Genomic DNA, 72,089 nt, shown 5'->3' with positions numbered 1-72,089 from the left:
ACTAGTTACATTATACATCATATAATCATGTTCAAAGAAAATTTGGGGTTAAATCACTCGATAATTACGATTTGGGAGCGAAAAGGCTAAAATAGGCCAAAATAGGCCGGAATTGGCCTTTTCGTTCCCGAAATGCAACCAACAACAAATTAAAGCCTAAATATCTACATACTAGTTACATTATACATCATATAATCATGTTCAAAGAAAATTTGGGGTTATATCACTCGATAAGTACGATTTGGGAGCGAAAAGGCCAAAATAGGCCAAAATAGGCCGGAATTGGCCTTTTCGTTCCCGAAATGCAACCAACAACAAATTAAAGCCTAAAAATCTACATACGAGTTACATTATACATCATATAATCATGTTCAAAGAAAATTTGGGGTTAAATCACTCGATAAGGACGATTTGGGAGCGAAAAGGCCAAAATAGGCCAAAATAGGTCGGAATTGGCCTTTTCGTTCCCGAAATGCAACCAACAACAAATTAATGCATAAAAATCTACATACTAGTTAAATAATACATCATATAATCATGTTCAAAGAAAATTTGGGGTTAAATCACTCGAAAAGTACGATTTCGGAGCGAAAAGGCCAAAATAGGCCGGAATTGGCCTTTTCGTTCCCGAAATGCAACCAACAACAAATTAAAGCCTAAAAATATACATACTAGTTACATTTTACATCATGTAATCATGTTCAAAGAAAATTTGAGATTAAATCACTCGATAAGGACGATTTGGTAGCGAAAAGGCCAAAATAGGCCAAAATAGGCCAGAAATGGCCTTTTCGTTCCCGAAATGCAACCAACAACAAATTAAAGCCTAAAAATCTACATACTAGTTATATTATACATCATATAATCATGTTCAAAGAAATTTTGGGGTTAAATCACTTCATAAGTACATTTTGGGAGCGAAAAGGCCAAAATAGGCCAAAATAGTTACAAATTGGAGAAATTACACAGACCTGAGTTTATGTCTCATGATTTATTGAGCTTCCGCCTTTTCTTAGGATCCTCAAGTACATGTATCCCTTCCATGTGATCTACACACATATAGTTCTCCGACATATTTACATCATCTTCCAAATCATTCAGTACTCGTTTATGAAACCAATCAATGAAAGTCTTGTTATGCATTTGCGTCAATGCCCTCACTCCTTTTCCAGGATTGCTAACACGTAATTCCTCCATATGTTCACTTAAATAAGGATGGACATCTGGTAATACGTGATGCAATACAAATAAGTGAGCTTGTTTACGCTATTCTACGGAAGGTGTGATCAATTTTGAACCAATTGTACCCTTGCCCTCAAGTCTGCCCTCCTGTCGGGATGTCGGAAGTCCAACAGGATCAACACTAGCAAAATACTCAGCCACAAAATTACTGATCTCTTCACCCACAATCCCTTGAATTATACTACCTTCTGGTTGTGCAGGATTCGAACTTTATCCTTCAAAGTTCCCATATATCTCTCAAAAGGATAGCACCACCTCAAAAACACTGGACCACACAGCTTAATTTCTCGAACTAGATGGACAATGAGATGGACCATAATGTCAAAGAATGCGGGGGGAAATACATCTCAAATTTGCATAGAGTTTCAACTACTCTAGTCTGCAAGGAATCGAGGGTCGACGGGTCTAGGACTTTGCTGCAGATTGAATGAAAAAATGAACACAGTTCTGTAATGGTGTGCCTCACATGCTTTGGAAGTATCCCACGAATTGCAATCGGTAAGAATACTTGCATCATGACATGACAATCGTGCGATTTCATACTCGATAACTTCAACTCACCATTTAAGGTAACAAAGCGCTTCATATTCGATGAGTAGCCAGTAGGGACCTTAATGCCATACAATGACTCGCAAAAAATCCGTTTCTCTGCACGCGACATCGTGTAGCAAGCTGGTGGCAAATAATTCTTCTCCGAATCCTCCACCTTTTTACTTTTTGAGTTTCATCATCAACCCTTTCCTCCCCTCTTTTCTTCTTCCTTCCGTCCCTTTTCTGAGCCCACAACTCTGGTCGAATCCCCTCTTTTTCCAAGTAAAGTCGTGACGCCTTAACATCTTTTGTCTTGCCCGGAATATTCATAAGTGTCGCATAATAGCTTCACAAACATTCTTCTCTATGTGCATGACATCCAAACAATGTCTGACCTTTAGATCTTTCCAATATGGGAGTTTCCAAAAAATGGACTGTTTTTTCCATAATCCTGTAGGTCTATCAACCTCACTAGCAGGTTTACCAAAGACTGTTTCAATGCCCTTCACCTGATTATAAACTTCAGTACCAGTTAATGGTCTATGAGCAACTTCTTCTTCAACCGTCCCATCGAATGCCTTCTTCTTAAACCGATAGGGATGGTCGCGGCTGAGGAGCCTTCGTGTGCGCATATACACATGTTTGCAGCCCTTAAGGTGTGTAGATTTCATGTCATCTAAACAAATCGGGCAAGGTTGTTTTCCTTTAGTCTTATACCCAGATAAGTTCCCATAAGCTGGATAATCGTTCATAGTACAAAAAAGCATGGCACGCAGAGTGAACATCTCATTAGCATACGCATCAAATACTAACACTCCTTCGTTCCACATCTTCTGTAAATCTTCAACAAGCGGCTGAAGGTATACATCTATGTCATTTCCAGGTTGTTTGGGCCCCGATATAAGAAGCGACAACATCATGTACTTGCGTTTCATGCACAACCAAGGAGGCAAGTTGTAAACCACTAAAACTACTGGCCATGTACTATGCTGCGAGCTGAGATTGCCAAAAGGGTTCATGCCATCCGTACATAATCCAAGCCTCAGATTCCTATCCTCATTACCAAATGACTTATGCACCCTGTCGATAGTTTTCCACTCAGGCGAATCAGCCGGATGCTTGAGCAGACCGTCTTTCTTCCTACGATCTGCATGCCACCTCAAATTCTTCGCATCTCCTTTAATTGAGAACATGCGCTTAAATCTAGGTATTATGGGTAGATACCACAACACCTTGGCTGGTGGTCCTTCACTACCTCCAGCTCCTTCACGCTTGTACCTCGACAATCCACAACGTGGACACTCATGTAAATGCTCATACTCATTACGATAAAGCACACAATCGTTAGGACAAGCATGTATCCGCTCGTACTCTAAACCCAAAGGACACATCAGCTTCTTCGCATAATAGTACGACTTTGGCAGTTCATTTCCATCAGGGAGCATCTCAGCTAAAACTTCCAACAACGATGTGAAACTAGAGTCCGTCCAACCAGCGTTCGACTTAATGTTGAACAGTGTTACCACCGCGGAAAGTTTGGTGTACTTTGTACAACCTGGATACAACGGCTTTTCAGCAGCCTGAGACATAGACTCAAAAATACGAGGTCGTCTACACGACTGATCTTCAACCTCGTGTATCATCTCGTCTACCCGATCCCTATCATCATCTCCAAATTCATCATCCAAATTCTCATCCCCTAACTCATCATCATCCTTCTTTTTTTTTTCTTCACATACATCATTCTTTACTCCAGAGCTTCCCATATACCTCCCCTGCTCACCATGCCAAATCCATACGTGGTATTGAGGCCTAAACCCACGGCGAAAGACATGCTCCCTAACCAATGTATACTACTAACCTTGCTCACATTTCTACAATCCAAACAAGGACAATAAAAGTCGACTGCTCCAGAGGATGTTTGATATTCTAATGCACTTCTACAGAATTCCGAGACCCCATTCACAAACTCAATCGATTCACGACTACCATACATCCAAGTACGATCCATCTCATTCAAGAAGACCACCTCTAATAATTAAACACAACATTCATTATAATGCATCAATCATTATTAAAGTACACACACTCACATATTCAAATCACACACGTATACAACAAGCTAAGATAGTCACATGTTCAATTGTATGCATGCAGTCAAAGGTCCTTATCACTCCAACCTAACCCATCCTTGGACGTCTAATCTCACTAGTGAATATATGCCAACTTTTCAATTCTAAGGAAAATCCGGCAGCATTTCCCTACAGTTCTCCAAGTACACAATGTAGATAATTGCTTATCTACATATGTACCCAGAGAACAATGTAGCGAAACGATAAGCCAAGATTTTCCTCAGAATTGAAAAGAAGACACACATTCACCACCTAAGTGAGATCAAACGTCCAACAACAGTCCCAAACCGGGGACTATTCAAGACTTACTCCTAATGAGTAAGTCTTGAACGGGTATCTAGGCATATATGATGATGATTCAAACAACTAGTTATTTTCATATATATAGCTAAATCACATTGCGTTTTCATACAATCTCATATCAACAAATAATAATTAACATTATAAAAATACATATACATTCGATAAATTATCAACTTTGTCTACATGTTAAACTATCTATTAGTTACCTCTTAACACCAACGACGAGCAATGAAGAGAAAAGAGCTACTTGGGACTGTATTTGCCTTCCTTAGCCTCTTCTTCCTACAATTGACAAAACCCACATTGCACATTAATCATTTCATTCAATTAAGAAAAACAAAAGTAACTTAAAAACAAAATTAATTCATACCTATTAACCACTCAAATGGTGGAGAAGAAATGAGAAGAGAAGAGAAGAGAAGAGAAGGGTAGTGGTGATGGTGGAGAAGAGAAGAGAAGAGAAGAGAAGAAATGTTGTGGGCGGCGCAATGTGGGTGGCGCGCAAGGTGGTGGCCGAACCACAATGTGGTGGAGAAGAAATGAGAAGAGAAGAAATGTTGTGGGGGGAAGAAATGAGAAGAAAAGAAATGTTGTGGGCGGTAGTGGTGGAGAAGAAATGTTGTGGTGGTGGTGGTGGTGGTAGTGGTGGTCGCGCAAAATGGGTGGTGGTGGTGTGTCGAATTAGGGCTCGCAAGGTGGTGGTGGTGTGTCGGTTTTTCGCACGAAAATGTTGAAGGGTGAAAGAAAGAGGGAAAGTGGGAAAGACTATAGGGCGCGCATAGAAGATATCGTAAAAAAACAAAACAGCTAGTAGGGCTGCGCTAGTTTCAAAAAAGCGCAGCCCAACCTTGAGAAGGGCTGCGCTTTTTAAAAAGCGCAGCCCTTCCAATTGAAGGGCTATGCTTTTTTGAAAAAGCGCAGCCCTTCTTATTTGTAGGGCTGCGCCTTTTTACAAAGGCGCAACCCTTCAACAATAGGGCTGCGCTTTTATCAAAAGCGCACCCTTCTTGCGCAGCCCTTCTACTTTTTTCCCCTAGTGAATAACACACAGAATCAACTATGCTGAGTACGTAATGAACCATTGAAAATATATGAACATAAATGATGCACACATGAACAATATGATATATGATACTACGTTATGTCACATCCTTTAATCTTTCTTTATTTGGCATCGAACGGGCACCGTCATCTTACTAGAATCATACGGGCTACTGAATCCTTAATAGACAACTTGGTCTATTAGATGAAATGCAAATACGGTTTTATTCCGTCTCACACCCATCACCACACGCGCACAAAACCGAAACCGTCGCACCACTTCGCACCACACGCGCACAACAGCCTCGCAAGGCTTCGCACACCCTCGTCCGACCCTCGTCGGACTCTCGTCGCTGTACTCAAACACCCGAAGACGCAGCGCTCGAACTCCGCGCTCGCACACTCGACAATCTTGTCGGACCGCCCGAACTCCGCGCTCGCACCCTCCTTGACTCCCTCGACTTCGCACACGCGACCCTCGTCGCAGCACTGTCTCGCACCAAAACCCTCGACACTCACGCACAAAAACACTTCGCACACGACACTCTCGTCATTCGCACCGCCTTGAACTGTCGAAGGTGAAGGCTTAGGGGTGGCGATGAGAGAGATAAAAACTGAGAGAGAGCAGCGAGAGATTGAGAGAGAGCAGCGAAGAGAGAGAGAAGATTGAGAGAGCGCTGAGAGAGAGAGAGAGAGAGTGGAAGGGAGAAGAAAACAGTTGGAGAGAGAGAGGAGAGGTAATTAGGCTTTTATGATTTTTCCTTCTCTCTTTCCTTTTATACTCCCCTTCAACCCTAGGTCATGTAACTTCAGTTTAACCTTTTAAAAACTCCGAAATTTACTAAACCAACTCATATTATCATTATTTTATTCCTGTTTATTTTGTAAATAAACTAAAATACATTTTTATTAACTTCTTTATATTTTCTTAGTTAATACGAAATAACTCCCAAAATACGGAGTATTACATCACCAATACCGAGGATACTCCTTTTACCAGGTACAATAATTGACCACTTATGATCAGCAGGATCAGTTACAAAAAATACTTGCTTGACTTGTGATGCAATTACAAATGGCTCCTCAGTTTCACGTAGACGACTAAGGTCAACAAGAGTGAAACCGCAAGGATCATCGTTTCTTACACAACGTCGATTATTGTCAACCCACGTGCAACACAAGAGGCAAATATTAAAAGTACAGTAGTCCAGCTCCCTATTTCTTGTATTCGCCCATAATAGTTGCTTTCAGCATGTACAGGGACTTATCTTTCGAGCTTGCATATTGTGTAGACGACGCCACAAGTGAAACACCACTATTTTGTTGCGATCTTGACTTGATCTTGACGTTCAGTCCAAAACGTATACCCATTAATATCATAACCCTCATAAGAGCGTACAGTTCACGAGGACCAAATGCTAACCACTTGACTGTTTCAGGAACACTTTCATCCAAATCATTGAGTACTCGTTTATGAAACCAATCAATGAAAGTCTTGTTATGCATTTGCGTCAATGCCCTCACTCCTTTTCCAGGATTGCTAACACGTAATTCCTCCATATGTTCACTTAAATAAGGATGGACATCTGGTACGTGATGCAATACAAATAAGTGAGCTTGTTTACGCTTTTCTACGGAAGGTGTGATCAATTTTGAACCAATTGTACCCTTGCCCTCAAGTCTGCCCTCGTGTCGGGATGTCGGAAGTCCAACAGGATCAACACTAGCAAAATACTCAGCCACAAAATTACTGATCTCTTCACCCACAATCCCTTGAATTATACTACCTTCTGGTTGTGCAGGATTCGAACTTTATCCTTCAAAGTTCCCATATATCTCTCAAAAGGATAGCACCACCTCAAAAACACTGGACCACACAGCTTAATTTCTCGAACTAGATGGACAATGAGATGGACCATAATGTCAAAGAATGCGGGGGGGAAATACATCTCAAATTTGCATAGAGTTTCAACTACTCTGGCTGCAAGGAATCGAGGGTCGACGGGTCTAGGACTTTGCTGCAGATTGAGTGAAAAAATGAACACAGTTCTGTAATGGTGTGCCTCACATGCTTTGGAAGTATCCCACGAATTGCAATCGGTAAGAATACTTGCATCATGACATGACAATCGTGCGATTTCATACTCGATAACTTCAACTCACCATTTAAGGTAACAAAGCGCTTCATATTCGATGAGTAGCCAGTAGGGACCTTAATGCCATACAATGACTCGCAAAAAATCCGTTTCTCTGCACGCGACATCGTGTAGCAAGCTGGTGGCAAATAATTCTTCTCCGAATCCTCCACCTTTTTACTTTTCTGAGTTTCATCATAAACCCTTTCCTCCCCTCTTTTCTTCTTCCTTCCGTCCCTTTTCTGAGCCCACAACTCTGGTCGAATCCCCTCTTTTTCCAAGTAAAGTCGTGACGCCTTAACATCTTTTGTCTTGCCAATATTCATAAGTGTCGCGATAATAGCTTCACAAACATTCTTCTCTATGTGCATGACATCCAAACAATGTCTGACCTTTAGATCTTTCCAATATGGGAGTTTCCAAAAAATGGACTGTTTTTTCCATAATCCTGTAGGTCTATCAACCTCACTAGCAGGTTTACCAAAGACTGTTTCAATGCCCTTCACCTGATTATAAACTTCAGTACCAGTTAATGGTCTATGAGCAACTTCTTCTTCAACCGTCCCATCGAATGCCTTCTTCTTAAACCGATAGGGATGGTCGCGGCTGAGGAGCCTTCGTGTGCGCATATACACATGTTTGCAGCCCTTAAGGTGTGTAGATTTCATGTCATCTAAACAAATCGGGCAAGGTTGTTTTCCTTTAGTCTTATACCCAGATAAGTTCCCATAAGCTGGATAATCGTTCATAGTACAAAAAAGCATGGCACGCAGATACTAACACTCATTCGTTCCACATCTTCTGTAAATCTTCAACAAGCGGCTGAAGGTATACATCTATGTCATTTCCAGGTTGTTTGGGCCCCGATATAAGAAGCGACAACATCATGTACTTGCGTTTCATGCACAACCAAGGAGGCAAGTTGTAAACCACTAAAACTACTGGCCATGTACTATGCTGCGAGCTGAGATTGCCAAAAGGGTTCATGCCATCCGTACATAATCCAAGCCTCAGATTCCTATCCTCATTACCAAATGACTTATGCACCCTGTCATAGTTTTCCACTCAGGCGAATCAGCCGGATGCTTGAGCAGACCGTCTTTCTTCCTACGATCTGCATGCCACCTCAAATTCTTCGCATCTCCTTTAATTGAGAACATGCGCTTAAATCTAGGTATTATGGGTAGATACCACAACACCTTGGCTGGTGGTCCTTCACTACCTCCAGCTCCTTCACGCTTGTACCTCGACAATCCACAACGTGGACACTCATGTAAATGCTCATACTCATTACAATAAAGCACACAATCGTTAGGACAAGCATGTATCCGCTCGTACTCTAAACCCAAAGGACACATCAGCTTCTTCGCATAATAGTACGACTTTGGCAGTTCATTTCCATCAGGGAGCATCTCAGCTAAAACTTCCAACAACGATGTGAAACTAGAGTCCGTCCAACCAGCGTTCGACTTAATGTTGAACAGTGTTACCACCGCGGAAAGTTTGGTGTACTTTGTACAACCTGGATACAACGGCTTTTCAGCAGCCTGAGACATAGACTCAAAAATACGAGGTCGTCTACACGACTGATCTTCAACCTCGTGTATCATCTCGTCTACCCGATCCCTATCATCATCTCCAAATTCATCATCCAAATTCTCATCCCCTAACTCATCATCATCCTTCTTTTTTTCTTCACATACATCATTCTTTACTCCAGAGCTTCCCATATACCTCCCCTGCTCACCATGCCAAACCCATACGTGGTATTGAGGCCTAAACCCACGGCGAAAGACACTCCCTAACCACATGTATACTACTAACCTTGCTCACATTTCTACAATCCAAACAAGGACAATAAAAGTCGACTGCTCCAAGGAGTTGATATTTTGCACTTCTACAGAATTCCGAGACCCCATTCACAAACTCAATCGATTCACCACTACCATACATCCAAGTACGATCCATCTCATTCAAGAAGACCACCTCTAATAATTAAACACAACATTCATTATAATGCAACAATCATTATTAAAGTACATACACTCACATATTCAAATCACACACGTATACAACAAGCTAAGATAGTGACATGTTCAATTGTATGAATGTAGTCGAAGGTCCTTATCACTCCAACCTAACCCATCCTTGGACGTCTAATCTCACTAGTGAATATATGTCAACTTTTCAATTCAAAGGAAAATCCGGCAGCATTTCCCTACAGTTCTCGAAGTACACAATGTAGATAATTTCTTATCTACATATGTACCCAGAGAACAATAGAGAAACGATAAGCCAAGAATTTCCTTAGAATTGAAAAGAAGACACACATTCACCACCTAAGTGAGATCAAACGTCCAAGAACAGCCCCAAAACGGGGACTATTCAATACTTACTCCTAATGAGTAAGTCTTGAACGGGTATCTAGGCATATGATGATGATTCAAACAACTTGTAGATTTCATATATAGCTAAATCAAATTGCGTTTTCATACAATCTCATATCAACAAATATATATATATACATTATAAAAATTACATATATACATCAATAAGTTATCAACTTGGTCTACATGTTAAACTAGTTACCTCTTAACACCAACGACGAGCAATGAAGAGAAAACTTCCTTAGCCTCTTCTTCCTATAATTGATAAAACCCACATTGCACATTAATCATTTAATTCAATTACGAAAAACAAAAGTAACTTGAAAACAAGATTGATTCATACCTAATTAACCACTCAAATGGTGGAGAAGAGAATAGAAGGGTAGTGGTGATGGTGGAGGTCGCGGTTGCACGTGGTGGGTGGCGTGCAAGGTGGTGGCGGACACTGTTGATGTGCAAGGTGGTGGAGCAGTCGAGTTAGGTCGCGCAAAGTGGGCTGCAGTGGCGTGGCAGCAGTGGTGGAGCAGTCGAGTTAGGTCGCGCAAAGTGGGTAGTAGTGGCGTGGGCAGTGGTGGTGGTGCAATGTGGTGGTCGCGCAAAGTGGTGGAGCAATGTGGTGGATGAATATGGTGAGCAGTGGTGGTGGTGCTGGTGCACTCGAATTAGGTCTCGAAAGGTGGTGGTTGTAGATTTCTCGCTCTGGGAAAAATAGAATTGCTCTATGGGTATACTGTACATGCGCGCTTCAACTACAAAAAAAAAAATTGAACTAAGGGCTGCGCTTTTTTAAAAAAGCGCAACCCTTCACCTTGAGAAGGGTTGCGCTTTTTCAAAAAGCGCAGCCCTTCACTTAGTAGGCTGCGCTATTTGAAAAAGCGCAACCCTTCTCAAAGTGAAGAGCTTCGCTTTTGAAAAAGCGCAGCCCTTCACTAATAGGGCTGCGCTTTTATCAAAAGCGCAGCCCTTCCTGCGCAGCCCTTCTTTTTTTTTCCCCTAGTGGTTAATAAACAAAAATCAGGTTATAATATAAATAAAATTACAGTAACGCCTATAAAATATTTTATCTATAAATTGAGCCCAAATTTCATATATTTTACCTCACTTCTTCTCAACCTACTTTTTTCTACTTACTCTCTCCTACCTAATACTCCCTCCGTTTCATTTTGTTTTTGGAAATTCAAAATTGTTATTGATAACCAAAAAAAAGTGTTTACAATCACCAATACATCAAGTTTAGGGAAAAATAGCATCAATATCAAGCTTTTCCCACCTTCTAGGAAGGGTTGAAAAGCTTAACCCTCCGTTTCATTTTAATCTACACACTTTGACATTTTACACTATTCACGAATTTCACTTTGACCATCATTTGTGATCTATACGCGGATGAAAATATAGTCATGTGTGATCTTGTTAGATTCATCATAACATGTATTTTATTATTAATATGTACTCTTTATAATTTTTACAAATACAAAACTAAAGATATATGTCCTCAAAGTTTTGCATTTGCATGCGTGAAAAGTGTAAGTGTGTAGATTAAAATGAAACGGAGGGAGTATTAGTTACATGAAGCCAATATTATGGATTCAAATAATCCTAATTACTTCCAAAATAATTCAAACCACCCACAAAATTTCCCAAATAATTTATCATAATATATTTAACGTAATATAATGTAACATAATTTAATTTGACGTAATCTAATTAGTTTTTATTAATTTAAATCATCTATTTCATATACAAATAAACATTGAGTAGGAGAGAGAGTATATGGTGGGGTATGGTAAAAGTAGGAGAGAGAAATAGAAAAACCAAGTCAGACCAACCAAATCATTATGATAGAAAAAGATGAGTTGGTGGGAGTTTTAGTGGGATGTGAGGTGTGAGAGCATGTACAATGGGTGGGTTGGTCTTAATTGGTCTTTGAGTTTTTTTCTTTCTCTCTCCTTTCCTCCTTTACACCTCACATCCCACTAAAACTCCCATCAACTCATCTTTTTTTTCTCACAATGGTTTGGTTGTTCTTACTTGGTTTTTGTATTTCTCTCTCCTACTTTTACCAAACCCCACAATATTCTCTCTTCTTCTACTTGTATTTTTATATGAAATAGATGATTTCAATTAATAAAAGCTAATTAGATTACGTTAAATTAATTACGATAAATTAAATTACGTTATAAGCTAATTAGCTTACGTTAAATTAAATTAGCTAATTAGCTTACGTTAAATTAAATTACGTTAACTTGACATTATAAATTAAAAAACGGAACACATTACATAAGATAGATAATTTAAAAAACATACATACATGAAAATTTAGTGAGATGTGAATTTTGTGGGTGGTTTGGATTAGTTTGGGAGTAATTAGGATTATTTGAATCCATAATATTGGCTTAGTATAAGTAATATAGGTAGGAGAGAGTAATTAGAAAATTAGGCTGGGAAGAAGTTTGGTAAAATATATGAAATTTGGACTCAATTTATAGATAATAACATTTTATACGCGTTATTGTAATTTTTTTTAAAAAAATAATAAGCTGATTTTTTTTATTAACATTACAAAATTTAGAACGTTGCAAATTAAAGGGAAGAGTGTTGTAGACAAAAATGCCAAGCGGCGCGCTACTATTGGAGAGTCATTGGAGACATGCACTCCATACGAGGTGCTACTAGTCTAGAAATCAAGACCAACCAACTCCAAGGACCAATTGCCCCAATAGCAAAGCTAAGTAAAGCTAGCTTTACTTTTTGCTAGACCAACCTAAAACCAAGTCATTGTACATGCTGTGAAAAGGTGAAAAGGTGAAAAGGAGAGAGAAAAAAAAACTCTAAGACCAACCAACCCACTGCTCATAGTCTTAGATTCGAGACATGAAAACTCATAACAGGCTCAGGGAGATTCCCTAGGTAATTTACTAAGATGAAGAAAATGTATAGTCTTATTTTGGTGAAATTTGTTTGGTAAAAAGGATATATATAGTTTGGGGTTGATTATATTTTGTTACATGCGCAAGTCATTGTTTAGGGATAACGTATTTGATATGCATTATAAGGAAAGAGGTCTTGGGTTTAGACTTCTTATGCAATTTCTATGAGTATAGTTGAATAACTCGGAACCCACGAGTAGAAAAGAAGAAGATTATTATGAAGACGAGAGGAATTAAGAAAGCAAAACAATCATATGAAATCTCTTCTTTTCTTTGCGGTTGAGGTCCATCATAGGCTAAAACTTCTAGTTTATGCGTTAAATCCTTTTCTATTTTGCTATATCAGCAATAAACAATCTGTGATTTAGTAAGACTTTTCAATTAGACTTCTTATTATGCACGATCTAACTTGACTAGGCTCGTCATTTTGGTGCATTTTCCTTTTTCGACATTAATGATTTTTCATTCATTAAAATCTAAATTACAAAGTAGGGATAGAATATCTAAACAATAAACATGAAATAAACAAACATTAAAATTGATCTTTACTAGTTCTTACAAACCATTTAAAGCAAAAAGACGATAAATTGTAAACCATCTTAGCTTGTTACTTTATCAGTCTAAAGTTCCATGCAAACAATACTATGAAATTCACACACGAAACTTCTCTTAGGCGATTTTTTGTGCGCGCGGTTGCACTTCATGTCTTCAAGAGTAAAAATATTGTTGAAGTGTGGTAAGACTTTCGAGATTCTAAAAAATGATCTTCAAGGATGGATTGCCACATCAGCTCTTGTAGAACCATAGGTTCACAAGACGATAAATCCCAATGCCCTTGAAATAATAAATTATCCTGGAATTCTACAGATCGAATTAACGAGAAAATCACTATCTGATGTGACTTTTTACCATGCACAGAGGGTATCTTGAGTTTCTCCTTAAGATGGAAAAGCTAAAAATTTATGGGGCCGAAATATTCTCCACATTAAATCGGACAGTCTCCTACAAGATACATTTTTGATGTGTGATGACTTCCATAGCCATCACATGAACATGGGGTGAATTGAATTTCTTGAAGTCATCAACACCCAGTAACCTGATCTGAAAATAAAAAACTGCAATCCGCTAAAGTAGAAGATCGAATGTATTTCACGATAGATTTAAGTTATAAAAGACAACGAGAGTAAGGATCATGCTATAGATAAACACCTTTATCATTCTCTAACGCACAAACACCTAAAGCTACCCCTATCAAGGATTGGCAAAAATCTAGGATCGACTTTTCTTTTGACTAGATTTCTTATATCTTTCCTTGTCTCTGAAAAACGAGGTCCTTCTATTACTTTAACAACTTCATAATTGTGGAAAATTAGGTATAACAACCGAACACTATCCTTCCTATAAAGTCTCAACAAGGAAACTCCTTCCCTCTAAAGAAGCTCCTCACCCAGTAAAAATATTCAATGCTGATAGGGTAACACCATCTTAGGGAACAATAATAAAAAAGGTAGCCCAAAACATTCATTTTCCAAAGAAGACCATAGAAAAAACAAGGAAAATTAGGACTAATAAATTAAAGCTAGACTTGTGCTATAGCAGAAAATATAATTGAGGAAAATTAAGCAACTAACCGCCAGGTTGATGTTCAGGTTCTTCTATCTGAGCTGCCATTGTTAATTTTTCAAGATTTGATTGACTTCTCTAATAAAGATGCTGAATTGAGAAAGATAGATGATGAGAATAGACAAATAACAAGTTGAATAGCTTGATAACCACCTATGATGAGCACCGAGGCGCCTCTGGCGGTGGTCGAGCCCTCCTAGGATTATTGTCGCGCCGCTCTGTTTCTTCTAGGGTTGGTTGGGAGCTTTCCTTCCTCTCTAGGTTTAATTGAACAACCAAACATGACAAGGATTAGGATAAAAAGGTTGTTGCTTACGCTTCTAGGCAACTGAAGAACCATGAGTTGAACTATCTGACACATGATCTAGAGTTGGCAGTTGTTGGTTTTGCACTTAAGATATAGCGTCACTGTCTGCTTGCCACATCATTCAAGATAGTTACGGACCAAAAGAGTCTGAAATACATCTTCACTCAGAGAGAGCTGAACATGAGGCAGAGAAGATGGTTAGAGCTGATCAAGGATTATGATATAGAGACTTAGTACCATGAGGGTAAGCCTAATGTAGTTGCAGATGCACTTAGTAGGAAATCCACTCACTGTTTGTAGATCAAGCGTTTGAGGAATCGTCTTCAGAGGAGTTTTAAAATCTTGATGTGGAGATAGTGAAGTTGAGAACTCAGCTTAATTCTCTTATGATCCAGTACAATTTGTATGATGAGATCAAAAAAGCACAAGTACAAGATTAATTTTTAAATGACAAGCAAGCTAATGAGCCTGTCAATTTCACAGTGGCTGAGGATGGTAGTGTGAGATTCAATGGGAGATGGTGTGTTCCTAATGACCCTGAGTTGAAGTAAAAAGATCTTAGAATAAGCTCACTCATTGTAGTATTCAGTTCATCTTGGAGGGGATAAGATGTACAAGGATCTCAAGCAGACTTTTTGGTGGCCTCATATGAAGACGGATGTTGCTAAGTATGTCTCGAGATGCTTGACTTGTGAGAAGGTCAAGAGTGAGCACAAGAGGCCTCAAAGGATGATACAACCTTAAGATATTCTTGCATGGAAATAGGATTCGATCTCACTTCATTTCGTTTGTGGACTTTTGAGGACACCGAAGGGGAATAATATGATTTGGGTTATTGCAAAACGCCTTACCAAGTCAGCTCATTTTGTCCCCATGAAGGATACTTTGAAGCATGAAAGATTGGCTACTGCTTATACATAGCACGTGATTAGACTTCATGGTGTTCTGAGCGATATTATTTCAGATAGGGATCGCAGATTCTTGTGAAATTTTTGGCAGAAGCTTCGGGAAGCTTTAGGGACTAAGTTGAAGATGAGTACATCATTTCATCCTGCTACAGAAGGCCAGGCGGAACGCACTATTCAAACACTGGAGGACATGTTGAGAGCTTGCACCTTAAAGTTTCAGGGCTCTTGGGAGGATAAGCTTGATTGGATAGAGTTCTCACATAATAATACCTACCATTCCACCATTCAGATGGCACCATTTGAAGCTTTATATCATGAGCGTTGTCGTACTCCTTTGTGTTGTAGTGATATTGGCGAGTCTGTTGTCATAGGCCAGGGATGATTCAGGAGGTTGTTGAGCAGGTAAAGCTCATCCAGCAGAAAATGAAAGCGGCACAAGATAGACATAAGAGCTATGGTGATAAGCATCGTCGACATGAGGAGCTTCATATGAAGGAGATGGTGTTGCTTAGAGTTTCTCCTATGAAATAAGTAATGAGATTTGGGAAGAAGGGCAATTCTAGCCCTAAGTTCATTGGTCCGTACGAGATTCTAGAGAGAATAGAAGAGGTGGCTTACAAATTGGTGTTGCCAGCAGGCGTTTATCGTGCGAATAATGTATTTCATGTTTCTTAGTTGCGGCGATACATTAGTGACCCATCGCACGTGCTATAGCCAGAGTCTTTCCAGTTAGATGATAACATGACTTATGAGAAGTTTCCAATTCATATTCTAGATCACAAAGTTCATAAGGCTCACAAAGGTGAGACAAAGATTATGAAGGTGTTGTTGTCAAACCACAACTCGGAGGAGTCTACATGGGAAGTTGAGGATGCTATTTGTCTTAAGTATCACCATTTATTCACCCTGGTTAATTTTTGGTTACGAGGATGTAACTCTCTTTTTAAGGGGGGTAGAACTCATGCTAATTGCGTGCGTTAGTGTTGAAAGTTATTATAGCATCAAATGTGATTGAATGTTTTTTTATAAAGCTTTGATGTGTTTCACGCCTTACTTGTTATATTATGATAATTCCTATTATAGTAGAAAGTTAATGATTTTCATCCATTGATTTATTTATGGGAAAAGTGAAATATAAGTCGAGGTTTTAAATTTCAAGCTAAGTGTTTAGTAGTTGGTTAACTTATAGAGTTAATTAATGAGTTGTTTTGAAAAACAAGAGTATAAGTTGTTGAAGTGAGTAATATTTTAAGTTTCGGGATACCCCGTATTTTTATACCTATTTAATAATTAATTATATTACTATGGTTTATAAAATAATTTAAAACTCTTTTATTAAATATTAGGAAAAATTGACAATAGAGGTCTGAACTTTGGGTGATAATTTTTAAAAGGTCTGAACTATTGATTAACCTGTGTAGGTCCCAACTTTAGGGGGTCTTAACTTTTAGCGGGCCTCGACGACTTAAAACTGAAGGTTTTTTTTAAATCTCACCTAGTTCCTACATCCCTCCCTCAATTAACCCTTCTGATGTGACCCAAGTTTTACAAGTGATGACCTATTAAGCCAGTTTTAAGTCACTAAGGCCCGCTAAAAGTTAAGACCCCCTAATGTTGGGACCTACACAGGTTAATCAATAGTTCAGACCTTTTAAAAATTATCACCCAAAGTTCAGACCTCGATTGTCAATTTTTCCAAAATATTATTATTTTCATTTGAGTTTACCTTAAAAGGGATCAAAAACAAATTTCTAGATTTACTAAGTTAAGTACCCAGTACCTAGCAAGTTAGTATTATAAAAATAAAGTAGAACAAAAAGGAGAAAATAAAGGAAAAGAAATAAAGTAGGAAAATTGTATAACGAGTCTTCATCCAAATCCCACGGCACTTTTCATTCGGTTCTTCTACCTTTCTTTCATTTTCTCCAACCTTCAACTTCATTAAACCTACAATCAAACTTATCAATCATCATCAAACATCAAGTGTTGCTTAGTTATCTTCATCATATCTCGATTTGGTGAGTATCCTGAAGAAAAAGAATTGAGTTCTTGGCTTTGCGAATTTCGGGTACTTTTCTGAGTAGTATTACTCTCATTACTTTCCTTAACCAAATTGAGATTCATTGATTGTGATTGCTGCTAAGGTAAGATTTCTTATTGTGCTTGTATAGATGAGTTCAGATATTGTTTTACATTGTTTGGAAATTTATTTTAAGATTGAGATTCCTCTATGAAGTTTATACATTGAGATTTAAATGGTTTTCGATATTTATATTGAAAGAGTTTATGAGATTATTTATGAGATTTATATTAAAAGGAGGAAGTTCCTCAATGTTACCAAGTTTAATGAAAATGTGGGGTTGCCGGTAAGCGGTATTCCTCGAGTATGTAAGTATGTTGAGTTAACAGCTCAACAATTTATCTTAGTAGTTGGGAGTATATTAATCAATACTCTTGCCATTCGTTATCCTTCTTTATACGTTATCAAGTTAGGGGTATGCATACCTAAGACTTTGGTGTTTACCTTATCAAGTGAGCCTAGCTAGCTCATTAGATTTTATTACTTCCTACTCACATATTATAAAAGGTATATTTGAAATTTTTATAGAATGATTCAGAAAGAAAGAAAGATTGCATCTGACGTTGTTAGAAAGTTAATATATTATATATGTAACTTATACTACTATTTAATGAATTTGCAAGATATTCCTATATCTCTTGCCTGCAAATTGAATAATTTGGTTTTATTACAATATTAAATCTTGCTCAGCCTTTCGCTGATATTACAGTATTTAATGTGCAGGGGCTTGAAGATAGTTAGCTTTCGGTTGGGTAAAAGAGTGTGTTGGATCTCTTTTGATTTAATAAGACTTTAATTATAACACTTTCGCTGTTATTTATTTGACTATAAAATTTATATTCTGGTTTGTAATAATTAATTACTTTCTATCTAATTGTTCTGAAATAATTATTTAGAACTTATTGTTTATTATTATTTTTAATTAGAACCATTAGCCTTGCTGTTATTATTACTAATTATCGCGACATAGCACATTTGAATTTCCGAGTTTATTTATGTTAAGTTATTTTTAGAAATATTGGAAATTCAGGTTTGTTACAGCTGTTGTACCAACCTCTGAGCTTGCACTACATGCTTCCCCTTTATCTGCATCAAAGCCTTAGAGGATCATGTAGGAGTGAGGGTTTCAAGCTAATAGGACATCATGATTAGGCTTGCCTAGCGTTCTCCCTTTCTCTTTCCTTCTTCATCTAGTACCTTAATTATAACCCAAGGTGAAGCCTCTTCTTAACAACATGTAGGAGAGTATGAGGAGGGTTCTTCCAGTAACAATGACCCTCATTCATATGAGAAGGACAACATGACCGATCATGATGTTGAGGAGAGCGTTAGTGATGTTGACTTTACAGTTGTTAGGAGCATCGAATGTGATCTCATGTTGGAGGGAGAGTTGATGTTGTTTGAGGCCGATAGTGATATTGAAGACCCTCCGGAGATCATCCCGGATGATGATGAAAAAACCATCGATAATTTGTACATGCCTCTATGTGAGGAAGGTTACCTTATGCAAATTGACGACAATTGGCACAATACGACCTTGGAGAACGAATTCTGCCGGAATGGTGCAGAGGTGTGTTTGGCTTTCCGGATGCCTACAAAATGGTCATGTCGTCTCCAAGATGTCGGTGACAGACTGTCGGCCTAGGCAAATAGTGGTGTATGCCCACTAATTAGACTTTGGCCTAAGGTTCCCCGTAAAACCTTTTATGGTAAAAATTTTAAGGCCTGGAATATCTGTGTGACCCAAATTACGTCGTTAGGGTGGCGTAACCTTATTGCATACACTTAAATTGTACACTACAAGAAGCATCCGGAGATGCTGAACCTCTTTTTGGAAACCCTGTTAGATTAAGGAGGACGGTTTTGCCAAGGGGTAGGGGATGGGCAAAAAGACGCGCTCAAAGGCCGATAAGGAACTTCGTTGGGGTGGTTGGATGTCCTTGTACACCAAATAGGGGAAGTTGACGATATATTGGAAATTATCCTCCCTCAAAGGATAATCGTCTGACGTGAGGGGAGTTGGTGGCCTTCAATTACTTTGAGGAACCTTCGGTGTCGGCTCCAAAGGGAGCCAAATCCACTCCGGTTCCTCTAACTTGTAACTATATTCTAGGAAATGTTGCTTTGTTCGCCTTGGGATTTTGCCAGGTGGAGCCCCATGGTAAGTACCAGGAATGTGTTGGGTTAAATGTTTGACACCCTTTTCGTGTTATAACCGTGTCTTTTTGTTGGTAGGTCGGGAACATCTTATCCGTGACGCACATTGTTTATACATGAACTTCATTCCCATTCCAAACATGCCTCCTAAAACGGCCAAAAATTTCACCTCAGTCCCCGCGAGCACTTAGAATTCGGGGAGGAAAGCGGGGTCGCGATAATGGTGGCGGGCAAGCCAGAGTATCTGGGAAGACTTCCCATGTATCAGCTACCAAGAAACTTCTTGTTGTTCCTCAAAAGAGAAAGGTGATGTGACAAGGACCCCAAGCAGCCTACGACCAAGGCCCCGCCAAAGGATACTCAGGTTTCCTCTATGCCTGACGAGCTGCGACTTCTGAAGGGACGAATTGGGATGTTAGGTCTTCCTCCTTTCACCATAAAATTTACAGGCAGCAGACACTACCGAACTTGATTCTTGAACACCGGCATTTCGCCAAACTAATAAAGGTCGAGTTTATTGAGCAGGCCAAGATTGAGATGATTCCTAGCAACAAGTAACAATCCTTAGGACATGGTTTTTTTAAGTCGGTGGAATCCACACACATTCGACTTGAACCATTGCCCTTTTTCACCATCACGATGTTTGCTAGCCACTCCGGGTAGTCACATTGTTCAATGAAGTCAGCCGCCAACAGCTTATCGACTTCTTCTTGAATTGCATAATTCTTTTCTAAAGAGAAATTTCTATTATGTTGCTTTATCGGCCTCACATCTTCACTTACAGTTAGCCGGTGAACCATAACTGTCGAGTCTATCCTTGACATCTCGATTGCTGAAAATGCGAACATATCGGCATTGCCTCTTAGTAAACTAATCAGATTTACTTTTACATTCTCTCCTAAATTAGCTTCGCTTTTGATCGTTTTCTCACCCAAGTTTCTATGAGTAGTGAAGTTGTCAATCCTATTTCTCGGAGCTTCCATGAACGTCGTGGATGATAATTTCGCTAGTAAAGGTAATGTTTGGGTTAGGGTTTCTTCTTTAAGTTATACCTCAGCTAACCTTGTTGATGTCGTCTTGTGGTTTCCGATTACGCTGATCTTAATGGTAAAGGTAAAAGATTAGGTTAGATTTTGTCTTGGTTTTAATTTGGCCTAATTCCATGAGAAAATGTGTGTTATGTATCCTACTCTAGTTTTCTCCCTGGTTCACATAACTAGTAGTTTACTTATGCCTCGTTTACTTCATTGTCAGGTCATAGTTAGTTTATTACCTTTCTTATTTCTTGGTTGGGTAATCTACCTTGGGGTTGTTCATCTTACATTTGTTGGTTCTTTTGTTTCCTTGTAGCATAGCTCCCTTCGATTGGGGTTTGGTTGTGCTTTAGTAAGTCCAAAAGCGTCGATTGATGAAGTAGTTTATATGGTTTTTGACCCTGCAAATAGGGTGTCAAAGGGAAGTGTTACCATGCACCTCTCTGTTTGGGATTAGGAAGTAGAACAGTTGTCTTCCCATCTGTAGTGGTACGTGACTCAGGTTGCCTTAGTAGTGAATATGCTTGGAGGAACAGGTTGTGGAGAGGTTTAAGTGTATTAGGTCCAAAATTACCAACCTTTTCAGGTTAGAAGTGTGTGGGAGGAAGGTCTAGTCTTGACGGTTTTCGGGTAATTGTTTCATTTTTGAAAATCGAATGTCTTTGGAGGTCTGCACTTTATTCCTAGTTTAGGGTTGCGCTAAATTTTGATCTCATTGCTTTCAGATTTACATATTTGAAACAGTGGCGGACCTAGAAGGGGACATGGGGTACAACTGCATCCCCATTTCCCAAAAAAAAAAAAAAAAACAGCTTTAATTTTTTTTTAAAAGAAATTAGTAGAAAAAAGAAGCAGACTGCGTGAAAGCTAAAGTGTGAAACAAAAAGCAAAATCATAAGCTCGGATAATGGAAAGCTCTATGTCCCGACCCATCCACAAGAAAGCAGGCAGAGTGGCAGGAAACATTCTCAAACACTTTATCTCTCGCTCACTCGCCTTTAGTCCTCAAACGGACAAACCCTTTCAAACCCTATGCCTCTGCCCGTCCACACCGTCATCCCGTCACCCTCCAGCCACCATAACACGCGCCGATAGACCCAACCACCTAGTATTATAGCACAACGCCAAACGCACAACGGTGTATCTTCTTGTTTTGTTTTTTTTTCATTTTTCATGATTCCTTTCCTTAATTAATTTATTGTTTTATACTTTATACATTATATATGTTATCTATTCTTATATTATTTAAATATTTACATGTAATAGTTGATATTATTTATTAGTTAGTGGGTCATTGAAATCAAATATAATTTTTAGGGATTTCATAATTTAGGATTAGATTAAATTATTCAATTTTTTGTTAAAGGAGTATGACTCTATATCTATTTAATTGTGACATTATTTATTTAGTTGGTTGTATTTTACTGACTAATTGATATTGAAATCAAATTTCTAGGGATTTAGTATTTTAGGGCCAGGTTAAATCGTATAGTAGGGGAAACTCTCTTGAAATTTGAAATAGCTAGGGGATGTTAAAATTTTCATTTTGAAAATGCACCCAAAAATAATCAAACGACTTCCCTAGATGAAGATATCATTGAGGGATCTCATATTTCTAAATCATAGGACTCGTCGAATGCAAATGTTATTTTGACCATATGTATTTCTTTCTCATTTGGGTTGTATGATCATGCATGATATTTTTAGTTGTAAGACTTGTGTATTAAAAAATTTATGCGAACTTTTGTTCTCCTACTTTTGCTTTGTTGTACGTTCGCACCCCCATATTGAAATTATTGGGTTCACCACTAATTTGAAAGCAACTTCCCATCTTTTCGAGGTTCATAGCTTGCTACCAAGTGCAAATGTCTTTCTTAAGAAAGGAAACACTTGAATTCCAAGTTGTCGTGTAGCACATTCCCTTTCCTGTGTTTCTTTATCCTTTAAGCTCCACAAGGATTCATCGGCTCTTCTCAAATGTTTTTCCATAATCTTCCTCGGTCATTCATCCCCGGCCCGAACGATATGGAGGCCCCTATATAAAATTTTCAAAAATACCTACAACGATCTCAAAAATATTTATAATATAATTAGATTTTGATTGTTTCTTACAAAATAAGTAGTAATACAATCTTCTATTTGGAAAAGTGCAATCCCTCTAACATTTTTGGAAGCGAAATCTTCAACCAAAACTTCATAATCAACCTTTTCCAAAATATCATTCTCAATTGCTATCAAAGCTAATCCGTTAAGTCGTTCTTGTGATATTGTGGAACGCATATAAGTCTTCAACAACTTCAAGTTAGAAAAATTTATTTCTGCAGAAGCAATCATAGGAATAGTTAAAAGGGGTTTATATGCAATAATCGAATTAGGGAAGAAATCTAGACTTTTTAGTTACTTTAAAATATCTGTAGGTTCCATTTTTTCCACAGGTAATTTTAACTCCGCATACAATTCATTACTATCAATGTCAGATTGTTTATTATTGTTTGAAAGTGCAACTTCCAAATTAGCACAAGACAACTTCAAACATGCATCATCTAGTGATTGTAACCTGTGAGAATTAAACAAGAAACCAAAGATATTTTCATATTCTTGGTACTACTCAAATCTCTTAGTAAGAGAAACAATGGCCTGATCAACAATATATAAGAAATAATTAACTCTAAATGATTCTTTAGGAGATTGGCACTAGTGGAAAAAAAGCCCATCTGATGCGGTCAAAATCGAGCTTACTGATGCGGTTTTGGTCCGCATCAGGTGGAATCGCAGCAGATCCCATTTATTTACTGATTCAGTCCAAAACTGGATCAGTAAATGATTTACGTATGCAGTTCTGAAGGAAAACCGCATAAGTTAACCACATTAACTGATGCAGTTTTCAATTAAAAACCGCATCAGTAAGGTTTAAATTCATGTCAAAAAAAAAGTGTAGACCTTAAGGTTACAGGTCTGCACTACACTTGGAAAGTGGAATGTAAAACAAATTCTAACATATAACAATATATATATATATATACATTATACATAGAAACAATCCAAAATTATACAAAATATAAAGAAAATTATATGAAACTAAACATAAATACATAAAAACAACATTTCAACATAAATACAGAAAATTATACAAATATACAAAAATAACAAATTCATATATAAATAGAATTAACATATATACATAATTAATATAGGTACAGAAAATTACAATAGATATCCAAAATCAACAGCTACAGAAAACCAAAATAAAGCGAAAATTAAGAGCCCGAAAACAAAAAGCGAAAATTAAGAACCCGAAAATTGTAAGAAAATGGCAGCCAAAAAAATCGAAACAAAAATGGCAGCCCAAAAATACCAAAATAAAAAGCTACATCCAAAATCAGATCCAAAAACTAGATCCCAAATAAAACGAAAAAATCTGGTAAAAAAAAGAAAAAATGGAAAAAAAAACCAACAGCTACAAGCAGATCCAAAAACTAAGTCCCATCAAAACTCAAACGAATTAATTTCTTGTGTACATATCTTCGATTCTTCGTCTCTTCATTTCCTTCTTCATTTCTTCATTCCCTATTTTCACTCTTCGTTTCTTCGTTCTTTGTTCTTCATTTTCTTCAGTCTTCGTTCATCGTTCTTTGTTTCTTCATTTCGTGAAGGACTAGAGAGGAAAGAGAGAGGTAACAAGATGTATAGCTATGGGGTGTTTGGAACTACAGTTCTTGTTTGTGGGTTTTTGGTTCTCTCATTACTTGAGACGAGAGGTAAGGTGTTGTGTGATACCATGGAAGAACAAGAACTTAGGGATGCATGATAGTAGAGAGGAAAGAGGAGAGAGGAGAGAACAAGAATTTATCCGACGACGTGGTATGAGGGAAGAGTAGAGAGGAAAGAAAGAGGGGGGAGGAGGGAGATTAGGGTTTGATAGTTATGTGGGAGGAGAGAGAGTTTGGGTCTAGAGTGAGGAGGGGAGTTAGTGTTAGGAGGCTTATATCCATTTCAGACCATTTCAGTGTGCTGGGCAATAATTCAGCATGCTGGGCCAAAGGTTGGAAACGCGGGTTTTTAACGAAAAAATAACAAAAATCTGATGCGGTCAACCCAACCGCATCAGATTTAAAAAAAAAAACACATCAGTTTAAATCTGATGCGGTCCACAAGAGGATCGCATCAGATTGTACTCCCAACTTTCCCTCCCATTTTTAATGTTTATTTTCGGAGGCGATTTTACAAAAACCACATCTTTTACTAAGTGACAAATAAGGTTTTTTCCACTAGTGTGGGTAGCAACAGACGACATGTTTGGATTCTCGTCAGAAAATACTTTTCGACTAATTTCACGTCTTCAGGGAAAAACAAGATCTATATTCATCTCAGTGGCAATCTTTTTAGCATTATCAAGGGCATCAATAAAACCATTTTCTCTATATCGCTCAAAAAAAGAAGTCAACCCCTTTACTTTTTCAATAGCAACATCAATTAGCATATAGTTTAATTGTAGATGCTTACTAACCAAATTAACAGCACATAATATTTCAAACTAAATAACAATTGCCACTATAAACTCAAAATCACCAAGTTCATTATTCGCCAGGCATTTAGCTTCACTTTTTATTTTAAAATCACCATCATCAATTTATGATACTCGTGACAAAGCTTCTTGGACTTCGAACATTTGAAGCCTTATAACTTTAACACTTTCAACACGACTCTCCCAATGCGTGGATGAGAAAAACTTAAGAGTTAATCCTTTTACATTATATTTCAAAATTTGCCACCATTTTGTAAAACATGCAAATATTGTATAAATACGTTGTATGATGCCAAAAACAATCTCTAACTTTACTACAAGTGTTAGCCATATCACACAATGCTAAATTAAGACTATGACAACCACAAGAAATATAAAAAGCTCTAGGGTTGAAAAGTATTTTTTTGTGCTCCTTGATGCTTTCCTTTCATATTTGATCCATTATTACAGTCTTGTCCTGGCACGTTATCTATATCAAGACCTAGATCCTTTAACTCTTTTTGCAAAACATCACAAAGCCCCTGACCACTTGTATCATGCACATTCAAAAACCCTAAAAATGACTCCTCAATACTAATATTCTTTGAAGAGACATCGACATATCTTAGAATAATAGACTTTTGTTCTTGGTGACTAACATCGGGTGTGCAATCAAGAATGACAGAAAAATATGCGTTGCTTTTTATTTTCGTAATAATATCATAACCAAGCAAAAGTATTAACTCATTTTGTATTTTATGGCCAAGATAATGAACATGAATTGCATCATTAGTAATACGCTGAACATGCTCTTGAATGATCGGATTAAACCCAGACAACATGTCAATCAAACCAAAAAAATTTCCATTACCACTTTGATATAATCGCTCATTAGAACCATGAAATGCTAAAGTATGTTTTGCAAGAAATTTTACAATTGAAATAATAATCTTAGTAAGACATTTTTTTCTAATGCTCTTTTTCTTTTGTATTTGGTTTTGAGCCACTTTGTCCATAGTTTCATCATTCTTGAATCTAACACGCAATTCATGCCAACTTGCCATATTTTTAAAATGTTCCATACTTGTCTCGTGCTCTTTAAGCCTTGTACTAATACGTGACCAATCACTATATCCTTCTAATTGTCCTCTTCCTACCCCTTTTTTTAAAGATTTTACAACAAAAACACAAAAACTCTATCATGTTCTTTTGAGTAAACAAGTCATTCTTTATCACACTTCACTCCATGTGGTAAGACTCTAGTATATAAAGTAGCCCAAAATTGCTTAGAAAATTTTTCTTTCGGATCTTTCTTAATAGATGCGTCTCTTTTAGGACCCTTTGTTGCTAACACATCTATCATTTTAGAATCAAGCCCACCCCATGTCCGTGGATCAAATATATTAATCATGTATATTTGCCCATCATTTTCATATTCAACAATTTTAATAAGGGTAGGTTAGTCTTTTCAAATATTTTGTTGTATTTAGTCTTTTTCTTTGCTGTATATATCACAGCCCTAAATTAAACTAAGCAATAAAAATCAGTACATTAAACTAAGCAATAAAAATCAGTAAATTAAACTAACCAACAACAATTCGCCAATTTAGTTGAGCTAATTTTGGTATTTACAAAATTTATCATGAAAATAAAAGTTCAAAATTAAACTAAGAAAGTTTAATTACCTGAATTTCAGAATTTCATATTTGAATTGAGAAGAGATGAAAGTTGTAAATTTATAGTCATAGATTTTTTCCCGTTGAAGAAGAAGATTTGGGTGATGCGAAATTTGATTTTCCTTAGCTTCATAGATGGCGTGTACCGGTGTATGAACAGACAACAGAGAGAGGAAGAAGTGATTTTTAGGGGTTGGATTTCGCCAGTTTCGGGTAACAAGAGATAAGGAAGATAGGAAGAAAAAGACCCAACGGTTAATAATGGAGTTTGTAGAAAAATAAAATCGAGAGAGGAAACAGAGGGAGTGAGGAGAGAGATGATTTCTTGCGGAACTTGCAGGTTATGTGTGTACAATGTACTTTCTTTTTGATGCATATATGCGTGTACTTTGGTGATGGTTATGCGTGTATCTCTGGCCACCTTGGGCCTTGGGCTTCCTTCTTTATTTTTTTTGAATTTGAGGCCCCCCTAAAAGGGAGGCCCTGTTCTGAGTCTTATTTTGGACTTGTTCAGGGTCGGGCCTGCGGTCATCAAAAGAACAAAAGATGTGCATATTTCGTAGGTTTTCGTCACGCTAAGTATGAAGTGGTGCTACCTATGAAGTGGAACCAATGTTCCTTGGCCAACAACAATCAATCTCAAGGTTATTTCGGTTATCTAGAATTTGTCTATAAGAGCAAATGTTGCTCACTTTGTTATGCTCATTAGTACAAGGGTCTTAAAAGGCCTAGTAGTTTAGGGTGTATTTCCTTCGACTTTTAATTCTGTTAGATGAAGCCAATGTAAAAAAAAAAAAGAAAAAAAAAAGAAGTGCAAGAACTTCTAAAACCAAGGGTCTAGCCTAGGGTACATGATCAAGAACTAAAACAAACAAGAAGGTAAGCGTACAAGGACTTCTAATAACTATGCTACATCATCATGAATTTTGAAGTCCAGAATAAGTATTTTAACTATACGGCCATGAATGGGTCGTAGTTAGAATTTTAAAATATGAAGTATATATGTTTTTGCGTCTGTTAAACAATGTTTCGTACTTTTGTCTTTCTTTTTCTTCTGTGGTTCTTTAATTATTTTCGTTAGGTGTACTTGTACATGATGTATGAATGTCTGACCGAGTCTTTGATCTTTTCTACATTTATAGAAAGCAAAAACACTGCCAAAAAGTTCAATTACTTAGAATGTTTTAATACTAGGAACGACAAAAATTATGCAATTCTTTTCCTGTGAGTCACATTCTTCAAACTGCCAATTACGTACGCATGATTTTGTAGGGTAATAGTTTCTTGAATATTTAAGTTTTACATTTTGGCTCTTTTTTTCAAATTTTAATACTTCCTCCACATTCTGTTTCAAATGAAACATAAAACATTGGCACGGAAATTAGGAGAAGAGAGATATAGAGAGAAAGAAGAAGAGAGATACATGTGATGGAGAGAGAGAAAAACAAGTACAAAATAGAGTAATATTTCATTTACTTTAAACGGATTGTAATGATGAGTATTGATTAATTTTAGAACAGAAGAAGTACATAAGTTTAACCTGCCTTGTTCTTTAAACTCATATGTAATTGGTGGGATATACATCTATCAATCTTCACATGGTGTATTTGAAGCAAGAAACAACTTCCATGTGCAATGAAGATAAATGTAAAAAAAAAATGTAAGATGAGATACAATATTAAAAAACAATTTGTTTTTTATTGTAAATGACAGAATAATCACACATTAACAATCCGTAACCCATAATATCTATGTGGAAATCTAAGAAATAAGACAACAAAATTTTCTGTGTTTTTTTTTTTTTTTTTTTTTTGAGTGGAACAAAATTTCATATTTACAAATTTAAATCCAACAAGAATAATAAAAGAGCATGTAATACAACTATACAAGAACTACTTATATAGATCAAACCCTCAATGATGATGTTCGTCTTCTCTTTCATTCCATTAGGAAGCCAACAAGGTAGAATAATATTGTACAAGTGTGAGAAATAATTGTGTTAACCTGTTGTAGGTTAACCTGACATTCAATATATATAGTGTTTACAATACAAACCTATGACTAGTAAAGTATCATTCTACCATTTACAATATAATATTATCCCTTTACATATAATATTATCCAATACACCCCCTCAATCTTTACGGGGTGAAACAACGGATAGATTGGTACGATGTTTAGTAAATAAGTCAGTAGATAGGCCTTTAGTAAAAATGTCTGCAACCTGAGACCGAGTAGGAACATGTCGAACAATAAGACCTCCCTTGGCAACCATTTCTCGAACAAAGTGATAGTCAACATCGATATGTTTGCTACGATCATGATGAACTGGATTAGCAGTGAGATAAGTAGCAGAGACATTGTCGCAATAGACAATCACAGGACGACGGAGAAAATGGCCAATGTCAGCAAGAAGTTGCTTTAGCCAAATGGTTTCTGCAGTTGTGTAGGCAATGGCCCTGTATTCAGCTTCAGTGGAGGACTTGGAGACAGTAGGTTGCTTTTTCGAACGCCAGGAAATCAGATTCTTCCCAAGAAAAAAAGCATAACCAATAGTAGAACGTCTTGTGTTAGGATATCCTGCCCAATCTGCATCAGAATAAGCAATAACAACAGTAGGAGAGCTGCTGCTATATAAATAAAGGCCATAATCCAGAGTGCCCTGCAGATATCTGAATTTTTTTTTCACAACATGAAGGTGAGTAGTACGAGGAGCATGCATAAACTGAGACACCATATTAACAGCATAAGCAATATCAGGACGAGTCATAGTTAAGTATTGCAATGCACCAACCATACTACGATAATCTGTGGGATCAGCGAGAAGTTCTCCATCAAGTAGAGATAATGTTACTCTAAAGACAACAGGAGTGGTAACTGGTTTAACAGTATGAAGATGGAATTTACGTAGTAAATCAGAGACATACTTATGTTGATGACATTATCCTTACTAGTAGTAGTCCTCCTCTTGTTGAGAGCATGTACAAGTGTGGGAAATAATTGTGTTAACCTGTTGTATGTTAACCTGGCATTCAATATATATAGTGCTTACAATACAGACCTATGACTAGTAAAGTACCATTCTACCCTTTACAATATAATATTATCCCTTTACATATAACATTATCCAATAAATATATCTAACAAAAAATACATTGTATTTATGCTACCTTGTTAGACATTGCTGCTGGTGCAGAATTGTTAGAGATAAAGTAGGATACTAAAGATATGATAAATATCTGTAGGATATATTAGTAGTTAGGATATAATATTATCTTAGGCAAATATTATCTTATGATTTATTTCCAATAAGTGTTAGATAAGTATAAAGAATAATATATCTTCGGGAGATTGTTTCCGGATAGGAATTCCTATGTACTTTTATATATATTGTAGTCATTTTTCATTATTGAACACACCTTAATGAAATCACATTGTTTTTCTCTTCTCATAAACTTGTCATGGTATCAAGAGCCGATTCTTGGGATCATGAAGTCCAGTGGCGGACCCAGGAATTTGTATGGGGATACGAAATTACGGACGTACAACAAACACAAAAATTGTAGAAGATCGGGTTGCTTAATTTGTTTTCCCTTGAATTTACTTGACTTGGTGTATCAGTTGTCATTTCCTAATTGTATTCATAAAATTAATTGTCAAAAATTCAATTTCGAATTTCAATAAGCAAACCCTAACTAATTAATCAACAATGTTCGAATTCAACAATTTACATCTAAATATTCAATTAAATTAAGAATCTAACAATATATAAACTTAGAAAAGTTGAAAAATATGAAATTAAAACACAAAAGTATAAATTAACAACTTACAAGCTTCGAATGAGTTCGAATTCTGGCAGCCTGGGTCCGTGGGTCGCGATTCGCAAATATTTGTATGATAAATATCTGTATGATATATTAGTAGTTAGGATATAATATTATCTTAGGCAAATATTATCTTATGATTTATTTCCAATAAGTGTTAGATAAGTATTAAGAATAATATATCTTGTGGAGATTGTTTCCGGATAGGAGTTCCTATGTACTTCTATATATATTATAGTCATTGTTCATTATTGAACACACCTTAATAAAATCATATTGTTTCTCTCTTCTCATAAACTTGTCAAGAATGTATGCTAGATGTTTATCCTTCTTGATTTTTTAGGTGTGTTACTTGAGAGAAGAATGTCCTAACTTTTTCATTATACTCCTTTTTCTTTAAAGAAAGAACTACTTTTGTAGAAACTAGTATTTTAAGGCCTCAAATACTAAAAAGCTTGTGCGATTACCAAATCAAGCACCGTAGAGCCGCTCCTACTACCCCGTTGAACATAGTTTCAGTTTAGTTTAGCTGCTTTCCTTTCATAGTTTTACTTCAGTTCAGCTCAAAAGAACATGATCTTATTATATATTTTTCTATTTTTTTAGGTCCACATTTGACTTTTTGATGAGTGTATCTATACAAATATATCAAAAGGCGTACGAAAACAAGAAACTGTGTCATGTGGCGCTCTCCCTAGCGAGTTTTAGTTCATGTAATTTATATACACTAAAAAAATTAAGAAATTGCATAGTATAGGATTTGATCTCGAGACCTCAAGTACATATACTAAAGTTCTAACCATTAGGCTATATTGTATTTAGTATTATTATCATAAAGTATTATGTTAACAAATGAAATTTTTTCTTGTCCGGAGCAGAGCCCGGGCCTAATAACTAGTTAAAATAATCAAATGTTGCAACTAAAAAAAGAGGTAGTATTTAGTAGATAATATCAAAGGTGATAGACAGTTTAATCTAACCTGCAATGAAAAGAAAGCTTATACACGAAGGAAACTCCAGCTTAGTATAGTGCACGTTTTTGTACATGCTACTATCCTAAACTAGATTCATATTTATGTGAAAAGATTCAATCCTAAAGTGGCTACTAGACTACTAGACCGCCTGCCCTAATGCTGGTCTTTCCATACTAAAACTGTATTGTCAACACATATCCACTAAACAATTTCATAATGCAGACTGGCCAATAATCTTTGCAACAACTCTTTGGTGACTGTAGAAATGGAGAAATGATAGATGCTTTGCTCCTGAAGCCAATATTCCAATTGACCATATAGCCTCTCTTTTTTCTCGTGTTGAAATGATCAATAAAAGCGAGAGCTGTGAGATATATACGGTGGACGTATCCTAGAGATGGTTGGGTAAAACTAAACACGGATGGAGCTGCTAGCAGGTGTGGATGGTTTGATTCGCAGGAGTATAGGCAAATTATATGAGATGTTTGCAACAAATTATGGAAAGTGTTCTTGTACTAGGACTGAGTTGTTAAGAGTTTTGCGAGTGCTTGCTATAGCTTGGAATGGTGGCTATAGCAAAATTCAACTTTCGCTAGACTCAAAATTGGTTGTTTGACTCTTACTTGAACCAGTTTTTTCGTCCTCTCCTTTGTTTCACATCATAAAAAAGTGTAAGGCTCTCGTTTATTGCAATAGATGGAATATTACTCTCTCGTTGTGATCGAGAAGCCAATTATGTTGCTGATTAATAGGTTAATTATGGTGTTATTTTAATCCAGTCACTAATTTATTTAAAGACGGCTCTAAGAATCTTCAAACCGTTTTGTCGGAGGATATAAGGGGGAATGGCTTTGGTGCTTCTTGATATTGCTGCTTATTGATGCAAGTATAGTTTAGTGTAGTCTTTTTTAAATTTCATTTGCTTTTGTTGTTTTATTTCTTGTTTTTTTTTTTCCTTCCCTTTTCACCATCTACTATGACTCTATGATTAATATGCAAGGTTAAACATTATCATGTAAAATCTTACTAGATTTATCTTGATGTATACTTTCAAAACATCACAGTTTTATAATTTTACTTATAAATAATACTTCATTTGTTTCACAAAAGTAAAACATAGAGAAAGTGGGGAGTTACCAAGAAATGTAGTAAGAGAAAATTAGGACCACAATAAAGCAGAGTGATGAAACAAACAAGTTATAATCCCCTCTTATTTTTTGGTGGCATATTTGTAATAAGAGTGAACTTTTTTTTAACCATTTAAAACATAATTGCACTTATTGTAACTATTCCATATAAGGAAAGTGTTTTCACTTATTGTAAAACGAAGGTAGTTGAAGAATCAATTATTAAAGTTGCGCAACAAGAGGGGTGAAAATTCTAAAGGCGCAAGTAAATTAAAGCGGAGAGAGTATAAGGGCAACTTAAACTTGGGTTCAAAATAAACTTTTGGTGGACCCAAACCATACAAAACTTTCTAAGAGGAAGTATAAACATCTGGGCTTTGTTACTTCCTGCAACAAAAAAATGTTAAGAGATAATAAGAGCTATCAAATTATTTTACAATTAGTTCTAATAAAGAAAATTGAGGTAAAAAGAACATAGCCTTAATAGTCTAAGGCAACATGTGTAGTTCAGGAGATTTGAATAGAGACTAAGGCCACATTCCTCATTGGATAGGAATGACCACGGTTATTATCTTTGTAGCATACCAGGTGATTCAAAACACTTCAGCGTGGTCAGACAAACTGCACAAGAATTATTGAATAACATTTCACCGATAATTATGGTCGCACATACAACACATTCACTAGACATCTAAGAGCATCTCTAATGGCAAGCAACAACCTTGTGTTGCTTGTCATGTCACATAAGATTTTCAAGCTACAATAAATTTAAGCTACATACTACTCAAATGGCAAGCAACAACTAATTATAGCTTGAATTGCGCCCCACTTGCCAACTAACCTCTTATTCTTTATTATCATTGGTAATTTAACAAAATGGATCCCACCACTTTAGCAAGCTATATAGCTTGTTTGAGCAACATTGCACCCAAGCTATATTGCTTATTTTACTCCAATGGTTGAGCTACTAGCTAGAAACTTTTATAAATTGCAAGCAAGTCCCATTTTTCAACCATTGGAGATACTCTAAAAGCTTCCTCCAGAGACATCTTGCCAACATCATATGGAAATTTGTTCTAATATACATAAGCAGATCGGAGTAATAAAAGGAGGGGGCAATTGGACTCTATAATCACCTGTGAATTTCTTCAGTCATTGAAAACCTCAACACCACCTTAAAGTTGGAAGCAGAAAAATCTCTAGGAGGCGGCTCTCTGGACAAGATCCTGCACTACACGCACATTTCTACTTGAGAATTAACTTCATTCTATTGTTCAAAGAAGTATAGGGACAGTTACAATTTTTCTCGGTATTAAGCTTGTACTCTGCCAGACTTCATACAAGCAATGTTGTCGACAACCAACTTGAGTTCCTACTCGTTGTATTTCATCTAAGGAGCCTTTTTGCATTTTAGATGAGGTGAAAGATAGAGATATGTATAAAAAGAAAGGGAGGATAATAGGAGTCTATATCTCTTTCCTTTTAAAACTGAGTTAAAGCTCTCTCAGTTAAAAATCATGATCATCTTAGGTATTTCAGTTTAAGACAAAAGAGGAAAGCTTTCAAATCGTGAGAGAATAGACAGAAAAATAAACCCTTTGTAAATTTATCTGGGAAGATTTTAATCTAAGACAGAATAAATATTAAGAACCAAAACATCAAATTAACGAGTTCCAAGAGATAGACTACAAACGAAAAACAAACCAGCCAAGCAATCTCACTGTACACAAAGTTTACTAGGGCTGCAGCAAAATAATTTAACATTGACAAGTAGAAATAGCCTAATAAAAGCAGACTTCATCAAAACAATTTCAGCAGGCTCCCAAGTGCAAGTCTGCTTCTTGAAAAGCTAGAGAAACCATCCCCCGAAGCATCCATGTTAATTCGATTGATTGGTAATGTGAGCATTACAGGCATTTAATCTTTCAACCCTCTTCCATTCAGCAAGATATCCAAAATAAGAAATTTACCTTTTACACATCCTTGTACAATAATTGGAATTTTGGTATTCGTTCAGGAGGCAAAGGACAGGTCACAATCAGTTTGCCTTTCATGGCTCCTCTAAAAATAGCCTGCAAACATGCAAAACTTAATATAAAAGTTAAAACTTCTTAGGAAAATTGTGTTTGATCAACAAGAGATTATAGCAAAGTCCAGAGACGAAACCACACAGCCACTACACACAATTTAACCACTTGCTACAAGTAAACAAGGCCTGGACAAGGAGATGAGGCCAATAGAATAGATGATAGAGAGCGACATTTGAATGAGAGGAAAATAGGGAAACAAATTGTTTGATCATAGTATTGATGCAAACAGAGTATTACAATCCCAAAACTTCAAGTAGCTAGCAACTCCCAAAATGCCGAAACAGAAAATACAAACTATTTTTTGCAGGATATTCTCCTCCCCCCTTTTCTCTTATTCATATTGCTTGTCCTAGTGACATCACTATCTACTCCTCAACTAACTTTCAAGTAGATATCCTAATGTACCCTTTCCATCTCCCACATATAAGTACCAAGAGAATATTTAACCAACTCGTGATGATGTGTCCCCTCTGTTGCTTGACACACTTCACAAACTTGTATGTGGAGGGATACTTCATCATACATACATCGCTAATATCTCAAGCGATGGTACGTTTGAGCTCACCCGAATGGCCTACCAATGGAGAGTCATGATTTTCCTTAGAAAACGTTGCTGTGAGGATGAACGGTCTCAATGGCAACGGGTTGGACTTGGAGCGGATTATGCAGAATCCGACTCCGACCCTACAAAACGTCGGATTTTAAATCTGAGTCCGAATCTGACTTAAAATTCTAACATCCGACCCCGACCCCAACCCCGACCCTGACTCCGATCCAACTTAAAATCGTAACATCCGACTCCAACCCGACCAGACTTTTTTTGTTCGCCCCATTCTTTTAATAGAAAAATCTTCTTTAATACAAACTATCTAATTATTAGTATTTTTTTAGTAATCATATGGAAATCATATATAGAACATATAATCTAAACATTACTATTATTTTTAAGAATCAATTCTTTAAAGCAAAAATCTTAAATAGTACAATTGCCTTAAAATTAGAATCAGATTATACATACATAATACATTAATATAAACAATAAAAAGATTAATTTCCGTAAAGTCAGAGTCGGATTCGGAAGTCGATTTTTTTTATGGGATCCGACTCTGACCCTCCTCCAATCCGGAGTCGGACTTTTTAAACAGAGTCATATTCGAATAATCTTTTTGTCGGAGTCTAATCGGATTTTTTCCTTCGGATCGGAGCGGAATAGGGTCGGATTCGGATTGGATTGCCATCCCTCCGCCTGCCTCTCTTTGTCGAACAACCTGCTATTTTCCACCGGAAACCGAAATACTGCTTCCATTCTCATAGAGGGAGAAATCAGTTAATAACAGCTAATGTAGTTTTGGCGGGAAAAAGAGTTATACTCTAACTGATTATGCATTACGTTACTCTTGTAATCTTGTTAACTACTGTCTATAAATAGTTATTGATTAGTTTGTAATCAATCATCAAATAATCATTCTCGTTTTCTTTATCTCATTCTCTAAATCTCTCTCTGTTTTCCTATATCTATCAATCTCTGTCTCTATTGAATTCTAGTCAAATTTAGGCAAGGACTTGTGTCCTGCAACAATGGTATTAGAGCCAACTGCTGCCCACTCAAAATTTCACTTTGTAATTAGACGCCAATGTTAAAGCTTAAATTCTTAAGCTCAAGGTGTTCGATTAATTGTGTGAGTGAAAAACCCAGATGATATTCTTCTATTTCTGTGGTAATTGATACTTCACAATTGAAATTCTGGCACCAATTTCTCGAGCAATCACAAAGACATTTTCAGACATGGATGAGCAATTCAAATTGTTGGGGGAAAAGCTCGAGGAGCAATCCAACAATACGCAATTGTTGATGCAAATGATGAAAGAGATGAAGGAAAGCAGTAGCACTTCTGAAAATTTGAGGAATGCTACCGAGGAGGTTAATTCTAATAGACCTCAAGGTATGATTCCTACATTGCAATTTCCTTCATTTGATGCACAAATCCAAGAATTTTGATAAAGAATGCAGTAGGTATTTCTCTGTGTAAGATAGCTGAAGAATGTAGGGTTGATTTGGCCAATTTATACATGACTGATAGAGATGTAATTTGGGTTTCTAGCTACTTAGCAGTAAGGAAAAATGTTGATTGGGATGATTTTATTTTTGATTTAACTGCAAGATTTAAAGATGGGAAGGGAATTAATGCAATTGAACATTTCAGTAAACTGTGACAAAATGTTTTTTTGGTCAAAGTTGTGCATTGGTATGTGTGTTTAATCAATATGATACTTGTATTAGAAAAACGAATGAAGTATATTTGACTCCAAAATTACTTAAGTGCCCTGAGTATGCTTAGGATGTCTCCTGGCACAAGTAAACAGTAAGGATGGGGTGGGTTGATTCCTTGTCGGGCCCTCATTGTTCCAACCATTGAAACTACCGATATGAGAACTCCAAAGGAAGAAAATCTGCAATAGGGCTCCCTTACACTCTCCTTGATCTTGCTCCAGCTGAGTCGTCTCAAATACCTTAATATACAGCCTTATTCTCTGTGGATGATTCCAATGTTGCCAACTGGCTAGGGAAATTTTTGGACAGTTGACAAAGTTGTACTCACTGTCTAATCTTCCACGTGTTAGAGGCTTGGTCCATGTGAAATCTCCAGACATCTATGCTACTCCGACTCATATAAAGTACCTACTCGGATTCGGTTGCCCAGGTGTTGGATGTGGCCCTCTCATAGAAAAATGTCAAGCTTTTAGTTTGAAATGAAGTATCCGAAGACAAAAATCGCAGATATGGTCATGATAGCGGTAACGTTTGCGTCATTGCGGAAGCGGCTTGTAATGGATTGTGGAGTTCGGGAAGCATTATTTGCATTGTTTTAGTTTATGAAGCATTATTACAACATTATATAATCATATCTATCAAAATATCATGTTTCATCACCTATATAATCAATTCATAACATATTTTTGGCCCATGTTTGAAAAGAACGGATATATCTGGGATAAAAACGTTCTAACGCAGCGAGTTCCCTTTACATAACGGACGACGCGGTGAGAAGTATGTGACTTTTATTATGGCGTTCCGTATCGAGATTTGGCGGAACAGCAAATCCAAAATCCGTTCAGTTTTATAACGGGACGGGAGAGTTTTAATTCCATGGTACGGATACAACAAGTAAACGAAATTGTCGAAAAAGCCAGAGAGTCTAGTTAGTTAGGAGACTCTATTGTAGCTCATCTATACTTGCAACTAGAACTCCCTGTATCTATTGCTTCCATCTTTGTGCAGAATCAAAGGCCCAAATTCATAATAGTGTTTACATTTCCAATATTGAATTGCTTATCAATGTTTAGTTTTTATGTTAAGATATAACTTATAGAAGTACATTATAGTCTCATACCAACCTGAGTAAATTAACCTAATAGGACAGGCCAAATTCTACCCTTCAATATCAATCAATCTATACATATATAGGCAACAAAAAGCAACATCAAGACGGAAATAACAAGTACTGAGTGGCAATTATCCACTCATTACTTATATTTCGTTTCTAAAGCTTTGCTAGTCACAAGAATCAAATGCCACAATGGTGAACCCAAAGGAATTGCAGTTGTCACTAACCTCAACCACATCGATGAAATCCTGTTTTTTGTAAAATGCTCCAATCCATTTAGTGTTATCTGCAGTCCTGTAGATGAATTTAGTATATTAAAACTCAATCTTACAACTCTAAAATTGATATACAGTATATCTATAATCAAATTGCAGGTTGATGTTCGGCACCAATAATTACATTTAGAAAAGTAAGGCCCACTTCATCATGCAAACATCATTTACATGGAGACCATTCCCAAAAGCCAGCCATACAATCTTCTACTTCGTTTTACACAATTATTATGAGCCTAGCTTCGATACCAATTTGTTAGAAAAGATCACAAAACCTTACAGCCGAGATAACATACTAATGACTTTTTTATAGAAGTCTAATAGGCTATCAAGATAGGATTTCTCTTTAAACTAGAAAACCCAAATGAAACAAACTGAAATATGCCTCACATATTATGAAATACATATCTTAAAATGACTACAGCATAGATAATTTATGCCTACAACAATTATGCCCCTTAGAGTCAATAACACATTATTACTTCTCTCAATTCATTGAACCTCTCATTTCCTAATTATTCTCCTAATTTTCCTCGTTCTTTCTTTCTTTCTTCACTTTCCTAGTTCACTCTTTCTATTCCCCCACAAGTGGAACGAATGTTGAAGCTAGTTTTACCCCATTTTGCTTGCATAAAAGTTATTTTTAAATATATTAACTGATTGGAAGCACTTGTTTTGATGGTTAGCAGCATGGAACAAATTCTGTTTGCCGTGGTGAGGTATGGGGTTCGATTTTGTATAGCACCAAATTATTTGTATTTCTTACTTTCTTATAATCTCATTTATTGTTGTTTATTGATTTTTAATAGTGTTGTTCATACTTTCAGAAGAATTTTGATGCTGGAATATTGATTATAGAGGTTCTTTTAAAGAAACATGCCTTTGGTCTTTTATTCTAACTTGCTTGAGAACATTTTATATTTCTTCATTCTTAAATTTTGTCTTGCTTTTTTAATTAATTTCTACTTGATTATAAACGGTTTTTTCACCAAATACCCCTGACAAATCGCGAAAATTACCATATACCCTCAATGTTTCAGATATTCACTATATATCTCTGACTTTTCAAAACTGTGCACCATATAGGCATATACCCTTTTTCTAACAAATGTTAAATCACCATTAGCTTTATTTACGATATTGCCACTATTAATCTCTAACCCTAAAATCCTAACACACTAAACCCTAACCCTAATTCTAACCTTAATCCTAATCCCTAACCCACGCCTAACCCCCACCAACCCCCACCCCCTCCCCCTCCCCCTCCACCCCAGCAACAGCCCCTCCCCCACCCCCTCTTTCTCCACCGCCGATTTCCACCACACCCTCCCCCTCCACCGCTGATTTCGCCCTCCCCCTCCACAGCCGATTTCCCCAGCCCCCACCCCTCCCCTTCGAATTCCCAAGTCCTCACTCCCTCTCCTTCTCTATTTTCGTCTGCCCAAAATCATACCACCATGTTGCCATCCAACCTTCGACCACCTAGCGCACTCCCCCAACGCGCTCCCCTACTCCTCACACCTTCTATCTCCTCTCACACAAACTCCCTGAGAGATTGCTGCGGAAATTCAAGAGGGGGAGTTTTCGAATTTCAGGGCTACGAGGGGATAGGGGTTGGTAGGGGAGGGGTAGGGGATGGCAGGTGGTAGGAGGGAAGGGGGGGTGCGGAGGGGGAGGGGGAGGGGGGATGCAGCGATGAAGCGGAGGGGGGATGCGACGATGGAGGGGAGGGGGAACTGGTGGGGTGGGACTGGGAGTGGAGGGGATGGGGAGGGGTGGTGGGCTGGGTGGGTTAGTGTTTGGGGGAGGGGAGGGTGGGTTAGGGTTTGGGGTAGGGTTAGAATTAGGGGTTAGGAGTTAATGATGGCAATATTGTAAATAACGTTAACGGCAACCTAACATCCGTTAGAAAAAGGGAGTGGTGAACATTTTTGGAAACTTAGGGGTGTGTGGTGAATATGTGAACCATTAAGGGTATATGAATTTCGCGATTTGTCGGGGATATTTGGTGAAAAAACCGCAATTATAAATGCTAAATTTCAAGCACTTTAGGGTTCTTCAATAATAAAAAAGATATTATATTATATTATAATTAGGTCAATTACAACTTTGTCTAAAATCAGTACGTGACTTACGACCTTTCAAAATAAGTAGAACAATTCTACATTTAAAGCAATTTTACTATAAACACATCTTGCATGCTTGACTCAAAATCACTGGACTCACAATTCAAAATAAATATATACAATATTACATTGTTTATGGGCAAAAATCATGCACCGAATATCTAGGAAAGAGAAAGCAATAATATATATAAACCTCCTTAATAGGTTATAATCTACTCATTATTAAAAAAAACAGTTTCTAAGTCACATAGTGATCTATTGAGAATGTAGTTATTGACGAATTTTTCGAAGTATTGTAAACAGCATAATTTGTTAACCATATTTTCAACAAGAATTTAACTTAACAATTTTAACATGAAAATATACGCCTTTTCACACATCCTTTATTCTATCGTTAGATTTCATTAAAGCACATCCTTAGGAGTTAGAAGGGTGGCGATTGATTAACGGCTATGAATTATTGATGTGATTATTTTGATAAATTAATTAGTATCCCCGTCATTTAATTCCTGGATCCGCCACTGTTGATAATAATAAACCATCAAAAGCAAAATCCCACCTAACTCCTAACCATACATCTGGTTAAATCCTAACCAGAACATTATATGACAGGAAATGCTGACAACTAAATGCAAGAGCACAAGAACATCGACAGCGCGTTACTGCTATAAAAGAAGCAAACATACCCGGAATCCATCTTCATATGGTGTGCATTAAAGAAAAATATTGTCGAAGGTATGAGTGTGATGTCAAAGTACTTAACATACACCTGCACATCCTCTGAATCAATATCAACCAATGCAACACGAGCAAATTTCGAGACATCTCGAGCTGATTTAGCCAACTGACACAAGCAAGATTACACAAAAACTAATTATAATCCAACCATATTGCCATTAATCAGAAATTACTAAGCCATTCTAAATTGATCATCATGCAAAGTTTATAATCAAAGGAATGTGAAACAAAATCTGCTTGCATAATTGAATTACAATTACAAATGAATTACAATTGCAAAAATTAATAATAAAGAATTAGGAATTAGTCGAATAGAAAACTTCTAAGCAATAATAATAATGAATAATGATAGTCGGATAGAAAGAAAAGAAAGAGAGAGCAAATACGATGTCGTCGAGTTGGAGGCAAACGGGGTCAGAAGAACGGCCGAAGCGGAGGACGAGAACTTTGTCGAGAGTGTCTCTGATGATGGAGTCCACCTCCCTCTTCTCAGTCAGCGTTTCCTCCGTGTAACTCATCTCCCCCTCTAGCTCCCCTCTCTCAGTTTCAGGCACAGCTGCACACGGGACTTCTCTCTAGTTTATAGCACTAGTTGTTGAGGCCGGACCATATTCCGAGCGTAATATATTTTTTTTTAAGGAATCCGAGCGTAATATATTTAAGAACTAGTTATTAGGCCAGGGATAGGTCGTGAGTAACAAAAAAATTTCATTTATTAATATAAGTAACTTTAGACTTGTGCAAAATGCACGGGAGGCTATATTTGTATGTGATATTATAAATTATTTATCAGACAAAAAAGACATGTTATTTGGGCCCATTTCTTGGACCAGCCCACCTATGGCAGACTTACTAAAATACCCCTATATTTAGGGAAGCAAATCCTCCACCAGCTGGAGCTGACTAAAATACCCTCATTTATTGGGGCTCCTATCCTCTATAAATAGGGGTTGTCTCATCAGACAAAGGTACGCAATTCTAAGCTACGAAAACCAGAGCATCTCTCTCTACATTGATCCCTTTCTCTCTCTACCTCAATCATCAACTGACTTGGGCGTCGGAGGGGCGATCCCGGGACCACCCCCGGGTAGGCTAACCTTGTTTTGCAGGATTCCGACGTACGGACAACGGGGCTCAGACATACCTTCTTGGGGCCTACATCAAGTCTCTCAGCACACATCAGCATTTGTGATCACCCTCTATTTCTTAGCAGAGATAGTTTGGCTCAGCAATGGCCCCAACCATGAAGACATGCTCCCAAGCCAACTGTTCCTAGAGAGCTCAAGCATCCCATATGCACCTATGGTGCTATCCCTCTATTCGAATGATGAGAATTCCACCCCAATGGAGAATCCACTACGGAGTCGGTCATCCCGCAGCATCAGGTCAGATATGAGTAGCTGACCCAATGCCCATATCTTCAACAAACTCTCGAGCAAAGTCGGATGGGTATGGTCTCCACTCGTCGTGAGGAGATCATTCGTCCTTCCTTAGATGGTCAGCCTAACCGGCTAGGGCCTAAATAGAGGGAAGGATCGCGTCAACCCTCAAAAGGATAAAACACGTTATCACTCGGAACAAGTTGTATGAAAGAACACAACCCATGAAGACTGCCTTGAGCAAGGGGTGTGGTGACTCAGAACCGTAAAACCTCTCCAGAATAAGAAGTGGCACCCTCGGGTTTATGATATAGTTCAGCCGCAGGGGCCTATTCATCAAAAACATCGACTCATCAACGATGTCTACTCATTTAAGGTACCCACTCATCCTTGGGTGCCCACTCGGCGAAAAGAATATGCTCAACCAGATGTGTCTATTCATCAAAGGCACCAACTCATCAATGGTACCTACTCCTTCGATGTACCCACTCACCCTTGGGTGCTTGCTCAGCTGAGGCATCTACTCGGCCTCAGATGCCTACTAAACTTATGACAAATTTATCTCGGCTTCAAAGGCACACTATCAAAAGCCTTGCATCACCCAGATCAGCCCAGCAAAACTAAGACTATCAAGTCAATAAAGGCGAGCAAAAGGAGACTCAAAAGGCGAGAATTTCGCCATGACACCTCCTCAGTCGGGAGGGGGAAATCTCACTAACATAGCCGAAAATGGCTAAGTACAGCACACCGGAACATTCATGATGTCAAAGTGGCGAGGCTCAAATCGACCCATATCCTCCATATCCGGACCCGCTCGGACAGTAGGAGACCCCTTCTCCTTTGCCGAGTCACTCATACTTAGCCAAATTCAAGCTAAGTACTTAATTGGCGCCCACTCGGACGACATGTGGCTGATAGAAGACTCTCTCTCCTTTATCGAGGCGCTCAACTGATAGAAGACCCTCTCTCCTTCGTCGAGCCGCCCTTATACTTAAGCCAAATTTAGGCTAGGTAATTCACTGATACCTCCTCGGACAGGGACCCGGTCGGCCACTTAGTCTTGCACATAACTTGAAGCGAGGCACAATCTCGACCAAGGGAGCTGCTCGGGCAAACTATACTTTGCAAAAGTTCGAGGGCGTTTCACCCCCCTCTCGGGCCCAGCAGGGTCCCCCAGGAACATGGATCTCTCTCGTTTTCCGCTGGACGATCGCCTTGGGAAGGAATGATGCTACCTAAGGCTGGCAAAAGCTGACACGACACGATAACACGACACGAACACGACCTGAAAAAACCGGGTTAGGGTTGAGATTTTCGACACGAAAAGTTAAATGGGTCGACACGAACACGACCTGAAAGTAAAATGGGTTAGGTTAAGGTTGAATTTTCTAACACGAAACCAACCTGAATTGACCTGAAAATTTAAAAGCCCAAAAAAAAAATCATTTAGTCCGATAAATCAAAAACTATCAGAATTTTATTTAAGCCCAAAATAAACTTTGAGCCCAAACTTAAAATAAAGTAATAAACCCTAAGATTCATTTCTCAACTTTAGGTTAGCATTCAACAGTCAACACGCCGCTTTCTTTTTTTCCATTTCAAAAAGACTGAAGAACTTTCATCTCTCTCTCTCTCTTAATCTCTTCGTTCTTCTCTCAAAAAATCAGAAAAAATAAAATAAAATCGAAAAATCAAATAAAATTAAGAGAAGATTGTACAACAAACTTTAAGGTAATGTTCCTTCTTTGTTGATCTTATTCCAGTAATTGCATGTTTGTTTTTGAAGTTATTACATGTTTATTTTTGAAGTAATTACAAGTTTTTTTTCGAACTAATTACATGTTGATTGTCGATTAATTATGTGACTAATTTTGTAGTAATTTCATGACTAATTTTTGAGTAATTACTTACATAATTTTCGAGTAAATATATATACAATTTTAGAGTAATTGTATGACTTATTTGTTATTTCTGTCCATTATATAGTTTTATATATACTCTGTACAATTTTAGAGTAATTGTCCGTTTTATAGCCTTCAGCAGATTAGCATTCAAGATGTTTGTGTTCTGATTATTTTAATTTGGCATTTTAAAAATTACAGTGGAAGGAATTGATGTCTTCCCATACTGCTGAACCAGTTTGTCTCAACTCTGATGAAGAATTGGACTCTGCTTGTGTCAAAAACGAGATTAAAGACAAGAAAAAGGGTGTTGTACTTCTTACAGGTAAGAAACGTCCTCGTAGATTAACCTCTAGTGTGTGGGTGCACTTTGATTTCTTGGATGAACCTGATGAGAATGGAAATTTGATGTGTAAGTGTAAGAAATGTGGTACTACTTATAATGCTGATAGTAAGAATGGAACTGGGAATTTATTGCGTCATCTTAAGAGTTGCAAAATGAGAAAATATAGAGATATTGGTCAAATGCTTTTAGAAAAAACATCCTCTGGTTTAGAGAATAGATTAGTGAAGTTTGATGCTGATGAATTTCGTGAATTGGTGGGTATGGCAATTGTTAGACACGATCTTCCATTTCAATTTGCTGAGTATGAGGGTATTAGGAAATGTTTTAGGTATTTGCATCCTGATTTTAAACCTGTTACTCGCAATACTATTAAGGCTGATGTACTTAAGATGTTTAAGAGGGAGTCCCAAAAATTGAAGTTTGAGTTGGGTGATGGTACTGGTAGAATTTCCTTGACTTGTGATTGTTGGACTTCCATAACCACTGACGGTTATATATCTTTGACTGCTCACTATGTTGACAAATATTGGTGTTTGCAAAAAAGAATTTTGAATTTCTCTTACCTGCCTCCTCCTCATACGGGAGTTAATTTATGTGATCATGTGTTCACTTTATTGAAAGAGTGGGGAATTCAAAAGAAAATCTTTTCTTTGACTTTAGATAATGCATCATCAAATGATGTGTTTGCTCAACATCTTAAAGATGAACTTGACTTAGTTTGTAATGGGGTTTTTTTTCATGTGAGATGCTGTGCACACATTCTGAATTTAATAGTTCAAGATGGTTTAAAAGAAATTGATGTTGCTGTGATTAAGGTGAGGGAGACCGTGAAATATTGTAAGGGTTCTCAAGGAAGAAAACAGAAATTTTTATCTTGTGTATCTCATGTTGAACTTGATTCTGCTAAAGGCTTAAAGCAAGATGTTCCCACTAGATGGAACTCAACATATTGCATGCTAGAGAGTGCTTTGTACTATAAGAAGGCCTTAATCCATTTTAAAAAGATTGATGCCAATTATGTTCATTGTCCAACTTTAGAAGAGTGGGATAGAATTGAGAAAATATGCAAGTTTCTAAAGGTTTTTTATGAAGTTACTCTTGCCTTTTCTGGGACCAAATACCCTACATCCAATATTTTCTTCCCAAATGTACTAAAGGTTAGATTGTTGTTAAAGCGTGAAATAGAAAGTAAGGATCATTTCATGAGATCAATGGCTGCTAAGATGTATGAGAAATTTGAGAAATATTGGTCCACTTTTGGAACTTTCATGGCTGTTGCGGTGGTGTTGGATCCACGTTATAAGTTGGAATTTGTTGAATGGGGTTGTAAGAAGGTTTATGGCTTGACTCAAGAGCATGATGATGTCCTTACACAAGTGGTTGATAAGGTGAGGGAATTATATGAGGCATATGCTACCATTTGTACTTCAAGTACTACTAATGCAATTAATGTTGCTGCTAATTCGAAGGTTCAATCCATGAAAGAAGATCTTGACGAACTCATGGATGTAAGTTTAATTCCATTATGTATTTAACTATGTATATTGTTGCTTTAACTTATTTAATGTTGCTGATTTATCTTGTTTAATGTTGCTTATAATGCCTAATAATAGCTTGTTTAATGCTGCCAATGATTTTAATATATGTTACACTAATGTTGCTAATTATCTACTGTTTTCTTTCTTCAATGCTGCTGCCAATGATTTTAATATGTCAAATTGTTCACACTAATGCTAATAATGGCTTGTTTGTTTAATGGAGTGAACTTGATTTGTACTCAAAATTTCTTTTACATGCCTGCTGTAATTCAGAAGTGCTGCCTATTCAGAGCAGCTTCTTTCCCTTTTCTTTTGCTCTTAAGTGTGTTGTCTTTGATAAAATTGCACCATGTGGCAACCTTCACATGATGATATATTTGAAGTATTATGTAAGTTAATGTAATTTCAGTTTGGTATCCTTTAACATGTGTCTTCGTGTCTTGTGCCTTACTTAGGACTTCGATGAATTCTCGACTAAGAAAGCAACTGTGGCTAACAAGGATTACTTGGATATGTATTTTGAAGATGCTCTCCTCCCACGTACTACTAATTTGGATGTTCTCATGTATTGGAGGAATAATTCTGTCCGTTACCCTCCGTTGGCACTTATGGCAAAAGACATACTTGCTGTCCCGGTATCTACAGTCGCTTCTGAATCTGCTTTTAGCACTGGGGGTCGTGTTCTTGATAGCTATAGAAGCTCCTTGAAGCCTTCTACTGTTGAAGCTATCATATGTCTTAGGGATTGGACATTTGGAGAAGGTAAATAACTAAATATTGATACACTTATATATTACAATTTCTTATTTCTTTCAATTCATGCTTGAATCTTTATTCTTAACTAATTATTTATTAACTTGTTTGTATTGTAGCACATATGGATCCTCAGCTTGAGAACTTGTGTGGGAGTGTGATGAATCTAAAGGTGGACAATATGAAGGATGATACACCAATCGCGAGTCCGGCAATGAGCTCCGATTTTAATGGAAGTAGTTCTAAGAAATGAGAAAACTTTGAACTTTGGTCTTGATGTGAACTGTGAACTTTGTTTTTGGTTGTGATTTGTGAACTTTGAACTTTAATTTAATTTGTGGTTTGTAAACATTAATATGGGATGCATTTGAATTTACATTTTGGATGTCAACATGAACACCACACTTTGTAACTTCATGGTTTGACACTTGACAGCTTGCAGGTTAATGTGGAATTGTGGATTAATCATTATTGTGGAATTGTGGATGCATTCTGTAAAATCATGGTTTGATAGTTTTTTAATATCAGGTTGTAAGTAGGTTTCGAACGGGTTACGGGTTCGGGTCAACCTGAAAATTTCAGGTCAAAACAGGTTCACTTAACCCGGTTCGAATTATGTCTTAAAAAAAAAAATCAGGTCAAACAGATCAGGTCAGGTCAACCCGAAAAAAAACAGATCAGGTTAGGTTTCAATTGTTTGACCCGAAAAGTAAACGGATCAGGTTAGGGTTGGGGGATAGCTGACCCGTTTAGATATGACCCGAACACGAACACGACACGACCTGATCTGTTTGCCAGCCCTAATGCTACCCTATCCGATCATCCAGCGTGGGGCTAATTGCTTGAACGCCTCAGCTGGTCAAATGAATACACTTGATGGAGGTGCGATGATGTTCGTCATCTCCGGAACAAAAACTTCTCCAACGACACTCAAATATGGAGAACCCTCCCCCCCCCCCCCCCCCCGACTAACTTAGTCGAAAAACGGCTAAGTATCAATAATTGGACCAACTCGAGATCTGAGTAGCGTCAGAAGACCTCCTCGGGAAGCATGGATCTCCCTAGCTAGCTTCCCCGAGTCGAGAATCTCCATCATGGGCACCTCCTCAGTCAGAAAAGGAACGTCCTACTAACTTAGCCGAGAAACGGCTAAGTATTAACAATTGAACCTACTCGGGATCTAAGTAGCGTTAGAAGACCTCCTCGGGAAGCATGGAGCTAACAAAGTCCTCCCAGGTCGGGAAGCTCGTTCATTGGCACCTCCTCAGTCATAAGAGGAGCGTCCTAACCAACTTAGCCGAAATATAGCCAAGTATCAACGACTGGACCTACTCGGGAGTCGAGTAGCGTCGCAAGACCTCCTCGGCCAAACATGGGGCTCATTAGCCTCCCGAGTCGAGCATATCCTGCGGTACCTCCTCGGCTAGACCAGGATTACCCTACCACTTAGCGAAAATAGCTAAGTGCAAACAAATTCACCTCCTCGGCCAAACATGGGGCTCATTAGCCCCCGAGTCGAGCGTGCAAACAAATTCACCTCCTCGGCGAAACATGGGGCTCATTAGCCTCCCGAGTCGAGCGTGCAAACAAATTCATCTCCTCGGCGAAACATGGGGCTCATTAGCCTCCCGAGTCGAGCGTGCAAACAAATTCACCTCCTCGGCGAAACATGCGGCTCATTAGCCTCCCGAGTCGAGCGTGCAAACAAATTCACCTCCTCCGCCAAACATAGGGCTCATTAGCCTCCCGAGTCGAGCGTGTATCTCGCGGTACCTCCTCGGCTAGGCCAGGAGTACCCTATCACTTAGCGAAAATAACTAAGTGCAAACAAATCGAGTCGCTCGGTCACTAGGAGACCCTCTCTCCTTTGACGATCGCTCTCATACTTAGCCAAATTAAAGCTAAGTACCTCATGGCACCCACTCGGACAACATGGGGCTCATTAGCTCCTCATCAGAGTGGTGTCCGACCCGCTCGGCTTATTGGAGACCCGCTCAGCCACTAGGAGTAAGTCTCTCCTTTGACGAGTCACTCTCATACTTAGCCAAATTAAAGCTGTTGAACCCTAGTTTTGATAATGACAAAGAAACAAAGGAACAAACTAAGTAGTGAACTAATGAATTATTTAAGTGTATGGTGTCTAAGGTATCAATGCAAGGAACTGGAGAATACAAGTCAATGAAGAAGTCAAGAGAGGATTTCAAAGGCTAAGTAAAGAAGTTTCTATGTTGATACTGGAGCAAGCATTGGATCAAGAATAATAGAAGCTAGGCGTTTTATTTTCTAGTTCCAATGTAAAGGAACAAAGAAAGAATGGTAAGGAACTGTGGCAGAATATATTGAGAATGAAGTTTGTTCCTCGTAAGGAACAAACTCAGTGGCACTTAGTAAATATGTTAAAGGAACTGAACTAATATAAGGAACTAGACTTAGGCGTGTACTAGTGTAACGGTTAAAAGATAATGGAGTAAGTCATGCCTAGATTATAGGAAATTAGTTATTTCTAATTTCAAATGATAAAATCAGTTTTATAAAAGAAAATCTGTTTTGGAAAAGATTATTATTTTTCGGAAAATAAGAAAATAAATATCCGGTTGTTAGAAAGATTTTATTTCAAAGATATTATTTTCTTAAAGATTAGAAATTCAGATTTAAAGATAAAAGAGTTTATAAAAACTGATTTTCGGATAATGTTGAAGGAACTCCTATTATTTAGGAGTAATGGCTGCATTTATCCACGTTCATTTATAGTTCATGGGATCATGGGACATGATGTAAAACGTGTTCCTTAGGGGAAGGAACATCATGGGTAAATGGATTAAAACGTGTACTCTAACATTCCCACGTTCTTCATGATTACACTATAAATATAAAGTCTAGATAAGTTCCAAAGTGTCTGACTAAGTAATTAAGTGAGTTTAACTTATTAAGTGTCAGTGCCTTCATTCTCTCATAATAGCCATTTGTTCTTTGCCTTCTTACTCTAATTCCACTAAGCTTATTTCGATCAATTGTATTTTGGTTTTTGGGGTAAGGGAACTTTGAGTGAAGTTCTGTAAGAGAAAGGCTTTGAGTGAAGCTTGTATGTGTGAGAAAACTTCGAGTGAAGTTGAGAGGAACTGCTGTTAAGGGAACAGTGGTTCAGGAACTTGAGTTTAGGAACTCAAGGTAGGGCTCGAGTTAGAATTAGGTTGTAACAGAGTTGTTTGGCCTAATTAGTGAAAGTGTTGAGTTTAAAATCCCTAGTGGTCGAGGTTGTTTCTTCTTGTTGGGCCCAAGAAGTTTTTCCTCGTAAAAATCCCTTGTGTTCCTTTAGCTTGTTTATTCGTTTAAGTTTTAATTTCCGCAAAAAGTTACGTTTATTTCTACACCTACAATTCACCCCCCTCTTGTAGTGTTCCTAGGGAAATAACAATTGGTATCAGAGCTAGAACTCACGTAAGATAGGAAACCCTATTGAGGAAAAATCCAAGGAACAATGAATACCAAGAGAAACTTGAAGAAGGTTATTCCACTCAAAGGCCTCCTATGTTCAATGGGAAGTACTACAACTATTGGAAGAACCGCATGGAGATATTCATCAAGGCTGAAAACTATCAGGTATGGAGAGTCATTGAAGTTGGTGATTTCGAAGTCACAACTACAAATGACAAAAAGAGGTAACTCTTAAACCCCTCTCTGATTATGATAAATCTGATTTTGAAAAAATGGAAGTAAATGCCATGGCTATTAAACTATTGCATTGTGGACTTGGACCCCATGAACATAATAGGATCATGGGATGCAAATCCGCAAAGCAAATATGGGATTTACTAGAAGTAACCCACGAAGGAACTAATGAAGTTAAAAGATCGAAAATTGATTTACTTATGAATCAATATGAACTGTTCTGCATGAAATCCAAAGAAAGCATCCGAGACATGTTTACTCGTTTTACTAACATTATAAATGAGTTGGCTTCTCTTGGAAAGTTTATTTCATCTGAGGAACAGGTTCGAAAAGTTCTTAGGAGTCTTCCTAAGGACAGATGGATGGCTAAAGTCACGCTCTTCAAGAAACAAAAGACTTCACTAAGTTCAACTTAGAACAGCTGGCAGGGTCACTTATGACTCATGAGCTTCACCTTGATACTGAATATGGTGAAAGCTCCAAATCAAAATCAATTGCTCTCAAAGCAGATGATGAAGATGATTCGGACTCTGAAGAAGAAGAAGCAGCCCTCATGGTTCGAAAATTTCGAAAGATGTACAGGAACATGAAGAAGGAAACTTCAAAGGTAAAACTAAGAAATTTTCTAACAAAGCTGCTTGTCATAAATGTGGAAGTACAGATCACTTCATCAAGAATGTCCTCTTTGGGAAAACGACAAAACCAAAGAAAGGAACAAGGAACGCTTTGCTGAAAGGAACAAAGAATCAAAAGCACCTTTCTCTAAGGCAAATGTGCGCAAAGCTATGATAGCTGCTTGGGGAGATTCAGAGACGGAAGAGAAGAGGAACAACCAACTGAAGAAACAGCAAACCTTTGCCTATGGCAAACATCGACGAAAAAGAAGAGAAGAAAAATTGAGGTAAGTCAACATGGACTTGAATCAGAACTAGATGGTAAAACTAGGACTGAAATATATGATCTTCTTTATGATGCAATTCTTGAATGTAGAGATGAACGTGAAAAACGTGAACAAACGGAACAAGCCTTAAAGGTTTGCAAGGAACACATAGAATGGCTTAAGAAAATGAGAACTGATGTCGAAACTAGATTTTTTGATTTGTTTGATAAAAACTTAAAAATCAAAGAATGTTATGAGAGTTTGAAAAATGAAAATTATCTAATTAATTTAGAGATTTCACACTTGAAGGAATTTGTCCCTGTTCTGAGTTCCTTTGATATAAGATCAACCCCTTTGAAAGGATACAGATCTGAGATTGAAAAAATAAATAAAGAGAAAAATTTTTAAAGGAACAGATCTGTAATCTTAAAAAGGAACTGGTTGTCGCAAGGAACAGAGGCAAAATCATGAAAGTTCCTAAGTGGATTGAGAAACCACAGACCAAAAGGAAGGAAGGTCTTGGTTTGAAAACTACAAGAAAAGGAACAAGACAAAGAAATATGTTGATCTACCTAGTGATAAGTTCTGTATGTATTGTGGCAAGGTAGGTCATTACATAAATCAATGTCAACTAAAATCTGAGATGATTGGGAAAAATGTGACAATAAGTAAGAAAAAATGGGTTGTCAAAACAAATCCTAGTCAAGAACAGGAACCCACGAAAGATGGGGTTCCTTCAACTAACAACTAGTTGATTTTTGCAGGTTGGAGTGAGGGGGAACAACACTTGGTATCTCGATAGTGGTTGTTCCAAGCACATGACAGGAGACAAAACGAAGTTTCTCTCACTCACAACCTATGAAGGTGGCAGTGTAACATTTGGTGATAATAAGAAAGGTAACATTGTTGCTATGGGTAAGGTCGGTAAGTCACCATTACACTCCATTGAAAATGTATTTTTAGTTGAAGGTCTAAAACATAATCTATTAAGCATTTCTCAATTCTGTGACAAAGGAAATACTGTAAAATTTGATAAAGAAAAATGCTTAATCATCAACATTAAAACTAAGAAGGTTATGTTGGAAGGAACAAGGAAAGGGAACACATACATTGTGGATCTAGACCTTGTTCCTCAAATCAATTTAACTTGTCTTAGTGTTATTGAAGATGATTCACTTCTATGGCACAAGCGTCTAGGACATGCTAGCTTTTCATTACTTGAGAAACTTAGATCAAAAGATCTTGTTTTAGGATTACCATCCATAAAATTTCATATTGATCAAGTTTGTGATGCATGTGCACGAGGTAAACAAGTAAGATCCTCTTTCAAATCTAAAACGATTGTAAGCACCACTAAACCATTAGAGTTAATTCATATGGACTTATGTGGACCTATGAGAATTCAAAGCAGAAGTGGAAAGAGATATGTACTTGTGATTGTAGATGACTATTCTAGGTACACTTGGGTTATTTTTCTCTCTAGTAAAGATGAAACTTATGATGAGTTCCTTGTCTTTGCTAAAAGAGTTCAAAACCTAAGTGGACATAAAATAATGCACATTAGATCAGATCATGGCAAGGAATTCGAAAATTATAAATTTGATGACCTAAGCAGAGATAATGGCCTAGATCATAATTTTTCTGCCCCTAGAACACCACAACAAAATGGTGTTGTAGAAAGGAAAAATAGAACTTTGGAGGAAATGTCTAGAACCATGTTAATTGCTAGTGAACTTCCAAGGAACTTTTGGGCTGAAGCTGTTAATACTGCTTGTCACATAATTAATCGTGCCATGATGAGACCTATCATTAATAAAACTCCTTATGAACTTTACTTTGGAAAGAAACCAAATATCACCTATTTTAGAACATTTGGATGCAAATGTTATGTGCATAATAATGGAAAAGATAATCTTGGAAAATTTGATGCAAGGAGTGATGAAGCAACATTTTTAGGATACTCCTCACATAGTAAAGCTTATAGAGTATATAACAAGAGAACTATGTGTGTTGAAGAAAGTATTCATGTAATCTTTGATGAATCTGACAAACATAATCCAAGCATACAGGTTGATGACTATGAGATAGGGTTAGCACAACCAAGCTCAAGGAACACGATTCACAAGAAGAAGAAGAAGTGAAAGAGGAAAGGAACGAGGAATTCGAAAATAATGAGATCAAGATTTCCTGTTCCTCAAGGAGGAGAAGATACCTGTTCCTCTAAATGAGGAACTGAGTCCACCGAGGCTAACAGAGGAACAACTGAGCAGAGTTCCTCATCCACTCAAGGAACTCATGAGGAACAACATGTTCCTATAAGAGAGTTTCAACCAAAACCTTGGAGATTACAAAAGTCACATCCTGTGGAACTCATTATCAGTGACATATCCAAAGGTACGCAAACTAGATCTCAGTTAAGGAACTTTTGTGCATTTCATGCGTTCCTATCAATGATGGAACCAAGAAATCATGAAGAAGCCTTAACTGACTCTGATTGGATTATTGCAATGCAAGCTGAATTAAATGAGTTTGAAAGAAACAAGGTATGGCATCTAGTTCCTTCATCTAAACAACAAAAAGTAATTGGCTTAAAATGGGTGTTTAGAAACAAACTAGATGAATATGGAACCATTGTAAGAAACAAAGCTAGACTTGTAGTAAAAGGTTATAACCAACAAGAAGGAATTGATTATGAAGAAACCTTTGCTCCTGTAGCTAGATTAGAAGCCATTAGAATCTTAATTGCATTTGCTGCTTACATGGGATTTAAATTATATCAAATGGATGTTAAGTGTGCATTTTTAAATGGCTATCTAAATGAAGATGTATATGTTGAACAACCCCCTGGTTTCGAAAATAACAATCTCCCAAATCATGTCTACAAGCTTGATAAAGCTCTTTATGGGTTAAAACAAGCACCTAGATCATGGTATGAGAGATTATCTAAGTTCCTTTTAGAAAATAACTTTAAAAGAGGAAAGGTTGATAAAACCTTGTTCCTAAAATCTAAAGGAACTGATATTTTGCTTGTTCAAATATATGTTGATGACATCATATTCGGAGCTACTAATGAAACATTGTGCAAAGAATTCTCAAATCTCATGAGCAATGAATTTGAAATGAGTATGATGGGAGAGTTAAATTTCTTTCTTGGACTACAAATCAAACAAACTGAAAAAGGTATAATTGTTCACCAACAAAAATACATAAAGGAACTATTAAAGAAATATGGCCTCGAAAATTCAAAGACAAATCACACTCCTATGGGAACTTCAACTAGATAAGATGAAGATTCCATAGGAACAAGTGTTGATCAAACAAAATTTGAGGAATGATTGGTTCACTTTTATCTAACTGCTAGTCGTCCAGACATAGCTTTCAGTGTTGGTTTGTGTGCTAGATTTCAAGCAAATCCAAAGGAGTCTCACCTCACTGCTGTGAAGAGAATTCTTAGATACCTTAAAGGAACAGATGATCTTGGACTCTACTATCCAAGAAGTGATACATTCGAACTAAAAGGATATGCAGATGCAGATTATGCTGGAGATCTTGTTAATAGGAAAAGCACCTCAGGTATGGCACAATTCCTTGGTCATAGTTTAGTTTCTTGGAGTACCAAGAAACAAAACACAGTTGCTTTATCCACTGCTGAAGCAGAATATGTAGCTGCTGCTGCATGTTGCTCTCAAATGCTTTGGATAAAACAACAACTTAGTGACTATGGAATAAACTTTGAATGTGTTCCTATTTATTGTGACAATACAAGTGCTATAGAGTATATCTAAAGATCCAGTGCATCATTCTAGAGTAAAGCATATACATATTAGACATCACTTTTTAAGAGAAAATGTCGAAAAAGGTTTGATCAAACTTGAGTTTTGTCAAACTGATTATCAGATTGCTGATATCCTAACTAAGCCTTTGCAAAGAGATAGATATGAGAAATTAAGGCTTGAGTTAGGCTTAATAAAAATTAAGTGATTGTTCCTATGTCAATTCCCCCATGTTTGAATCAATTTGAGTGACTTTGTGTGCTAAAAATAATTGTGTTTAATTGCCTAAGACCATTGCAAATTGGAATGTTGTAAAACATAACCATGAAGTCAAAGAAACTAAACAACTCACAAATGTCACATAATACTCCCCTTACTGTTCCTAAGGTCAAGAAACATGCATAGTATGAAGGATATTGAACATGTAGCATTAGTTGTTCCTATAGCACAAGTTCCTTAGCATTTATTTTCTTTCAAAAATTAAAATTCATAAAAATCCGAAAAATCCGATAAAATCCAAAAATTAAGGGGAACCAGTTTAATTCAAATCTTGGTTCTTTTTATCTTTTCGTTTTCTTTCTTTTATTTTTATTTTTTTTTTTTTTCTTTCCCGCGTGTCATAATTACTATTACATGCAAAACTTCCTTCTTCAATTCATCTAAGGAAACCGTGTTCCTCTCAATCGCTTCATCTTCACCAAATCCGAAACCTCATCACACCCTTTGATACTCCATAAAAACCTCCAAACCTTCATAAATCATGGCAAAAACTTCAAGAAACTCACCTTTTCCAACACCAAAAACAACCGACACTTCAAAAATGGAAATTTCTTCATCTCCAACTAAAACCCTTGAAACCGACATAATTCAAGAAAACCCCATGAGGAACAGCAATTAGAATCTCCAGAAGGAGCATGAGAAGAAGAAAATTGATTGGGGAAGATGATGAAGAAGAAACCCCGAAACAAACTCAGGGGGAAGAAGAAGAAACTGCACCTGTTCCTTCCAAAGGAACTGTTTCTTCGTCTTCCAAGAAAAGGGTGAACGAAGTGAATCTAGGTATGTCTTGGGCTTTTGCGTCGATTTAGAATGGGCAAATAAAATTGAATTTCTAGAATTAACAACCATTCTAAAGGAACAAGGCATGGAATTCTTGTTTGAATTCGCCTTTAATAATGCTCTTGTTCCTCTAGCTATGGACGAGTTTTGTGCAAATTTTGTTAATACTAATGGAACTTGCACAACTGAAGTTAGAGGCAAGAAAATAAGGTTTAATCAAGCAACTTTAAGCAAAGTATGGGAAGTTCCTTGCAAAGGAACTGATTTGTATTTTAAAAGGAAAGGAACTGTTTCCTTTCCGAATTTTCCTCAAGACAAAATCTTAGAATATTTTGGAGGAACAGCTGGCCAAAACAAAATTAACCATAACCTACTCTCTCCCCTTCACAAAGTATTGTTTAACTTGGTTTGGAGAGCACTCATTCCTCGAACTGAAAAGAGGAATGAGGTGTGTCTCTTGGATATGTGTTACATGTTTTGCTTAGACCACCACATACAAATCAACTTCCCTTCCCTCTTTATTCAACATTTAACTCACTGTATTGAGAACCATTGTGTGATTGGGTACGGTGCCCTAATAACTTCTTTACTTCATCACTTTGAAGTAAGACTGTCCAAGAAGGTGTTCTCATTCAAGGAAAAATGGTTTCCAGTTCCTCAGGAAAAAGAAAACTGCCTCCACTAGATTTAGAAGAGGACAATGATGTAATTTTGGATAATCCTGTTCCTGTTCCTACACCAGCGGAACATAAACCTAAGAGGCGCAAACACATTGCCACTAAGCCTAAACCCTCTGTTCCTTTGAGAGTGAGAAAGAGCACTCGTCGAAAAATTGCTCCTGTTCCTGTTCCTTCCAATGAGGACTCTCCTTTAGTCCTTTCAGATAATGAGGAACAGGTACCCTCAACTCTCAAGGAACCACTACCTCCACCATCTCCCAAACTCTCTGTTCCCTTCACAAAAATACCCTCCATTTCACCTTCGTCCTTCTCTGTTCCTTCCAGTTTTGAGCAGTTGAAGGATGAAATAAAAGGACCAAATCCTTTTGCTTCCACCTCCACAACTCTTCCACCCACACCACCATTTCTTCCTCCCATTTATCACCCTTCACCTTCTGTTTCCATTCCTGGAACAGATGAGCCTTCCACTCAAACCTCCCCAGTTCCTTCACAACATCCCCCATCTGCCTCTAGTTCCAAAGGTAAGGAACAAGAAAATCCGGATGACACTAACTGGGTTAATGAAGTCTGCCTTCCTGCACAACATATGATAAAATTTTACAATCATCTTCATTGGACTTTGGATGCCAAAACTGATACTATGCTAAGTCTTATGAAGAAATTGAGTGATACCGTGGTTGCGCAGCAAAAGAAGATGGACACTATGGCTCGTACTTTGGAGGAGCTGAAGGAACAGGTTGCACTACATCATGGGGTGGTGATGAAAAAGTTGGAGGATGTGGTTGAAGAAGAAGTTGTAGAGGAACATCATTCCCCTTCCCTTTCTTAGTTTTTTTTTTTTTTGTTGTTCCTGTTTCTTTCATCAAGGAACACAACTTTTGTTTCTTCTTTTTCTTTTCTTTCTTTGTTTTGTTATGGAACAAGTGCTATATAACTCATGACTTTTGCTATATTGTCTATGTTTCTCAATGCTTTGCATAATTTCTTCCTTGGAATGGCTAGTATTATGTGATTGATGTTTGAGCAAGTTTACTCTTTGATTTTCTAACTTAACCACTAATGGTGCTTGCATATTGGTCTTAAGGTGTTAAATCAATTCATCAATTCATACCGAGGCTATTCTTTTTGAGGATGACAAAGGGGGAAAAGGATTTAAGGAACAAACTGTACTTAACAAAAGTGAAAGTTGAAAAAATTAAAAAATTAAAAAAAATTGAAAAATTAAGGTAAATGAAAAATCAAAAATAGGTTAAGGTAAATGAAAAATCAAAAACTTCAGTTACTCATATAATTGTGTTTTATTTTTCATTTTCTTCTTTATGTTTTTATTTTCATTCACTTATATTATTTGTTATTTTCCTTAGTTTGTACCTTTGTTGTCATCATCAAAAAGGGGGAAATTGTTGAACCCTAGTTTTGATAATGACAAAGAAACAAAGGAACAAACTAAGTAGTGAACTAATGAATTATTTAAGTGTATGGTGTCTAAGGTATCAATGCAAGGAACTGAGAGAATACGAAGTCAATGAAGAAGTCAAGAGAGGATTTCAAAGGCTAAGTAAAGAAGTTTCTATGTTGATACTGAGCGCAAGCATTGGATCAAGAATAATAGAAGCTAGGCGTTTTATTTTCTAGTTCCAATGTAAAGGAACAAAGAAAGAATGGTAAGGAACTGTGGCGAATATTTGAGAATGAACGTTTGTTCCTCGTAAGGAACAAACTCAGTGGCACTTAGTAAATATGTTAAAGGAACTGAACTAATATAAGGAACTAGACTTAGGCGTGTACTTAGTGTAACGGTTAAAAGATAATGGAGTAAGTCATGCCTAGATTATAGGAAATTAGTTATTTCTAATTTCAAATGATAAAATCAGTTTTAAAAAAGAAAATCTGTTTTGGAAAGATATTATTTTTGGAAAATAAGAAAATAAATATCCGGTTGTTAGAAAGATTTTATTTCAAAGATATTATTTTCTTAAAGTTAGAAATTAGATTTAAAGATAAAAAGAGTTTATAAAAACTGATTTTCGGATAATGTTGAAGGAACTCCTATTATTTAGGAGTAATGGCTGCATTTTATCCACGTTCATTTATAGTTCATGGGATCATGGGACATGATGTAAAACGTGTTCCTTAGGGGAAGGAACATCATGGGTAAATGGATTAAAAGTACTCTAACATTACTCCCACGTTCTTCATGATTACACTATAAATATGAAGTCTAGATAAGTTCCAAAGTGTGTCTGACTAAGTAATTAAGTGAGTTTAACTTATTAAGTGTCAGTGCCTTCATTCTCTCATAATAGCCATTTGTTCTTTGCCTTCTTACTCTAATTCCACTAAGCTTATTTCGATCAATTGTATTTTGGTTTTTGGGGTAAGGGAACTTTGAGTGAAGTTCTGTAAGAGAAAGGCTTTGAGTGAAGCTTGTATGTGTGAGAAAACTTCGAGTGAAGTTGAGAGGAACTGCTGTTAAGGGAACAGTGGTTCAGGAACTTGAGTTTAGGAACTCAAGGTAGGGCTCGAGTTAGAATTAGGTTGTAACAGAGTTGTTTGGCCTAATTAGTGAAAGTGTTGAGTTTAAAATCCCTAGTGGTCGAGGTTGTTTCTTCTTGTTGGGCCCAAGAAGTTTTTCCTCGTAAAAATCCCTTGTGTTCCTTTAGCTTGTTTATTCGTTTAAGTTTTAATTTCCGCAAAAAGTTACGTTTATTTCTACACCTACAATTCACCCCCCTCTTGTAGTGTTCCTAGGGAAATAACAATTGGTATCAGAGCTGAACTCACGTAAGATAGGAAACCCTATTGAGAAAAGATCCAAGGAACAATGAATACCACCGAGAAACTTGAAGAAGGTTATTCCACTCAAAGGCCTCCTATGTTCAATGGGAAGTACTACAACTATTGGAAGAACCGCATGGAGATATTCATCAAGGCTGAAAACTATCAGGTATGGAGAGTCATTGAAGTTGGTGATTTCGAAGTCACAACTACAAATGACAAAAATGAGGTAACTCTTAAACCCCTCTGATTATGATAAATCTGATTTTGAAAAAATGGAAGTAAATGCCATGGCTATTAAACTATTGCATTGTGGACTTGGACCCCATGAACATAATAGGATCATGGGATGCAAATCCGCAAAGCAAATATGGGATTTACTAGAAGTAACCCACGAAGGAACTAATGAAGTTAAAAGATCGAAAATTGATTTACTTATGAATCAATATGAACTGTTCTGCATGAAATCCAAAGAAAGCATCCGAGACATGTTTACTCGTTTTACTAACATTATAAATGAGTTGGCTTCTCTTGGAAAGTTTATTTCATCTGAGGAACAGGTTCGAAAAGTTCTTAGGAGTCTTCCTAAGGACAGATGGATGGCTAAAGTCACGCTCTTCAAGAAACAAAAGACTTCACTAAGTTCAACTTAGAACAGCTGGCAGGGTCACTTATGACTCATGAGCTTCACCTTGATACTGAATATGGTGAAAGCTCCAAATCAAAATCAATTGCTCTCAAAGCAGATGATGAAGATGATTCGGACTCTGAAGAAGAAGAAGCAGCCCTCATGGTTCGAAAATTTCGAAAGATGTACAGGAACATGAAGAATGGAAACTTCAAAGGTAAAACTAAGAAATTTTCTAACAAAGCTGCTTGTCATAAATGTGGAAGTACAGATCACTTCATCAAAGAATGTCCTCTTTGGGAAAACGACAAAACCAAAGAAAGGAACAAGGAACGCTTTGCTGAAAGGAACAAAGAATCAAAAGCACCTTTCTCTAAGGCAAATGTGCGCAAAGCTATGATAGCTGCTTGGGGAGATTCAGAGACGGAAGAGAAGAGGAACAACCAACTGAAGAAACAGCAAACCTTTGCCTATGGCAAACATCGACGAAAAAGAAGATGAAGAAAATTGAGGTAAGTCAACATGGACTTGAGTCAGAACTAGATGGTAAAACTAGGACTGAAATATATGATCTTCTTTATGATGCAATTCTTGAATGTAGAGATGAACGTGAAAAACGTGAACAAACGGAACAAGCCTTAAAGGTTTGCAAGGAACACATAGAATGGCTTAAGAAAATGAGAACGATGTCGAAACTAGATTTTTTGATTTTTTGATAAAAACTTAAAATCAAAGAATGTTATGAGAGTTTGAAAAATGAAAATTATCTAATTAATTTAGAGATTTCACACTTGAAGGAATTTGTCCCTGTTCTGAGTTCCTTTGATATAAGATCAACCCCTTTGAAAGGATACAGATCTGAGATTGAAAAATAAATAAAGAGAAAAATTTTTAAAGGAACAGATCTGTAATCTTAAAAAGGAACTGGTTGTCGCAAGGAACAGAGGCAAAATCATGAAAGTTCCTAAGTGGATTGAGAAACCACAGACCAAAAGGAAGGAAGGTCTTGGTTTTGAAAATACAAGAAAAGGAACAAGACAAAGAAATATGTTGATCTACCTAGTGATAAGTTCTGTATGTATTGTGGCAAGGTAGGTCATTACATAAATCAATGTCAACTAAAATCTGAGATGATTGGGAAAAATGTGACAATAAGTAAGAAAAAATGGTTGTCAAAACAAATCCTAGTCAAGAACAGGAACCCACGAAAGATGGGGTTCCTTCAACTAACAACTAGTTGATTTTTGCAGGTTGGAGTGAGGGGGAACAACACTTGGTATCTCGATAGTGGTTGTTCCAAGCACATGACAGGAGACAAAACGAAGTTTCTCTCACTCACAACCTATGAAGGTGGAGTGTAACATTTGGTGATAATAAGAAAGGTAACATTGTTGCTATGGGTAAGGTCGGTAAGTCACCATTACACTCCATTGAAAATGTATTTTTAGTTGAAGGTCTAAAACATAATCTATTAAGCATTTCTCAATTCTGTGACAAAGGAAATACTGTAAAATTTGATAAAGAAAAATGCTTAATCATCAACATTAAAACTAAGAAGGTTATTTGGAAGGAACAAGGAAAGGGAACACATACATTGTGGATCTAGACCTTGTTCCTCAAATCAATTTAACTTGTCTTAGTGTTATTGAAGATGATTCACTTCTATGGCACAAGCGTCTAGGACATGCTAGCTTTTCATTACTTGAGAAACTTAGATCAAAAGATCTTGTTTTAGGATTACCATCCATAAAATTTCATATTGATCAAGTTGTGATGCATGTGCACGAGGTAAACAAGTAAGATCCTCTTTCAAATCTAAAACGATTGTAAGCACCACTAAACCATTAGAGTTAATCCATATGGACTTATGTGGACCATGAGAATTCAAAGCAGAAGTGGAAAGAGTATGTACTTGTGATTGTAGATGACTAATCTAGGTACACTTGGGTTATTTTTCTCTCTAGTAAAGATGAAACTTATGATGAGTTCCTTGTCTTTGCTAAAAGAGTTCAAAACCTAAGTGGACATAAAATAATGCACATTAGATCAGATCATGGCAAGGAATTCGAAAATTATAAATTTGATGACCTAAGCAGAGATAATGGCCTAGATCATAATTTTTCTGCCCCTAGAACACCACAACAAAATGGTGTTGTAGAAAGGAAAAATAGAACTTTGGAGGAAATGTCTAGAACCATGTTAATTGCTAGTGAACTTCCAAGGAACTTTTGGGCTGAAGCTGTTAATACTGCTTGTCACATAATTAATCGTGCCATGATGAGACCTATCATTAATAAAACTCCTTATGAACTTTACTTTGGAAAGAAACCAAATATCACCTATTTAGAACATTTGGATGCAAATGTTATGTGCATAATAATGGAAAAGATAATCTTGGAAAATTTGATGCAAGGAGTGATGAAGCAACATTTTTAGGATACTCCTCACATAGTAAAGCTTATAGAGTATATAACAAGAGAACTATGTGTGTTGAAGAAAGTTTCATGTAATCTTTGATGAATCTGACAAACATAATCCAAGCATACAGGTTGATGACTATGAGATAGGGTTAGCACAACCAGTCAAGGAACACAGATTCACAAGAAGAAGAAGAAGTGAAAGAGGAAAGGAACGAGGAATTCGAAAATAATGAGATCAAGATATTCCTGTTCCTCAAGGAGGAGAAGATACTCCTGTTCCTCTAAATGAGGAACTGAGTCCACCGAGGCTAACAGAGGAACAACTGAGCAGAGTTCCTCATCACTCAAGGAACTCATGAGGAACAACATGTTCCTATAAGAGAGTTTCAACCAAAACCTTGGAGATTACAAAAGTCACATCCTGTGGAACTCATATCAGGACATATCCAAAGGTACGCAAACTAGATCTCAGTTAAGGAACTTTTGTGCATTTCATGCGTTCCTATCAATGATGGAACCAAGAAATCATGAAGAAGCCTTAACTGACTCTGATTGGATTATTGCAATGCAAGCTGAATTAAATGAGTTTGAAAGAAACAAGGTATGGCATCTAGTTCCTTCATCTAAACAACAAAAAGTAATTGGCTTAAAATGGGTGTTTAGAAACAAACTAGATGAATATGGAACCATTGTAAGAAACAAAGCTAGACTTGTAGTAAAAGGTTATAACCAACAAGAAGGAATTGATTATGAAGAAACCTTTGCTCCTGTAGCTAGATTAGAAGCCATTAGAATCTTAATTGCATTTGCTGCTTACATGGGATTTAAATTATATCAAATGGATGTTAAGTGTGCATTTTTAAATGGCTATCTAAATGAAGATGTATATGTTGAACAACCCCCTGGTTTCGAAAATAAAAATCTCCCAAATCATGTCTACAAGCTTGATAAAGCTCTTTATGGGTTAAAACAAGCACCTAGATCATGGTATGAGAGATTATCTAAGTTCCTTTTAGAAATAACTTTAAAAGAGGAAAGGTTGATAAAACCTTGTTCCTAAAATCTAAAGGAACTGATATTTTGCTTGTTCAAATATATGTTGATGACATCATATTCGGAGCTACTAATGAAACATTGTGCAAAGAATTCTCAATCTCATGAGCAATGAATTTGAAATGAGTATGATGGGAGAGTTAAATTTCTTTCTTGGACTACAAATCAAACAAACTGAAAAGGTATAATTGTTCACCAACAAAAATACATAAAGGAACTATTAAAGAAATATGGCCTCGAAAATTCAAAGATAAATCACACTCCTATGGGAACTTCAACTAGATTAGATGAAGACTCCATAGGAACAAGTGTTGATCAAACAAAATTAGAGGAATGATTGGTTCACTTTTTATTCTAACTGCTAGTCGTCCAGACATAGCTTTCAGTGTTGGTTTGTGTGCTAGATTTCAAGCAAATCCAAAGGAGTCTCACCTCACTGCTGTGAAGAGAATTCTTAGATACTTAAAGGAACAGATGATCTTGGACTCTACTATCCAAGAAGTGATACATTCGAACTAAAAGGATATGCAGATGCAGATTATGCTGGAGATCTTGTAATAGGAAAAGCACCTCAGGTATGGCACAATTCCTTGGTCATAGTTTAGTTTCTTGGAGTACCAAGAAACAAAACACAGTTGCTTTATCCACTGCTGAAGCAGAATATGTAGCTGCTGCTGCATGTTGCTCTCAAATGCTTTGGATAAAACAACAACTTAGTGACTATGGAATAAACTTTGAATGTGTTCCTATTTATTGTGACAATACAAGTGCTATAAGTATATCTAAAGATCCAGTGCATCATTCTAGAGTAAAGCATATACATATTAGACATCACTTTTTAAGAGAAAATGTCGAAAAAGGTTTGATCAAACTTGAGTTTTGTCAAACTGATTATCAGATTGCTGATATCCTAACTAAGCCTTTGCAAAGAGATAGATATGAAGAAATTAAGGCTTGAGTTAGGCTTAATAAAAATTAAGTGATTGTTCCTATGTCAATTCCCCCATGTTTGAATCAATTTGAGTGACTTTGTGTGCTAAAAATAATTGTGTTTAATTGCCTAAGACCATTGCAAATTGGAATGTTGTAAACATAACATGAAGTCAAAGAAACTAAACAACTCACAAATGTCACATAATACTCCCCTTACTGTTCCTAAGGTCAAGAAACATGCATAGTATGAAGGATATTGAATGTAGCATTAGTTGTTCCTATAGCACAAGTTCCTTAGCATTTATTTTTCTTTCAAAAATCAAAATTCATAAAAATCCGAAAAATCCGATAAAATCCAAAAATTAAGGGGAACCAGTTTAATCAAATCTTGGTTCTTTTTATCTTTTCGTTTTTTTTTTTTTTTTTTTTTTTTTATTTCTTTCCCGCGTGTCATAATTACATTACATGCAAAACTTCCTTCTTCAATTCATCTAAGAAACCGTGTTCCTCTCAATCGCTTCATCTTCACCAAATCCGAAACATCATCACACCCTTTGATACTCCATAAAAACCTCCAAACCTTCATAAATCATGGCAAAAACTTCAAGAAACTCACCTTTTCCAACACCAAAAACAACCGACACTTCAAAAATGGAAATTTCTTCATCTCCAACTAAAACCCTTGAAACCGACATAATTCAAGAAAACCCCATCGAGGAACAGCAATTAGAATCTCCAAGAAGGAGCATGAGAAGAAGAAAATTGATTGGGGAAGATGATGAAGAAGAAACCCCGGAACAATCTCAGGGGGAAGAAGAAGAAACTGCACCTGTTCCTTCCAAAGGAACTGTTTCTTCGTCTTCCAAGAAAAGGGTAGAACGAAGTGAATCTAGGTATGTCTTGGGCTTTTGCGTCGATTTAGAATGGGCAAATAAAATTGAATTTCTAGAATTAAAACCATTCTAAAGGAACAAGGCATGGAATTCTTGTTTGAATTCGCCTTTAATAATGCTCTTGTTCCTCTAGCTATGGACGAGTTTTGTGCAAATTTTGTTAATACTAATGGAACTTGCACAACTGAAGTTAGAGGCAAGAAAATAAGGTTTAATCAAGCAACTTTAAGCAAAGTATGGAAGTTCCTTGCAAAGGAACTGATTTGTATTTTAAAAGGAAAGGAACTGTTTCCTTTCCGAATTTTCCTCAAGACAAAATCTTAGAATATTTTGGAGGAACAGCTGGCCAAAACAAATTAACCATAACCTACTCTCTCCCCTTCACAAAGTATTGTTTAACTTGGTTTGGAGAGCACTCATTCCTCGAACTGAAAAGAGGAATGAGGTGTGTCTCTTGGATATGTGTTACATGTTTTGCTTAGACCACCACATACAAATCAACTTCCCTTCCCTCTTTTACAACATTTAACTCACTGTATGAGAACCATTGTGTGATTGGGTACGGTGCCTAATAACTTCTTTACTTCATCACTTTGAAGTAAGACTGTCCAAGAAGGTGTTCTCATTCAAGGAAAAATGGCTTCCAGTTCCTCAAGAAAAAGAAAGATGCCTCCACTAGATTTAGAAGAGGACAATGATGTAATTTTGGATAATCCTGTTCCTGTTCCTACACCAGCGGAACATAAACCTAAGAGGCGCAAACACATTGCCACTAAGCCTAAACCCTCTGTTCCTTTGAGAGTGAGAAAGAGCACTCGTCGAAAAATTGCTCCTGTTCCTGTTCCTTCCAATGAGGACTCTCCTTTAGTCCTTTCAATAATGAGGAACAGGTACCCTCAACTCTCAAGGAACCACTACCTCCACCATCTCCAAACTCTCTGTTCCTTCACAAAAATACCCTCCATTTCACCTTCGTCCTTCTCTGTTCCTTCCAGTTTTGAGCAGTTGAAGGATGAAATAAAAGGACCAAATCCTTTTGCTTCCACCTCCACAACTCTTCCACCCACACCACCATTTCTTCCTCCCATTTATCACCCTTCACCTTCTGTTTCCATTCCTGGAACAGATGAGCCTTCCACTCAAACCTCCCCAGTTCCTTCACAACATCCCCCATCTGCCTCTAGTTCCAAGGTAAGGAACAAGAAAATCCGGATGCACTAACTGGGTTAATGAAGTCTGCCTTCCTGCACAACATATGATAAAATTTTACAATCATCTTCATTGGACTTTGGATGCCAAAACTGATACTATGCTAAGTCTTATGAAGAAATTGAGTGATACCGTGGTTGCGCAGCAAAAGAAGATGGACACTATGGCTCGTACTTTGGAGGAGCTGAAGGAACAGGTTGACTACATCATGGGGTGGTGATGAAAAAGTTGGAGGATGTGGTTGAAGAAGAAGTTGTAGAGGAACACATTCCCCTTCCCTTTCTTAGTTTTTTTTTTTTTGTTGTTCCTGTTTCTTTCATCAAGGAACACAACTTTTGTTTCTTCTTTTCTTTTCTTTCTTTGTTTTGTTATGGAACAAGTGCTATATAATCAATGACTTTTGCTATATTGTCTATGTTTCTAAATGCTTTGCATAATTTCTTCCTTGGAATGGCTAGTATTATGTGATTGATGTTTGAGCAAGTTTACTCTTTGATTTTCTAACTTAACCACTAATGGTGCTTGCATATTGGTCTTAAGGTGTTAAATCAATTCATCAATTCATACGAGCTATTCTTTTTGAGGATGACAAAGGGGAAAAGGATTTAAGGAACAAACTGTACTTAAAAAAATGAAAGTTGAAAAAATTAAAAAATTAAAAAAAATAAAAAATTAAGGTAAATGAAAAATCAAAAATAGGTTAAGGTAAATGAAAAATCAAACTTCAGTTACTCATATAATTGTGTTTTATTTTTCATTTTCTTCTTTATGTTTTTATTTTCATTCACTTATATTATTTGTTATTTTCCTTAGTTTGTACCTTTGTTGTCATCATCAAAAAGGGGGAAATTGTTGAACCCTAGTTTTGATAATGACAAAGAAACAAAGGAACAAACTAAGTAGTGAACTAATGAATTATTTAAGTGTATGGTGTCTAAGGTATCAATGCAAGGAACTGAGAGAATACAGAAGTCAATGAAGAAGTCAAGAGAGGATTTCAAAGGCTAAGTAAAGAAGTTTCTATGTTGATACTGGAGCAAGCATTGGATCAAGAATAATAGAAGCTAGGCGTTTTATTTTCTAGTTCCAATGTAAAGGAACAAAGAAAGAATGGTAAGGAACTGTGGCTGAATATTTGAGAATGAAGCGTTTGTTCCTCTGTAAGGAACAAACTCAGTGGCACTTAGTAAATATGTTAAAGGAACTGAACTAATATAAGGAACTAGACTTAGGCGTGTACTTAGTGTAACGGTTAAAAGATAATGGAGTAAGTCATGCCTAGATTATAGGAAATTAGTTATTTCTAATTTCAAATGATAAAATCAGTTTTAAAAAGAAAATCTGTTTTGGAAAGATTTATTTTTCGGAAAATAAGAAAATAAATATCCGGTTGTTAGAAAGATTTTATTTCAAAGATATTATTTTCTTAATGTTAGAAATTTAGATTTAAAGATAAAAAGAGTTTATAAAAACTGATTTTCGGATAATGTTGAAGGAACTCCTATTATTTAGGAGTAATGGCTGCATTTTATCCACGTTCATTTATAGTTCATGGGATCATGGGACATGATGTAAAACGTGTTCCTTAGGGGAAGGAACATCATGGGTAAATGGATTAAAACGTGTACTCTAACATTACTCCCAGTTCTTCATGATTACCACTATAAATATAGAAGTCTAGATAAGTTCCAAAGTGTGTCTGACTAGTAATTAAGTGAGTTTAACTTATTAAGTGTCAGTGCCTTCATTCTCTCATAATAGCCATTTGTTCTTTGCCTTCTTACTCTAATTCCACTAAGCTTATTTCGATCAATTGTATTTTGGTTTTTGGGGTAAGGGAACTTTGAGTGAAGTTCTGTAAGAGAAAGGTTTGAGTGAAGCTTGTATGTGTGAGAAAACTTCGAGTGAAGTTGAGAGGAACTGCTGTTAAGGGAACAGTGGTTCAGGAACTTGAGTTTAGGAACTCAAGGTAGGGCTCGAGTTAGAATTAGGTTGTAACAGAGTTGTTTGGCCTAATTAGTGAAAGTGTTGAGTTTAAAATCCCTAGTGGTCGAGGTTGTTTCTTCTTGTTGGGCCCAAGAAGTTTTTCCTCGTAAAAATCCCTTGTGTTCCTTTAGCTTGTTTATTCGTTTAAGTTTTAATTTTCGCAAAAAGTTACGTTTATTTCTACACCTACAATTCACCCCCCCTCTTGTAGTGTTCCTAGGGAAATAACAAAAGCTAAGTACCTCATGGCACCCACTCGGACAGCATGGGGCTCATTAGCTCCTCATCCGAGTGGCGTCCGACCAGCTCGGCTTATTGGAGACCCGCTCGGCAACTAGGAGGCCCTCTTTCCCTTGACGAGTCACTCTCATACTTAGCCAAATTAAAGCTAAGTACTTCATGGCACCCACTCGGACAGCATGGGGCTCATTAGCTCCTCATCCGAGTGGCGTCCGACCAGCTCGGCTTATTGGAGACCCGCTCGGCAACTAGGAGACCCTCTCTCCCTTGACGAGTCACTCAAATACTTAGCGAAATTCAAAGTAAGTACTTCATTGGCACCTACTCGGACAGCATGAGGCTCATTAGCTCCTCATTTGAGTAGCGTCCGACCCGCTCGGCCACTAGGAGATCCCCTCTCCTTTGACGAGTTGCTCTCATACTTAGCCAAATTAAGGCTAAGTACTTCACTCGCACCCACTCGGACAGCATGGAGCTCATTAGCCCCTCATCCGAGTGGCATCCAATCTACCTGGTCGGCCAAGTCTCAAGGACACCATGAAGCGAAGCCTCCAATGAACCGGGTCGGCCAAGCAAAGGCACCCCGTCAGCTCGACCAGCTAGAACTCGCCCTTGGCACTTGGTCGGCCACTCGGCCATCTCGGAGCTACTCGGCAAGTCGGCCAATGAGCCCGCTCGACAATCTCGGCTAAGGTACCAGCTCGACTTGGTCGGCCATCCTCGAACATCAGCTCGACCAACCATCAGTTCGGCTAGGGGAGTAGCTCGGCCTCGACCTAGGTCGGCCAGCATCAGCGAACCCTGCTCGGCCAAAGCCAAGGCACCTGGTCGGCCCTCTCGACCAAGGTACCTAGGTCGGCCACCAAGGCTCGAGGACCCTGCTCGGCCATGAGAGTAACTTCGCTCGGCTCGACCTACTCGGCCTCGGCCAGCAAAGCCCGGGGGGTCGCTCGATCAGCTCGGCCAGCAAGCACCTGGTCGGCCAACCAAGCACCTGGTCGGCCAGGAGGGTCACTCGATCGGCTCGGCCAGCAAGCACCTGGTCGGCCAGGAGGGTCGCTCCATCAGCTCGGCCAACCAAGCACCTGGTCGGCCAGGAGGGTCGCTCCATCAGCTCGGCCAACCAAGCACCTGGTCGGCCATCCAAGCACTTGGTCGTCCATCCAAGCACCTGGTCCGCCTGGAGGGTCGCTCGATCAGCTCGGCCAACCAAGCACCTGGTCGGCCAGGAGGGTCGCTCCATCAGCTCGGCCAACCAAGCACCTGGTCGGCCATCCAAGCACCTGGTCGGCCAGGAGGGTCGCTCCATCAGCTCGGCCAACCAAGCACCTGGTCGACCATCCAAGCACCTGGTCGGCCAGGAGGGTCGCTCGATCAGCTCGGCCAACCAAGCACCTGGTCGGCCAGGAGGGTCGCTCCATCAGCTCGGCCATCCAAGCACCTGGTCGGCCAGGAGGGTCGCTCGATCAGCTCGGCCAACCAAGCACCTGGTCAGCCAGGAGGGTCGCTCCATCAGCTCGGCCAACCACGCACCTGGTCGGCCATCCAAGCACCTGGTCGGCCAGGAGGGTCGCTCCATCAGCTCTGCCAACCAAGCACCTGGTCGGCCAGGAGGGTCGCTCCATCAGCTCGGCCAATCAAGCACCTAGTCGGCCATCCAAGCACCTGGTCGGCCAGGAGGGTCGCTCGATCAGCTCAGCCAACCAAGCACCTGGTCGGCCAGGAGGGTCGCTCCACCTGGTCGGCCATCCAAGCACCTGGTCGGCCAGGAGGGTCGCTCCATCAGCTCGGCCATCCAAGCACCGATTCGGCCATCCAAGCACCTGGTCGGCCAGGAGGGTCGCTCGATCAGCTCGGCCAACCAAGTACCTGGTCGGCCAGGAGGGTCGCTCCATCAGCTCAGCCAACCAAGCACCTGGTCGGCCAGGAGGGTCGCTCGATCAGCTCGGCCAACCAAGCACCTGGTCGGCCAGGAGGGTCGCTCAATCGGCTCGGCCAACCAAGCACCTGGTCGGCCAGGAGGGTCGCTCCATCAGCTCGGCCAACAAAGCACCTGGTCGGCCAGGAGGGTCGCTCCATCAGCTCGGCCAACCAAGCACCTGGTCGACCATCCAAGCACCTGGTCGGCCAGGAGGGTCGCTCCATCAGCTCGGCCAACCAAGCACCTGGTCGGCCAGGAGGGTCGCTCCATCAGCTCGGCCAGCAAGCTCGGCTAAGCTAGCACCCGGTCGGCCATCCAAGCACCCGATCGGCCAGCTCGGCCACAGGAAGCCACTTGAGTGAAGTACACTCCGAAAAAGTTCAGGGGCGTTGCCCCCTAACCCCCACCAGGGCGTTTCACCCTTGGACCCCGACTCGCTGACCCCCGTGATTGGTTAATCCTAGCGCCAGAAGATTTCCTCCACTACGATCCGGCATGAAAATTCTTGGGTCCCGTTCAACATCGG

The 72,089-nt window shown here is 37.8% G+C and overlaps 2 protein-coding genes and 1 long non-coding RNA gene across 6 annotated transcripts; 2 read left to right on the top strand and 1 right to left on the bottom strand.

The window, feature by feature from the left end:
* Positions 1-28,987: 28,987 nt before the first annotated feature.
* LOC104886373 (uncharacterized) lies at positions 28,988-42,132 on the bottom strand. Of its 4 annotated transcripts, none has more exons than XR_007273428.2 (6): positions 41,911-42,132; positions 41,473-41,630; positions 38,616-38,682; positions 34,883-34,984; positions 34,049-34,138; positions 33,204-33,533 (listed from the first exon to the last, which is right to left on the bottom strand). XR_007273428.2 is itself a non-coding variant. In XM_048643091.2 (5 exons), exons 1-4 carry the CDS (start codon positions 42,040-42,042, stop codon positions 34,886-34,888), a joined length of 456 nt encoding a protein of 151 aa, XP_048499048.1. In that variant the 5' UTR covers positions 42,043-42,132; the 3' UTR covers positions 33,204-33,533; positions 34,883-34,885. The 4 variants fall into 4 exon arrangements, 2 of the variants coding, with proteins under 2 accessions (XP_057250264.1, XP_048499048.1); XR_007273427.2 differs by having other exon boundaries at positions 34,049-34,143; positions 41,911-42,131; XM_048643091.2 differs by lacking the exon at positions 34,049-34,138.
* Positions 42,133-44,445: 2,313 nt separating this feature from the next.
* On the top strand, positions 44,446-47,882 carry LOC130591262 (uncharacterized). Its single transcript, XR_008969041.1, has 2 exons — positions 44,446-44,634; positions 47,561-47,882. It is a non-coding gene; the product is annotated as an uncharacterized LOC130591262 (long non-coding RNA).
* Positions 45,000-47,519, top strand: LOC104893683 (putative AC transposase). The gene is made up of 2 exons (XM_057394280.1): positions 45,000-46,658; positions 47,144-47,519. Exons 1-2 carry the CDS (start codon positions 45,018-45,020, stop codon positions 47,456-47,458), a joined length of 1,956 nt encoding a protein of 651 aa, XP_057250263.1. The 5' UTR covers positions 45,000-45,017; the 3' UTR covers positions 47,459-47,519.
* Positions 47,883-72,089: the final 24,207 nt, after the last annotated feature.

The sequence above is a fragment of the Beta vulgaris genome, chromosome 4 (assembly GCF_026745355.1).
Source record: "Beta vulgaris subsp. vulgaris cultivar EL10 chromosome 4, EL10.2, whole genome shotgun sequence".
Lineage (NCBI taxonomy): Eukaryota > Viridiplantae > Streptophyta > Magnoliopsida > Caryophyllales > Amaranthaceae > Beta > Beta vulgaris.
This window is presented reverse-complemented; position numbering and strand designations above follow the sequence as displayed.

Bases quoted from the DNA above. Each gene is read 5' to 3' on its own strand.
- LOC104893683 (XM_057394280.1), top strand. From the start codon at position 45,018: ATGTCTTCCCATACTGCTGAACCAGTTTGTCTCAACTCTGATGAAGAA. The intron at 46,659-47,143 runs GTAAGTTTAATT...TGCCTTACTTAG, and splicing joins ATCTTGACGAACTCATGGAT to GACTTCGATGAATTCTCGAC.
- LOC104886373 (XM_057394281.1), bottom strand. From the start codon at position 29,784: ATGGTTGGTGCATTGCAATACTTAACTATGACTCGTCCTGATATTGCT.